The sequence below is a fragment of the Lampris incognitus genome, chromosome 6 (genome assembly GCF_029633865.1).
Source record: "Lampris incognitus isolate fLamInc1 chromosome 6, fLamInc1.hap2, whole genome shotgun sequence".
Taxonomy (NCBI): domain Eukaryota; kingdom Metazoa; phylum Chordata; class Actinopteri; order Lampriformes; family Lampridae; genus Lampris; species Lampris incognitus.
The window spans coordinates 61,634,915-61,702,275 of record NC_079216.1 but is presented as its reverse complement, the minus strand read 5'-3'; the positions used below and the strand labels follow the sequence as shown (position 1 = coordinate 61,702,275).

Sequence of the window (67,361 nt, the reverse complement as noted above, 5' to 3'; positions counted from 1 at the left end):
GTGAGAGGCTCTCGGCCTCACTGGGGAAGGCCAGAGGAAATATGCTGCGGGCCAAGGGCTCCCCAGTACCCCTGTGTTTAACCTGATTAATGTAATGAGCTTAGAGACTGGTGAATGCACAGCATCAAACACAGATGCAGACAAACAGGCTGCCTTGCTTACTCAATTACTCACTCTCTGACACTCATTGGTGAATGAATGCAAAACACACCGACGGGCCAGACCCAGCCCAGCTACATGGCCACGGTTGCCAGTGGGGATTGATAGGACAGTGGATCGGACCTCATTCTCCAAGGAGGGAATCAGGGACGCACGCTGCTGCTTTACATACTGAGACGAGGTAAAGGATATCAAAGAAGGTTGAATCAGTTCATCTGGATACGATGTGTCTTGACAAGATACGTTTCATCACTCATCTAGGTGACATCGTCGGTCTGAAGTGACCGCAGGGATCCCCGCCCCCCGTCACCGTTTCACAACGCTGTGATTGCAAACATTCCCGAATCTGTCAGCAAACGGTGTATCCAGATGAACTGATTCAACCTTCTCCGATTTCCTTACCTGCATCATTGAGCATGCATCAAGACAAGATAAGGGATAGCTCATATCGTAAGGGCTAAAGTAGGCCAAGATTACTATAAATGTGTGCCTGCAAATGAAATTGAGATTAAAGCGGCTCACTTCCTCCGGTGATCCCTCTGCAGAGGCTTGCGTTTGGCAGCATCACCTTGATTTGATACCTCTTGGCATTTCTGAGTTGTTGTGCTGGGATTACATCTTTAAACTAATACGCAAACAGCTGTGCCAAAATTTAAACTGTAGAGCAGAAGTTGCGGTAAAACGGCAGGTTCTGGTGATCGATTAACTGTTCTTGAGAGACAGAAGAATGCAGAATATGCACATGAGAAACACACAAAATACTATACAATACTAAGAAGCATGCATAGTATTCGATTTCCCAGATGAAGTCCAACGACTCTGGGAGAATATGATTTGGAGGTCCGAGAGTACAGGTTTAGCGGAGACGTGATACACTTTAAAGGGGCAGTTACTCTGCCCCCCGCAAACAGAGTCATAAACGGCAGACTACATCAGATTTTCACCTTGATCTCGCCCACAATCCTCTCAACTGGCATAACAGTATATGGAGCAACGAGCTCCTGATCTGACGATTTCTCATTTGGTACGTTGTCCTCTGTATTTAGCTGACAATAGTTTTCCGGGCATCAAAACAGCCCCTAAATTACAGTTCGAGCACATCCCACCATATGTAAACATTCAGACTGAACCACACCTCTCTGAAGGGCGTGCACATATTGCAAATTATGGCAGGCAGTCCGAGCACTGGTGCACACGGCTTAGTTTTCGAGCAATTTTATACCGACTGCCTTTAAAGTTGGGGCACCGCCTCTCAGTGGCACAGCGTCAACAAGTAAATGAGGCCAAAGTATAAACTTGAGATCAATACATCCAAAATCTAAACAACTGCAATAACTCATAATTCTTCTGTCCTCCCTGGGGGACCCGATGCCGGCCACACAAGAGGGGATGCTCCATCAGTAAAAGGCAATGCCCGAGCAGTAAAACTGATGCTGAGGAACAGGAGCACAGTCAAGACTTGACATTGGCTAGAGAAACAGATAGCCCCCAAGATATAATCGCTACTTCCTGATGGCGCTATCAGATGAAGCTGGGGCTTGACTGATACTCAAGAGGCAAAGAGAGGCACCCTTGTTAGGCCCACATCTGTAAGCGAGTCTCTCATATTTCAGCATCAGTGCTGAATCTACATCGTATGAATGAATCAAATTATTCAAGCTAAGTTTATCCTTTTTACTGGCTAATGGGATTTCTCTTAGAAGCTCTCCGAAAGTGACACAAGAAGTCATTCATTCAGGATCGTACCCTCGTGGGGCCAGTATAGTACTGTGGCCACACAGAATGCCACATCCAGGGCCAGCACATGTGACACCTGCACAATCCCATTAGGGTAAAAAGATGCTTTTGTCTGTGTTAGTCAGGTATTATCAGAGGTCTCCTCAGGGGACAGCTAAGTGACACCGAGCTCCTGAAGGTATAAAAAGGATCTCTCTGGTGCCTTTGGTAGGCTCTGAAATCCTGTAAGGCTTGCAATCAAGGACATTCTACCCTGAACAAGTGGGTACAGCAGTTCTGTTGACACCGACAAGTACTGCCCTTACCGAGCGCACAATGCTCTGCTTCGTTCCTTTCCTCATCGCACATTCACTCCTCAGTTATCACCATGTTATTTGTTTTGCATATAAAAGCCGATACTCCACCGAACCTACTCTCAGAGTAAACAATACTGATATCGTAACACACAACACCGCGGCAGACTACCAAGCCTGCTAAAACAATAATCCACGCACATAAATTGTCTCCGTTATCTCATTTTGACCTTGGCTTGCCTTATCGCACCGCTGACAAAGGGGACCGAACTCACTTTTTAGACACTGCGGCTATGCTAAATCACCCAACACTCGATGCATTTCTGCACACCTCATTAGCTGTTTCTAACTAGTGTTTTCCAGCCAAACAAGCGTTATTACATCTTATCACTTCTCACCGATAATGCTCTGTAAACTCTACAGGCAACACATGATGCAGCACTGAAGGAAAAACATACGAAACTGTGGCATGACAATCTATACTGATCATTTTATGTGTGATCGATGGCATGAGTTTGTTCACACATATATTGTGACAATATAGAGAAATATATTCTCGAACAGTAAGTGTCACAGCTACTGGGTCCATGCCGTCCAGTTTTTTTTGTTTTTGCCCCCCCCCCCCTTTCTCACCAATTGTACTCGTCCGATTACCCCACTCTTCCGAGCCATCCCGGTCACTGCTCCACCCCCTCTGCCGACCCGGGGAGGGCTGCAGACTACCACATGCCTCCTCCCATACATGTGGAGTCGCCAGCCGCTCCTTTTCACCTGACTACCAGGGGGACGTAGCGCATGGGAGGATCACGCTATTCCCCCCAGTCCCCACCCCCCCGACCGACCAGAGGAGGCGCTAGTGCAGCGACCAGGACGCACACCCACATCTGGCTTCCCACCAGCAGACACGGCCAATTGTGTCTGTAGGCCGGAGGTAACACGGGGAGTCGAACAGATGACCCCCGTGTCGGTAGGCAACGGAAGAGACCGCTATGCTACCCGGACGCCCCACCGCGCCATCCAAGTTTTACCCCATGTCTCCGTGTGCTCCTGCTTGGCGTGGCGCTCCTTCCCGTCCTCCCTCCTGCTCATCCACACTTGTCCTCCCTCAAGCTCATCAACCCCAGCAGTATGTCAACCCTGGCTCTTCACCCACTCGTCGCCAGATTGTGGTTCCAGCTACAGTTGGTAGTGAAACGCTTCGGGCCTCTCCGGTAGAGACCATTCCTCGTGTCTTGACAAATCTGTTTACCTTGCCTTATCCTGCCTCGCTGTCTCCTCTCCTATGCGCAGGCTCGCCTCCCGCCCGCCCGCCCGCCCGCCCGCCTGCCTGCCTGCTTGCTCGACGGCGCTTCAAAACCCCCACTCTACACCCCCCCTTTTCCACATCTGCTTGCCTGCCCGCCTCCCTGCTTGCTCAACAACCCTCCAAAAAAACAAAAAAAAAAAACACAAAAAAAAAACCCCACTCCACACTTCCCCCTTTTTCTAATAAACCCACCTCATTCGTTTACATTCGCTCTGTGTCTGTGTTTGGGTCCACTCGGTAGATCACGACAGCAAGAAACTGAGAACGTTGCATGTTTTTATAGGATTCTCTCAATAAATAACAGTGGTGGCCACAATGTGACAAGACAATGGCTATAAGCCTTGAGTGTGTGAGCAGGAACCACACAGCCCCAAACAATATCCGTGCCCAAAATATCCAACTTTAATCTCTGATAATGCTGCATATACGGGTGCCCCCCCCCCCTGTGTATTTTCGAATCACTCCACGGGGTGAATTACTAATGTTCAAGCTCTCAAAACCATCAAGTATGATTGTTTAGATAAACTCTGCAGAACAGTCCCACTGTCTGCTCCTGGTTTATGCATGATGGTAACCTAATTGTTTACTCAACTGAGCAGACTCTCTGTAACAAGCCTGCAAAACCAGTCAAGAGAACCACCGCACATGCAACGAGAATTGTACCATTTCTATAAATACCGCTGCTCTGCTATGATGAATGCTATAGTAAAAAAAAAAAAAAAAAACCCATAAATATGTATTTCTTCTTGATTTTCTAGTATATGTGTGGATTTAATACGTGTGTGCCGTTATGCAACATATATATACCAGGAAATATTTTTGGGCGTCATGCATTCAGTAGTAGAACATGAGTACAATGATATCTGAGAATTAGCGGTTTGTCGTAATTGCCTCGATGAGTTTTGCCACCCAGGCATACAACTCATTAATGCTGACACGGACTTGTAATTAGTGGGGCACCGAGACAAGGCTTTGGACCTAACGACTAGAATAGTTGTTCCTGCTTTTTGAGTCTGTTTACTGACATCTCCTTATCTGCGCAGCACACTTACATTAACGGCACGTTACAAACAACAGAGAACAAGCCCTGCCTAGAACGTACGACTACTTTCATAGACAGCGTTTGGCAAATGAATTAAATTTGGAGGATTAAGCTGCAAAGGAACTGCTGTTGGAGCATGACACAGACATCATATCAGATGGATGGATTGCATTTATATATTTATATAAGGGCGGCACGGTGGCGCAGTGGTTAGCGCTGTCGCCTCACAGCAAGAAGGTCCTGGGTTCGAGGTCCTGGGGTTATCATCCCAGGTCGTCCTCTGTGTGGAGTTTGCATTGTCTCCCTGTGTCTGGGGAGCATTTTCTCCGGGTGCCTCAGTTTCGCCCACCATCGTAAGACATGCATGTTAGGGTTTATACTCCTGTCTGTGCCCCTGACCGAGACATGGCAAGACCAACTGGAGTCGGTCCCCTGGCGCTGCATGGCGGCTGCCCACTGCTCCTAGCTACACAGCTAGGATGGGTTAAATGCAGTGCGTAATTTCCCTACGGGGATCAATATAGTATAATATATATATATATATATATATATATATATATGTTTTTCTAGCTGCAACAGCCACTCAAAGCACTTTATTTTATATTTATAGTTTTTATATTTTTTTGTAGATATAAAAAATAAATGGCTACATTTCTGGCTACAAATCTGTCATATTTGCTTTACTGGGGTAGCAGAATATTGAGATGAGCAGGAACAAGCGAAAATGGGGATGGGGTGGAGGTGGGGGGGGGGGGCAATATCCATGATTCCATCTGTCAGGTGCAAGATTTAAACTCAATTTTGCAATTGCATGTTATGCATCTTTGCCAAATGAGCCACCCTCCGTGCACAGTTCACTCCTTAAACAATAGCATGCGTAAACCAGTCGCAGAAAATACTAAACTCCCTCCTTAACCAATCTTAACCACAAAATGAAGTTACATAAAAGTATCGCTAATATCAACATAGCATGGTTGTTTAAGAAAGAAGGTTGAAAACGTCTGAAAAAACGTTCAGTACCTTGAGGCGATCTGTTGTGACTACATTATATCAACTGGTAATGTCATACAACAAATATTGTGTATTTATGTTTCTGTGTATATGTATGTGTGTGTGTGTGTGTGTTAAAAAAGGGCAGTATATGTAAAGCACAGATATACTGATATGTTTCTATGCATTGATATTTTTTGCATTATTTGTGTTAGGTACTAAAATTAGTAGGGCGATAGGGCTATATGTCTCACATGCCTCCCTATTGAGGGAACCCGAGGGGGATCCGAAAATAGCTGATAGCTGAGATAAAGGATGTGGAAAGAGAATACAGAGACAGGCAGCTTTGCCGAGTACTGCAAGACATAGCACTCATATAATGTACTTGCACACGACACAGAGCGCCCACTTCATCAGCAATTCACCCTCCTGCCCCCTGGTCATAGAAACAAGGCGACAATGTGCAGGAGGACCCACTTTGGTGAAAGCTTTGTCCCCTCTGCAATATGGGCACAAACCAAGCGGTATGCCCCCCACCTCCCCCAAGCGATAACAGCCTTATGTCTCTGCACAGTCAGTATGTATTTGTCATATGTGCAATGTGGAGTGTCTGACTTACTGGGTTATGTGTCTGTCAATCTACATGTATTATCGTGGTACTTGCACCAACTGTGAAGAATTTCTTCTCTGAGAAAAATAAACTATCTATCTATCTATCCATCCATCCATCCATCCATCCATCTACCTGCCAGGCTGCCTGTCGACTATATATTTGTAACCGAAATGATCTTAAATGTCACGTGTCAAAAACTACAACATGCTAATACCAATGCTGGAGAACAGCACCGTATAATAAAGATATTCAAAGCACTTAGAAAGCAATCGGCCATCGACAATCCAAATTTATTTGTCAGTGATCGAATTTGGTGGAAACTAGGGTTGGGCATCGAGAACCGGTTCCAACATTTTACAGTTTCGACTCTGCTTATTGGTTCCTAAACAAATTTCAGGACCTAGCCATCCGTCTGCACGGCTGTGCCTATAGTCATGCGAGCTGAATGCATGTATTTCATTCCGTCTCCTAAACCAGTGGTTCTCAACCTTTTTGGGGTCCTGGACCCCCTGCGTATTTTTGATCTACCCTGAGGACCCCTCCACCTGATCTTGGGGGAGGGGGGTTGCAATTTGATCGAAACAGTAGAAACTGCATTTTAAATTGCATTATAGCATTTATTCACTCTTTGGGGCAAAAATAAGAGCTTTCAGTTGTAACTTAGATATAGTTAACAAAACAGAATTCTTATGCAGTAACTTTCAGATATATGTAACAACACAGAATATGTATTCAGTAACTTTCAGATATATGTAACAACAGAATATGTATTCAGTAACTTTCAGATATATGTAACAAAACAGAATTCTTATGCAGTAACTTTTAACAATGCAAACGGGAGCGAGATTTCTTATTAAAATACAATAAATTACACTTGTGAAAAAGATTTAATTAGAGAAAAAAAGTCCTGTTACCCTTTATAGTTTAGGTAGATAAAGGTCTCAGTCACATTTGAGTAAAATAATCCTATTTCTATAAATGTCATAGGATCTTTTTTTTTTAAAGATATTTTATTTTCACGGACCCCTTGCAATTACACCACGGACCACTAGGGGTCCGCGGACCCCCGGTTGAGAAACACTGTCCTAAACTACACAGTGGTGCTCTTTCTGGACTGGGTAACGCCGTGCAAGGCGACACATTTGTTTTTCTTATGTGGGAGCATCAACAAGAGTAATGAGCACCAGTCTATAGGTACATAGAGGCGTGTGCGCCGTGTTTGACGTGTTGTGCCGGTCTCCCTCTCCCTCACCTCCTCCTCCTCGCCCTCACATGCCTCCTCCTCCTCAGCCAGCACCTCGTCGCCATCAAGAAAAGTGAAAATTAAATGTTTGTCTTATTCGTAACAGCGAGAAAGCAAACTAGCTATACCTGATCGAATTGATAAAAAACTGTCAAATTCGTGCAAATACTGTTGTAAACTACTAATAAGACACGTTAGCCCCTAGCTAATAGGTCTGACCCTTTAGCCGAGCGCTTAGCGATGTCGCCTTGTGGTGCAGTACACCTCGTATCGAATCCCGCACCGGGCAAGAAAGTAACCGCTTACATTGGTGGCAGCGGTGGGATCCGGAAGTGTGCAGATCCTCAGAAGTCTCTTCGGAGCGCGGGAAGAACAAGCGCGAGGGCGCGCTTCCGGGGAGGGTGACGACTGTAAACTACTAATAAGACACGTTATAGCCCCTAGCTAACAGGTCTGACCCTTTAGCCGAGCGGTTAGCGATGTCGCCTTGTGGTGCAGTACACCCCATTCACACCAAGCGACAATTTAGTACAGCCGATTCACCTGACCAGCTTCCACTGCCCTTTCCCTTAATACGCAGAAAAATACAAATCTATTACCTGTCACACAAAAATGGGCGACGTTTCAGAGCTCCCCCTAAATTTCTCAAAAGTAGACTTTCAGGGGAGCTTATGGCCTTTTCAGGGAAGCCGAGCTCCCCTTAGCTCTCCTGTAATTCGAACCCGGAATTTGCTGCAAGAAGGAAAGGATACTGCACAGACTAGAGGGATGTGCTCCTCTTATTTTGTCCTCTTTCAAACATTGGTAAACTTGCGGCGAAGCACAGTAAATTGTGTTTCTAGCCTTTGCTTAAATCCGTTCCCTTTCTGTCTGTGGTGCTTTTTATTGTCAGCCTTTCATAAATCAGATTTACTGCTACATCTGTAGAGCCCACGCTAATGAAGCAACGCTCAGTGAGGAGACACACGTTGATTTCATTTCCTGCCTCTCCGTGATGCTCTCTGGGTAGCGAGGGAGAAATCACATGACAACGTCATAGAGATTACAGAGCCCGCGTCCGACTGTGGTACCACAGCTGTGTGCTCAGCCTCACAATTAGGTGCCAGAGTTTGAGGAAGAACTGAGATGGCTCTCAGTACAGTGGGCTATCCGTATACAGATCTCTGGAGCGTAACCCTCTGTCTTGTTAGCTCGAGCTGGATGTGAGGGATGGCAGGCTCTTTCTCCCTTTGCATCTCTGGAAGTGAGTCTGTCAGAGACCTGCACGGTAGCAGATGTTGCTGTCCGGTTGCCACGAACCAGTAAAGCACACAATGCATTTGCTGCTGAATGTAGCGTCGCCGCTGCAGGTCTACCTGTAAGCCTAGTAGCTGAACGCTGACCATCTAATTTTCATTTTTCTTAATTTGTGATGATACTGTAGCGAATTCGGGGGGGGGACAACGCAACCACAGGAACTGCCGCGGCCGGGACGCGAACCCGTATCGCCCGCACTGCAGGAGACATCGCTAACCGCTCGACTAAAGGGTCAGACCCGCCATCCAGCGGCCAGCGTGTCTTCTTATCCATGCACGTTACAGTATGTTTGGGCCCTGTGATGGACTGGCAGCTTGTCCGGGATGTCTCCCCGCCTGGTGCCCAGTGACTGCTGGGATAGGCTCCGGCATCCCTGCGACCCCTGAGTAAGGATAAGCGGTTTGGATAATGAATGAATGAATGAATGAATGAATGAATGTATATTATGGTTCCTGAAATGAATATGAATAGTAAAAATATGCCAATATTGTGTTTATTCGCTCGTTGCATTCCAATATTCGAACGTTTGTCTGCTCCACTATAATAAACATAATGCAGCGTCTATTCCTGCTGCGGCCAGCCATGCGTAGCGGCACACTCAAATCCCTACATTTACACCGCCACCTGAACTTCTTCACCTCACTGAGTTGGGCAGCTTACAAAGTGAGCCAATGTGCAACCCAGTCGCCGGAATAAAATGTTGGCATTTTACACTTCTGCAAACACCCGGATACATAAAAATCTTGACATTTCTTAACAAAAAAAATACATTTCACGTCAAGATTTTAACTTATAGCCAATGTTGGTGGAGCCTGCAGCCACGTGACTGCCAAGTTTCTGTCTGTGAAAAGCAAAAAAAAAAAAGGGCTGCCTTTCCTTTTATTCTCAGTAGACAACGCAATATATTAAGATAGTTCCAGCATCAAAATGCATTTTGATAACATTTCTAGCGAGAAACGTGCATCTCATTTTCACAATCTTCGTTCAGTGAATATATGCATTTGGGCTTTCAATTTGTTAGTTATTATGAAGATTCCTCCAGGTCTCGCCAGAAAATTGATGGAATGCAACAAACGTGTTTCTAAAGTACTTGCTAAAATATCCCAAATAAATCAACACTGGTATGCTGGTTTTCAAATAAACCACCTCAATGCAGTGCATGTTTTGGCAGTAAATATTTGATATATTGTGGTGACCCACATCTATATAACGAGAGACATTCATCTAAAAGGACGGTGTACCTTTAAGGGAAGAGGCGAGGGGTCAGATAATGCACTTCCGCTTCCGGTTGAGAGCAGTTCAGTGTGGTTGTCGAATGTATGACGTGCTAAGTTGGAGCTAGTACCTCGACTACGTCTACTCTCCCGTCTCCCGTCTCGTTGTTTTCTAACTCCACAATATCCTGTAAATATATATATTTTACGGCCCTATTTACGCTATTTTGCAAACCGGAAGAACTACAGCTATGGTGTTGATTTGTATCGAGCTGCATGGTGGGGGCTCACGGGAATTGTAGGTTTTAAAAATATTAGCGTATTTCCTATAATTGGAAGTTGTAAATGCTGAATTGAGAGTACACCGACGCGTTTAACGGGATGGGAAACACATTTGTGTGATCAGCTTTTAAATATCTCATTGTTAAATGGGGGAACATTAATTTTGACAATATTTGGCAGCGCCCCCACTTGGTCACATAGATGATACCAAGAGCTCTCTATAACAGTTGGCCCCATGTCTGTAGCCCCTTCTGTTGCTGAAGCTTTCCAGCATGCACTGAGATCAAGGTTCAGAGGTCAATATCTCAAAGCAGGAGCCATTTACAATTTCAGACTGACATATTGGTACTCTGCAGGTCAAGACCTTTCCAACAATGTATTTGGTCTAGTCCTACGACAAAATGTCTTCATGCACGCTCAATAATCCAGGTAAGAAAATCAACGAAAGTTGAATCAGTTCATCTGGATACGGTTATTTACAGAGACGTTTCATCGCTCATCCAAGTGACCTCTTCAGTTTAAACTGACTGCAGCTATCCCCACCCCACCCTGTCACCAGGCCGCTGGCCAAGAGGATGGCACAACACAGAAGAGCTAATGCAGCAGGCCAGGACTCCGCAGTCTACACCCATCTACAGGCCAGTGGCCACTCTTTCAAGGATGAGGATGTGCACACCCTTGATAGGGAGGAACGCTGGTTTGAACGGGGAGTCAAAGGGGCCATCTATGTTAAGAGAGAACAACCATTAGGGGCGGGACGTTCATAAATCTCATGGTTCGATACGTCTCACGATTCAGGGCTTATGATTTCGATTCAATATGATATAGTGCAGTGGTTCTCAACCTTTTTGGGGTCCTGGACCCCCTGCGTATTTTTGATCTACCCTGAGGACCCCTCCACCTGATCTTGGGGGAGGGGGGTTGCAATTTGATAGAAACAGTAGAAACTGCATTTTAAATTGCATTATAGCATTTATTCACTCTTTGGGGCAAAAATACGAGCTTTCAGTTGTAACTTAGATATAGTTAACAAAACAGAATTCTTATGCAGTAACTTTCAGATATATGTAACAACACAGAATATGTATTCAGTAACTTTTAACAATGCAAACGGGAGCGAGATCTCTTATTAAAATACAATAAATTACACTTGTGAAACAGATGTAATTAGAGAAAAAAGTCCTGTTACCCTTTATAGTTTAGGTAGATAAAGGTCTCAGTCACATTTGAGTAAAATAACCCTATTTCTATAAATGTCATAGGATCTTTTTTTTAAAGATATTTTATTTTCACGGACCCCTTGCAATTACACCACGGACCACTAGGGGGTCAGCGGACCCCCGGTTGAGAAACACTGATATAGTGGATTCCTTGGTAAGCAAGAGACAAAACACCATTGCAGTTCTCTATTTTTCCATTGATTTTAAGAATTAGGCCCAAAATTTTGGCACTATCGAGGCACACATTCAAACGTAATGCAAGTGCAAAAGTTCTGACAAAAGTTTGTGCCATCTTTTCTTGTTATGTAACACAATTGCTTTACTTTAAAACTTTAAAAACTACTAGAACGACATTTTGACCGTTTTGGATTTTCAAAGTTTAATAACTTTGTGTGTGTGTGTGTTGGGGGGGGGGTACAGACCTGCCGCTCCCTGGATGCTCCTAAAACTGCATATATTTGCATTAAAATGAGTTTTAGATCAATTGCACAAAAAAACAGTTCTGATAAGATCTACCTAAAACGACCATGAGCGGCCAAAACGATCGCGCGTAATTTGCGCGTCATCGTGCGCGTCATGTCACTATTTATGACGCGTGTTGTTTGCGTCATTTCCTTCGCAACGTTCAGTTCTTTTTTTTAATATTTCACGTTTTATAGGCCTCGTTACGTTTGTTAGATTAGCAAGAAGTGTTTTGTGTTTTGTTTTTCAGGTATTATTTCCAACATGTCCGCGTACAGCCGCCGTTTTAGATGCACCCTGGCTACCACCGAGGTGTTGCAGTATTTACAGACGTTGGACAGCGGCGATTTTACATTGTTTGAAAAGTAGTATTGTAGCGATCACGCGTGTGTAGACTCGCTCGCCCATTGGCTAACGGGTCGGACCCTTTAATCGACTGCTTAACGGAGTCGCCCGTGGTGCGGGAGACCGGGGTTCGCGTCCCGGCTGCGGCGGTTCCCGGCTGCCCCCTGAATTTGCTACAGTATTAAAGTTCATAAATGATAATTTCGGTGTCAAGTCGTTTCCTAACAGACATACTATGCAATTCATTAATATCTCAGTTGGGTATCTATCTTCAAAGTATATAGAGTTTAAAACCAGCGGTCATGTGACCGCCCATGGTGGTTTTAGGTAGGAGTGACATCCCGGTCGTTCTAGAGTCAATAACACACGATCTCACGAAATGGGGAGCGTCTCGAACCGTGAAGGCCGTATCGAACGATTCGGAATTTGATCCAGTATCGTCCCACCCCTAAGTCGACCATCCCTGACCCCGGGGGATGGGGGGGGGGCTAAGAGTACATCTGTCGCCATCTTAACAATGCTGTGATTGCAAACATTCCCAAATCCTCTGTGAACAGTGCACATGGCCATTGAAACTCTAGTTAATGGTCACGCCTATTTGCATATGAAACCGATCGTTGGTTTCCGTCGTTATGCAACTGTTGTTTTAAAGGGTGGGGATACCTGCAGTCAGTTTAGACCAAAGAGGTCACTTAGATGAGTGATGAAACATGTCTGTCAATAAACGTTGTATCCCGATGAACTGATTCAACTGTCTTCGGTCCTACGACAAAGTTTTATTTTTCACATTTCGTGGACACAGCTCTGACCCAGGTCTACCTTCAGAGAGTCCTTTGGAGGCCCGATACATGAAATGAAAGGTGGTCTTTAGTGTTTTTTGTCTGTTTTGGTGGAAATAGTGACAAACATCACTTAAGATCATCATTTTTGACTAATTTCCAACCAAACTAGTAATGTTGGCCTATGTTGAAGCTTATTTTCCTGATGAAATGCAAGATCTTTCTTGTCTGACCTAACCCTAAACCAAGCAATTCAGGCCTCATACCCGTAGTAACGCCCTGGATGGTCAGCAGGACTGCAATACGTAAACAGGACAAATTAAAACAAAACAAATCCAAACTTTCATTTCATGTATTAGGCCTCCAAAGGGCTCGGCCTTGGCACAGGCCTAATACATGAAATGAAAGTTATTTTGTTTGTTTGTTTGCTTTTAAAATAAGTCTGTACTGTACTGAAGTAGCAAATCACATGACATAGTTAAGCTACGTTAGAGTAAAAAAAAAAAAGAAGGTTATAAATGCAGTTGCAAGAATAATCACAATACTTTCCACCCATATCTTGGGCTGTTTGATGCGAAAGAGACCTTAATTGTAATCATAACAATTCTATTTATCTGTTAACTCCCCCTCCTCTTTCATCTGTTTCTGTCTGCGGATGTCTCTCGTTTCTCTAAGACTCACTCTACTGTATTGAGTGTTTTGTCAGAATGATTGTTATTCGAGTGCTTTAACTATGCGCTCTCCCTCATGCCCCTCGGCGCATGGAGAGCTGTGTTCTCTCCTACTCTGCTCTGTGCTGAACTGTTACAGTGCATAAGCAGATGTGGAAAGAGCTTCAGAATGCTCCATTCTTCGTGTTTCAGTAGCATCCATGAGCAGCAATATATTCCGTTCGTTAGCATGCGATAAATGTGAAATGAGCTGGAACTGAGCACTGCGCCGAGTCATTTTGAAAGAGCAATGGCCAACAGGGAAACTCCGACTTCCATGTTTATCAGTGACATCGCTGGTCGGCTGACCAATCCTGTAACTGCTTGTTCACAGACAGACGTTCACATTTGTAGGGCTGGCCCCACTGGCCAGTCTGCAACATGTATTTTTTTTCTCCCAACAGCACTACGGCGAACGCTGCTTCTGATTGGTTAAAGTTAAGGTGGGGTTAGGGTTAGCCAATCGGAGGCATGCGAGCGCTTTCGTCCCACGGAAGTTGGATCTAAAGTTGGTTGGAGAAATGACAGACGACTGATTGCAGCGCTCACACCATTCTGAGGGTGAACTATGTGCACGAACCTAATTGCTTCAGAAAAACATCACACCATCCAAATCACACCATTTAGAATAGCCAATGCACTGAGGCAAAGCCCTTCCACCTCATCATACTGACATAATGGATGGATTACATCTATATAGCGCCCAAAAATATATAAATATAGCCGCTCTAGACACCCAAAGCGCCTCACAGTGCAAGGGCAAACTCACCTCAACCACCACCAATGTGTAGCACCCACCTGGGTGATGCACGGCAGCCATTTTGCGGCAGAACGCTCACCACACACCAGCTTGAGGTGAAGAGGGAGGAATCGTTGAGTGAATTACACAGGGGGAGACAGCCAGGTTGGGAATTTTGCCAGGACACCGGGGGACCCCCCCCCTACTCTTTATGTTAAGTGCCATGGGATCTTTAATGACCACAGTGAGTCAGGACCATGGTTAAATGTCTCATCCTAAGGACAGCGTTTCTTACAGCACAGCGTCCCCATAACTGGTGTTTTGTTTTGTTTTTTATTAGGCCCACAGGGAAGACTGCCCCCTACTGTCCCACCAACACCACTTCCAGCAGCAACTCAAGCTTTCCCAGGCAGTCTCCCATCCAAGTACTAGCCAAGCCCATACCTGCTTAGCTTCCATCATTCAGCAAAGCAAGGGTATATGTCGGTATGCCTGCCGACATCGCCTCCTCCAAAACACATGTGGGGTGACGTCATGCACTTCAGTGGTAAGTCCTCATTATCAAGTATTATGCTTTGGTTAAAAGCCATCAACCATCCCTCCGGAGCGATTCATTAGTAAGCTGCACAACTTGCTGGAGCACATCTGGGTACCAGCTGTGGTTATACAGTGGCCTTTAGAGGTCAGTAGGTTACCTTTTAGAAACCTTCTGGAGTGACGCCATCTAATCCTGGCTATGGAGATGCAGGGGAAAATTAAACAAGTATGGGCAATACATTCTTTTTCTAACAGGAGAACCCCCCGCCCCCTATCCGCACCCCAGGAAAAAAAGAGATTTCAAATGATTAGTTGTGCTCCCCCATGGGACAGAGCAGGCTATGGCAGGGGGATGCGTAATTCAATTAGCCCACAGCTCTGCACCAAAGCCGGAGTCTGTGAGAGGAGACAGACATCCATCTCATGAAGGCATTCTCGACTCAGGCCTGGTGTCTGCACACGGATCGCATTGGCAGAACTTCATTAGTGCTGTTGGGTTTGCATTAAAGGGAGTCTGATTCAGTGCAGAATTGCTAGGGATGAGCACATTAAATTGGTGAATCGCTGCACTTGAGCGGTCTCTCTCCATTCTCAGCTCCATCTGCCACAGCTAGCACTAAATGCCACACTGAGATCTGAGCGAGGAGGGGTGGAGGCCTGGTGAGAGTATAAGAAAACAGAGTAAAGTGCAATAGAAAGGGGCATCCTGTCACGGCCCTGGCCGTATCCCCATTTATTTTCCATGTGCCCCCCCCCCCGTCTCCCCCTGTCTGTATGTGTGTATGTGGCTAGGCGTGGCTTGCTCCCCTGGCACTTTCCGGCTCCCTCCTGTTTGCAGCTCATTCGCCTCACCTGCCCGGCCCACACAACCTGCCTTCCGTCAACTCAACAGTATATCCACATCGGTTCTCCATCCCCTCGTCGTCAGATCGTTGTTTCAACCACAGTGAATCCCTACCCTCTGGTCTGCCTGCCTCGCTTACTGCGTAAACCCTCGAGCTTATCCTCAGCCAGCCATGCTCCCTCCCTCGTCCGCCTGTCTGCTCGGCTCAACTTTGCAAACCACCATCCTGATCAGCTCAGCCGTCCGCCATTCAGCTCAGCTTTACCATCCGCCGTCGCCCTTACCTTGCCCGCCTTCCTCGTTCCCCTTTAGTTCTATAATAAACCCCTTCTGCATCACTTAATTCCATTGTCTGTGTCGGCATTTGGGTCTGCCTCTGCCGATCGCAACGCGTCCTTTGGTGGCGTCTGGTGAGAAAAGCCAGCTATACTATAAGGAGCGCCTCAGAGCCCCCTTCGCTTGTCAAGGATGCCGTCTGCGACCCGCAGAAGCCGCACACAGCTCGCCCTTTCGGATCAAGAGTATGCCTCTTCTCTTTGTCTCTCCTCCCAACGGGGAATTTATACCGCTTCGCAGTGCCTCACTCCGCGAGGTTCCTGTAATTTATGACAGCCTTTTCCCAGGCACCGAGAAATCAAATCAGACTGTAAATATAGTGCACGTTTTCCCAGTATGAGCTCTTTACACAGGCCCAGTAGATCACCAATAATGGCCAGAGATCTCGACAGTCATTTAATAACAGCATCAATAATCCCGTGTGTGGCAGCCCCTACATTAGATTTCGGATTACGAAACAGGGCGACGAGCGTAGATAACGAGAAAGACGCGTCGGATACAAAACGGCGCAAATGAGAAATTATCAGAGGAGCCGAGTTGCACGGCAGCTGCTTAATACTCCATTCGGACCGCGAAGGCACCAGCCATGCTCATTAATGCTGGTATGACCCTTGGCCCCCCGGCTGGCACAGACACCTGGCCTTGTTACGTGAAACCAGTCTAGTCGTACTGACTAGATAGGGGTCATCTCATTGGTGCAGCCAAGCAGGGGAGCCCGTCAACTGCGGGTGGGCTACGCACCGCCCGGCTATCGGCTAAAGGTCCATCCGTCTTCTGTCTGTGGAAACTTAAGACCCGCCAGGGACTAGAGACTAACAGCTGCCACGTAGCAGGCTGAGCAGATGGCAAAGGTGACAAGAAATTAACACTGTATCATTTTAAACTTACACATGGCATTTTTATCTGGGTGCCGCGTTTCAAACAGAGAAAGAAAAAAAAAATCACGCCTTAGCAATTCTGACTCCCATCTATAACTCAGTCCAAAAAGACACTCCTCGGACTGGGCTACACACGTCGCTATTTGAATGTCATGCATCGTATATTCCCTCACAAGTAAACAAAGTACTGGACATGCTTCTAGCAGACTGTTTAAATCGATAAGTATAAGAAAATATCGATATTAGCATGTCTGCTTCTTGCACGGGAACCTGCAATTCTATGGACTAGGTAGACTGGTAAAACCATATAATAGGTCCACGTTTTGAGATTACCACCCAATATTCAGAGGAATGTTATTATTTCACGCTCGCTGGAGAATGCCGGTGAATTTCCTCTCCCACACATAACTGGGGAAAAAAAAAATACGGGTTGTTCTTAGGCGCAATCCTCATTTTTACACTGCATAATAATGAAGTGTAAAAAAATGCAGAACAAAGGCGAAAGAAGCCCATAAGATTCATGCATAATGTTGATGCTCAGAAAGGAGGAAAGCTTTAGCATGCATGCCATTTTACATGGAAGGTAGCATATTCTGCACAGATTTAAGGTCACCGCTACCGGCTACGGAGAGAGCTCCTTCGTCCCGAGAGAACTGCCATCAATCCATACAGTATAGCACATTTATGTGGTGGAATCAAAGCTATTAGTCCATTGTTTTACCCAAGTAGCTGTCGCTTTACCCAGTTAACAATTCCTAACATTAACTGGTGTTGAACAATGGTGCATTCACAGGATCACAAATAGCAATTTTGTAAGCTTGGATATGAGCGTGTTGGAGATTGTATATGAACATCCGGCTAGTTGCATGTGCAAGGAGTGAGGAGATTATGGACGCACCACTGACAGCGTCTGCAGAAAGAGGGCTCGATTTTAAGAAAACCGTACAGTGCTGTATAAGCAAGGCTCGGCGTTTTCGGTTTCTATTTTTCCAAGCCATCCGGCATGCTGAATTTCACCACAAGAGGTCCCTGTTACATAACCTCACATGAGCAGGAACAACTTTTGGCTCCGCGGAAACATAAAATCTGGGTGAAAATCAGTTTAAAGATCTGGCTATTTTTCGGTGAAAATCGGTAAAAACCGAAAACGCTGAGCCTTGTGTATGAGCGATGATCGGGTCATAAATGAAAATTCAAAATACTGTGACAACGGAATGCACTGATGTTTTGCTTTCATGGCCCAGTGGTTTTGCTGGCCCTGGGTGTGATGTAGGCACCTCAGTCAATGCAATGGATTCAATCAGCACCATGCGTCTATATGCAGCGGTGTCTGCAGAATTCTGTCTTACAGCACATACAAAAAGAGTGCCAACAAACACCTCTCACCTCATTAAGTCACCATGTGGGCATGCACACCAGAAAACAAACACACAAACACACACACACACACAGACCATAATGTCTTAATGCCATTCAAACGTGAAGTGTATTTTAAGAAAAACTGAAACAACGAAAAAAATAAATGACAATCAGTGTGTTGTCATTAGCTGGTTTAAAGTGAATTAACAATCTCCTTGTGAACAGGTGTGCGACAAGATTATGTTATCAAAAGAAACCCGACTCTAGTAGGCTATAAAATGACCATATGGAGTTTTAGCACTAGGCAACTAAACGATAAGCCTATAGCAAAAAATCAAGAACTACATAATCGCCGTTTGCCAATATCCAAAATGCCATATCACAATTTAAAACAGGAACAGGCAGATGATGGAAAATGAAACATATTAACTGAGTTAATGTATGCACAATGCATACTGGCATATGGCTGCAGGTGCTATATATACGTCTATATATAACTGGAATTCTTTAACAACTTCCCGTTCTTCCCAACATGCTCAAAGACTGGCTAGGCCAATGCCACATTAGAATACCCTCAGAGAAAAGCCACGGAGAACATAATGGAAGGGAAATGATCAAATGCATAATGCAAACATACGGTAATATGATAGGTCACTATTGTTGGCTGTGGTAGCAGCTCCAGCAGCTTCGGTCTCTCTGTCTCTCTGTCTCTCTCTCTCTCTGAACAGAGGTCAGATGATCTCTCTCTCTCTAAACAGAGGTCAGATGATCTCTCTCTCTCTAAACAGAGGTCAGATGATGAGCTATGCCATGCCATACTTTACATTAGGTCATTAGGTCAACAGATCAAATCATAGCTAAAAAGCTCTTCTTCTTTAGCAGCCACGTTCCCGACTCTTATTGAGTTAACGATACAACAACGTGACCCCTCCAGATTCACCCAATCGAGGCCGAGCTCCTCAAAATTGGGTCTCACTCCAGGAGCTCCCCTGCGTGCGGCATCGCCGAGCGCAGGACAACACGTGATGTCGCTAACAGCCATCGCTGTGAAGGCGGAAGTGTCGAATAAAAGAAAGAGAGAGAAAGAAAAAAAACAGGTGGTGGATGACGACTGATTACTGTAGATTAGAATCTGTGTTGGGGAGGTTTTTGGCTCCTAGCTGATGCTGTAAAAAAAGAAATAGAAAAAAAAAAAAAAAAAGAAAGAAGCAATAAACACAGGCTGTTTAATCAGCTGGAGTGTTCGGCCGGGCAGTGTAATTGCTCAAGGAAAGCCCATGTGCATGTTTAAATTGTTAAACCTGAGGACCAAGAGCCAACGTCGCTCCTGAGCGAGCTTAACTGCGCCGTCTCGAAATGAATTAAATAAATAAACAAACAAATAAATTAATAAACCTGCGTAGCCCGGGGTATCGCCTTCCACCGGAGGTAACCAGAGACTCCCTCGGCCCTTACCACAGGTCTGCCGTGGTGCTGATGAGCTGGAAAGCCACAGTTTAGGTAACACATTCAGTCTGAAAGCACAGCTTCCAGCTGCTGAGGGCACTTCCGCCACTCCGATATGAAATCGTTCACGCTCGAGTCTGCCAGAGCGGTCCACGGTTCCTCTCCGGGAGTCAAGGCGCTGACACCGTATAGCCGTGAGCCAGTCGAGAGGGGGGGGGGAGGAGAGAGAGAATGAGGGGGAGAGAGAGAGAGAGAGACAGAGAAAGAGGGGGAGCTCTTTAGAGTTATCGCTGGCTCAGCAGCCCGGCAGCCTGCAGAGGATCAGAGCAGAGGACAGCAGTAATTTCAGCGCTGCTCTTTAGACAGGAGACACCTCTCTCACGGGCAGCCACGAAAACCGCCTGACAGCTGCTGTACACGGACAGAAACCTGACGGGGCCTCCATTAACCTTGATGCGAGCGCACCGGCCTGTCAATTCTCCCTAAACGAGATCAACGGTACATCTCAACACAAATACGTCTTCCGTTCTGCCGTGCTCGTTGTCCCGCCAGCTCACCTTCGCCTCGGTTGCGCCGGCCCTTGCCCCCCCTTGACCCAGAACGGTTTCCGAACCCATCAGAGCACAGTCCTCTCCCGTCACGGGGAGCACGCGTCGATTGTGATTACCTCAAAAACCGTGCTGTGATTCTATCAGCCGAATAAACAATAGCGTGGGAGGGGGGAAAAAAAAAAATCAAAGCGTCCTCATCAGCTCGTGGCCAATGATTAATGTCTCCCTGTAATCTGGTACAGATGCTCCACCACTCAGCCGTATTTGACCAAGATATTTCGTTAATGTGGATCAATGCCAGCAGGCCCCGCTGTCATTGACCTCCGGCTCCTGTGGCACCCCGAGGGACCCCGCCGCCAGTAAGTAGCGCTCCCGGCACGATGATGGAGGAGGACAAAACCATCCAAAAGCATTCAAAGCCTTTTGAGAGTATTACACCTAATGGCCTCCCAACGGTGACACCGACCACAACAAAATATTCAACGGGTTTCGCCAGTAGACCGCAACTCATTAGCCCGAATTTAAACACGAGGGGCACGATGACACTCGCCCACGTGCGAGTGCAGCGCACCACGCATTGTGAGCGCACAACGAAAGTGAGTCCTCTCACGTTTTTTGAGAGAATTGCTGAATCCAGTTTATAAGAGATATGATTTCTGGTTGGACGTGCTACGGCTCACACAGCCGCACAAGAAGAAGCTGCGGAGGTTACGACAGGGTGGCCTATTCACTGAGCACAAGTAGCCATTATCGAGAAATAAAGAGCGCCGGGTACTTGCGTATAGCTCACACGGCTCTATCTAAGTAATGGCCATTACCAGGGGGCACTTGCTAGGGTAGCGGTTCGCACTGTAGTAGAGCGGGTTGTTTCGGCACACGGTAGAACCGGAATAACGCTCGCGGCCTCGCAGAACGGGCCGGTTTTGCTTGTTCGAGTTCACGTGCATTGTGTAAGATCCCCTTTAAGGATTTTCCGCCTTTCAGCCACGGCTGCACAGACGTCTCGTGATCTTTACCATAGATAACCGAGTTCTCTCCGGGCAAAGCAGGAGGAGCCTGTTTTTCTCTGACACCGAATTAGACATATTTATCACCATTTTATTTTTTGCATTACTCTACAGGGACTGTGTCTATCAGCGCCAACAAACACTTCTCCAGAGAGGATTAACAAGCAACAATTACACCTCTACTGAATGTGAGATAAGCGTATACCACTATCTACCGCTGAAGTGACGCATTTACATTTACTATACATTTCCTGTCGAAAACGTAAACCCCCCACCGACGTCACCGGGACACAAGTGCGACTTGTTCTCAGCTTTCCACCTGAACCCTTCTACCTGCAACACAAGCTCATCAAGCTCACCACATTATGCTGTGCAAGAGGTGACAGATAATCACATTATTTTCTCACCCATGCTAGCAGCCCACAACAGCACCGTGTGGTGGGGGTAAAAATCAAACTCAAATGGCTTCATTTAACATCTTTCCAATGCTATGCTGCGCTGGTTCAAACTGGCATCTCATCTGACCCGCAGACGAGCAGCAGGCCGGCAGCCTATGGCAACACTCGTGACCTGAGCCACACTATGCCGGCATCTAGTGACCCACTTCTTGCTTATATCGCACCCTCCCTAGTCGCTGACACAACCGAGTCACTCTGGACCGTATATTACAACACAGCACGTATTCTGTGGCCACCGGCGTCCGTTTTGCAAGCGTCGTCCTCTTCTTTGGCCCCTTCGCCTTCTTTATTGGGTATCATCGAAAGGGATGACCATTAGTCTTGTTTTTGGCCAAACCAGGATTTACCTTTAGGAAAAATAGTGGCGGGACGAGACTAAAAAAACTGCAGTGCCGGATAAAGAATCAGATAAAGAATCAGGTTTATTGGCCATGTAAGTTTGCACACACATGGAATTTGACTCTGGTTTCATGGCTCTCACAGTGTGCTTAACATAGAGTAACAGCACAACAATCTTCAGATATATACACAAGGCTTGAATAACAAATAAAGAGGTGTAAACGATGAGATGTTAGAGTTAATAGTCCCAAAAGGTACAATAATGAAGCTGTTATAAGATTTGCTTTGCATACGCACGACAAAACACGGTCTCAGTCCGGAAAGTGCAAGATGTCTTACACAAAGCGCATTGGTAAGAGGCAACGTTCAAGATAAAACAAACAAATGAGAGGCTGTGCATAAAAAAAATAAAATGTTTAAATCGTTTCATCTAGATCATCAGCACCTCAGGAGAGAGTTGATGTGCTTTAGGGTCAACAACCGAAAGACTCTTTCGTACTAAATGAAGTCACCGTGGCTCAGATTTGTCGTGTAAACGATCTGAGCTCAGAATACCGGTGAGATCAACATCGTTTCGGATCTGAAAACCTTCTGGGCAACTGGGCAAGTTTCGCCATGTGACACACGCAGCCTCCTTTCGCGTCATCCATTCCACGTATCGATTACCCGCACACAGGAAATGATCAAGATCAGTTCATCGCCGATCACATACCATAATAACTGTTTACGGAGGGCGTCGGCCAAATCACGCATCTGCCTCTTGATCTACACAAAAGGCCCGGGGTTGAGCCAGACTCTAAGCAGGCTGTGATCCCAAAGCCGGCAGTGAGAAAATACGACATAGGGGAGATCTCTTTCACTGCCAAACCCAGAACACAAAGACTGGGTCACAGCCACAGCCCGAGGTGTGCTTTAGTTTCCACCTCCTACACACTCGCACATTAAATATGGCTCGACAATCACACTCTCCGATGACTCTGAAAACCCCAACTTCCTGGCCCTCCGACGAAACACGTCTCGGGGAATTCCATCCAGGAATGTCGTTCCCAATGACGGCACAACTGCAAACAGCTGAGAGCCAAAGACACCTGGGGCGGCAGGCCCCCCCCCCCTCTTTAATTCAGCTGCCCTCAATAATGATTCTTTTGTGAATCAATAGAAGAATTCCTGCTTGGGGTTGTGGAGTATGACCTTGTTATTCTTACCCTTGCTCCAATTTTGAAAGTGCATACTTCTCTCCAAGTCGGAGATTTTTCGTGGATGCCAAAAGATATCCCCTTCCCTCTTCCCTTTGTGATTAGAAAGTATGCGAGAGCATTGCAACGAATCACACGACTGTTTGAGTCTCGGGGCTGATAAGTTACACAGTTGAGAATGTAATATGTGAGCTGAAATTGTTAACACAGAGATCTTAATCGGTTCCAATGACGAAGAACTGCTTTGATAATTGCCTCCAAAATAGCTGGCTATGGCTGTAAGAAAAAGGCATTGCACAAATCCTGTCAGAGCACTTGGTTTGATTACCGCTCTTTAATGAAAATGTATTTCAGAGGATTAAAATATGAGGTCTGATGTGAATTCTGATGAGAACTACTACATCGTTCTACAATGCCGCCTCGGGCAACGCAGAACAGGTTCAACGTTTGGGGAAAGACTGTGCTTTCAAAAAAAAAACCACACAGACACTGTTGTGCACCGTAGCAGCAATTGTCAAAGGGATTTGTCCACTTCCGTTTAGCCGATACACAACTACTAAGGCTAATGTACAGTAAGAAGCACAGAGAATTAAAATAGGAATGTTTGGGAAAAAAATTGCACATCAGCATACGATTAAAAATTGCTGAATGTTCCTCTCGGGTATTTATTTTACTGAAAAACACGAATTTGATCCGATGAATAGCACCCTGTGCTTCATTTAATGAGGTGTAAGCCTCCGTGCTGCTAGCGGGTGCATGCTGCATGGGAGCTTGTGACATTGCTGGAGCTGTGATCTAATTATATCTGTGAACTGTGCTGTGAGATGCTGTATGCGTCACAGATGCTCTGTAGATTGGGAAGGTCCCTATATAAAATAACATGGACAAGCCAAGGGATGACGCCCTGATGGCATAAGCGCAATGTTCCCTTGCAGAGATTTACATGGGTTCAGTATTACCGTGAAATGCGGTTTCTGTATACAACCTGTTTTTTTTCTTCTTAGCACTACCAGAAACAGTGCAGCAATATGCACGCAGACACACAATGACATATACAGATCAATAGTCTACACACACACAAACACACACACAAGTGCTAGATTGTGGCTAGCTGGGACATAAAAACATTAATCCTACTGACAATCTAGCACAGTTCCTCAATTATGGTGAGATATTTACATTTCATTAACCCTGTTGAGGATGACATAGTCTCCAGATTATTCATTTTTGGCACATTTTGTCAGTCTGACCTTCAACGAGCACCTCCTCCTTATGGATACTAGCAGGGATGTATTACCCAATGGCTGCCCTCTATGAAAGGACAGCTCATTCACACTTTTGGATTAAGTCTTTTGAGGGTACCCATCCTCGGCAAAACGTGGCAGATAAACAATTAGTCAGAACCGCGCTTTTAGGAGAGTGATGATAATCACTTGTGCTGTGACAGTGTAGCTTTGTTACACAGACCATTGACCAATTTAGTTTGCTCCCACTGCACGTGGGAGCGTCACATCACAGAGGCCTCCTGTTTTGACATCCTAATCTAACCAACAGCATCTTCCTAGTCTGAAAGCACTGGTTTTCCATTACATTGTAGACTGACTTGTTGGGACAAAATAACATGAAACCAGGAGGCCCTCTTTCACCGCTCGATCCAGCACAGTGCCAACATCAGTATCAGTATGTTGAAATCCAGTACGACTTCAGCCCTACTGATGACAGTGTGGCTACTAGGGCTGTAACTGACGATCATTTTTATTATTGATTAGTAGCAGACTGATGACTGATTGTTTAATCTATAAAACGTCAACAATAATGGCGTGTTAACACTGTTTACTTAGTCTGACCAGTAGCCAACCCCCGCCCCCCCAAAAGTAGCTGCAACCAGCAAACGTTAGGGATTTTTACTTTACAAGTGTCTAAAACAACTGATCAATTACCAAAATTGTGATCGATTAACGCTGTGTCGACTGACTAATCTGTGGATGGGCTAATCGTTCCAGCGCTAGTGGCTACACGGATAAATCTGGATAGCTGAACGCACCAAATTCATTTGTAATGCACTAGGAATGTCCTACACCCATTACAAATTGGTGGCCCATCGGTCACATGGTCTAAATCATATTCGACCCACATGGTTTATTCCCTATTGAGGGACTCACGCCATTTTATATGGCGCATTTGGTGGAAGCTCACTAAATAACCCACAATAAATAAGTGTATCATTGGCATGGGTGGTGTTGGGCTGCTAGCCCTGTGGAAATGCTTAGACAATTTCCCGGAAAACCCGTTTTGTGCCTTCTGCGGCACTTGTGACTGGGGTTGGGAAAGCTATCTCGACAGAAATTTTGTCAGTCTGATTACATTTCTGAAACCACTGAACCGTATCCGAGTGGAACAACATATTTGTTAAAAAAAAAAATTTTTTTTCAATTATTAAATACCGCTTTTGTGTGGATTGCCCAAGTGCATCTGACAGGATGGACGCTTGTGCTCTTCTTCTACGCCTCTTTACTTCTGTGTTAATTGTTGTTTGCTTGCATGCCCAGGGACTGCAGCTGCAAATTAGCTGCCGGCTAACTCCGGCGCAATTGTAAAATTGTGCGTTGCCCCTGTCAAATAAACAATAAACTTTCAGCAAAGCTTACTCGTCCATCATCACTGCGGACATCATAATGGACGAAATGAGAATAGTTGCTTCAAAAAGAGAAACGAAGGGCAAAAAAAATAACAAAAAGCCTCTCTACGGGGGGGGACGAACGTGTTCGATGCCCTTCAATGGTTACCCAAAAACGAGGCGTAGAAGAAGAACGGGGGCGTCCATATTTGATGGATGCGTTTGGGGGGGGGGAGAGACTTGCGCAAAACACACAAAGGTGAGATTTTATAGATTAAAAAACAAACAGCAGCCCACTCGTCAAATCAGCAAACTCGAGTAACGGATTTCAGAGAGGTTGTCAGACGGGCAAATTTCGGACTGGGAAACGTCGCCCGTTCCCCGGTCCGAAAAAAGGCGGTAAACGGCGCCAAACCGGTTTTACGGAAGACGGTCGGTGCGTTTCCGCTTGGTCGTCCCACACCTTGCTGTGGGCTCTGGAGCAAGGCAGCTCAGTGCAGCATGCTGGGACGGCACTCAGGTAGACCTACTCACGCCGTCTTAGAACCCCCCCCCCCAACCGAACAATGATCCTTGAGGTGACCTTTGAAAACCGAGACAGACTATTGTAAACTACTAATAGGACACGTTAGCCCCTAGCTAACGGGTCTGACCCTTTAGCCGAGCGGTTAGCGACGTCGCCTTGTGGTGCAGTACACCCCGAATCGAATCCCGCACCGGGCAAGAAAATAACCGGTTACATTGGTGGCAGCGGTGGGATCCGGAAGTGCGCAGATCCTCAGAAGTCTCTTCGGAGGGCGGGAATAACAAAGCGCGAGGGCGCGCTTGCGGGGAGGGTGACGACTGTAAGCTACTGTAGCGAATTCGGGGGGCAGTCTGGGAGACCGTCGCCATGGCCGGGAGGCGAACCTGTGTCTCCCGCTCCGCAAGCGACAACGTTAACCAGTCGACTAAAGGGTCCGACCCGTTAAACAAGGACCAACGTGTCTACTTATCCATGCACGTTACACTACTAATAGGACACGTTAGCCCCTAGCTAACGGGTCTGACCCTTTAGCCGAGCGGTTAGCGATGTCGCCTTATGGCGCAGCACACCCCGTATCGAATCCCGCACCGGGCAACAAAATAACCGGTTACATGAGTAACACCAGGCCGTTCTCGCAGCCACTCAAGAGACCCACCCTGCCAACTACACATATACATTTCATACCGCGGCAGATTTGAGAAACATTTCTCCTTGTGGACGAATTAATAAACGTGACAAAGTTGCCCGTCCCCCAAATCTCGTCCATTATATCAGCCGTCGAGTATTTCCGTCAAACCGCAGCTTAAGATAGCCGAATGGCTGCCTCGGCAATGGCAGCGTTGGTTTGATCCGGTCCAGATATAGTTTTCTTTCGGGTCAAGTCCGGTCGTTTGAAGTTCTTCTTAAAATACAACCCCCCCCTCCCCGGGGAGGGGGGCAAGGGGCAAGGGGGGGAGGCTGCCAGGAGAGCAGTTGCCCCGCTAGCTGACTTCTGGGCACCAAACCCGGCAGAACTCGGTAGTCAGCGGAGGCGACCACGCCGAAACAAGCGGGTGGATAAAACATTGATTGACTTGTTTCCCCTCTGCACGTGTCAACGTCAGGTGCAGCGGCGAGTCAGTGACGCGCCGCGGACAGGTCGAGGGCAGCGAGTCGCGCCCCGTTAGGAAATGTTCATAAAAGGGGAGAAAAAGCAATGCATTACACCAAGAAGCATGCCAGGAGATCGCACCCCCCCCCCCCCCACAGCCAGCCAGCCAGCCAGCCAGCCTGCCTGCCTGCTCATCTCGTCACGCCGTCAGCGCGCCTCCAACGGAGCCAGCATCGAGCCGGTCCAAGCCGACTCGTTTTCGCTCCCATCCGGATCGAAGCACCCCCCCTTTCGCGGCGTCCGAATAAAAGAAGAAGTCATACCTGATATCTATCGCCGGTCAACGCATGCGAGCTGGATCTGATGTAGCCGACACGCACACAACACGCGCACACAACACGCGCACACCACACGACACGCACACACGGAGGCACACCGCGAGCGGCTCGGCTCTCCCTGCCTCCGCGGCGGTATCAAGCCCCTCCTCGTTTATCGTACAGTGGATAAGATGGGGGGGGGGATGATCCTATTTCTATGCGGGGAAAGAGGAAACGCGTCACACTTTCACACGCGTTACACACGAAGAAGACATTTAGATATCGTATAAATCTAAACATATATACATATATACATATATATATGTATATATATATATGTATATGTATATATATGGCTATCTATCTCTCGCTATATAGATATAGATATAGTTATATAGACAAAAATAGACTTTCCCTCCTATGTTAGATCCAGCAAATGGTTATGTTAAATGTGTGCATGTATGTACGTGGGCATGCGTGAGTGCAAGTGTGTGCGTGTGCACGCGCGCGCGTGCATGCATGTCCACTCGCGTGCGTGCACTTGCAAGTAGAAGCGTGTATGCGTGCAAGTGCGCGTATGAGAGGTGGAATTTGGCACAGTAAACGTGCAAAGAGAGCCCGTCGACGCGCAAAGCATCAGCTGACATCGGCGCTGTGCTTCATCCCGCACTGACACAAGATCGATGAGGAGGAGGCTGTGCATCCGCGGGACTCCTGTGCATAGCCGCGAGAGAATAAGCGTGCGTCCCACCCCGAAACACAGCGTCTTGTATCGCCTTAATCGGGATCTGACTCCCCGGATGTGATTACTTTACCAATGTTTTTCGTATTAGATTACTCAAGTCGTCAACATGACGGTGCATGCTGGCTATATTTCAAACGAACCCACAACCCGTTACATAACAGATACAACCTTCACTGAGTGGGTTACGCGACAAGGATTCATAATATCGCATAAGCTAATAAGAAATTACGGAGGAATTTGATGTTTGTGAAGGGACCTGCTGTTTGTGAACTGCATTCAGAATAGGAGGAGCGCTATTCTGATCAAAGGACCAGCGGTTGCGCAGCTGGACTCGGCCGCTTTCGCGCATCCCTTATGTGACTATATGCTGCCCTCTCGTGGCGATACGTTGTAAAGCTTAATGGAAATTGCTGTCGAAATGTCTTGACGCATGCTCAGTAATCCGGGTAAGGAAATCACAGAAAGTTGGATCGGTTCATCTGGACACAATTATTATTATTATTATTGTGTTGTGATGATTCAAAGGGAATTTGGAATTTCAAGCGACTGATGCATTTTGGCGAGTAGTGAAAATATTTTTGCTTGACTGACGCATCCCCTCACCTCATCCCAGTCACTGTCAAGTCATTTTGAGACCCGTTTCAAACAACAACCAGCAAAACGCAAAGCTTGCCCTTTGAGCATTCTACTACTTTTGCCACATAGGTTACATGCTGGATTATTTAAAAAAAAAAAGGATTATTTATGGTGTAAATCTGCTTGAGTGTATGGCTTTTTCATCATATAATCAGTAACTAATATTCAGGTTTAAATCACACACAGTAACGTGATTTGGGAAAATAATTTGCTAGCTTTATGGTTTTGGCAGTATTGCTACTCTTAACATTATTTCAAGAACAACATACAGCAGAAGGAAAAGTTGAATGAATGAATGAATCCTAAAGGTACGACTATGTACAGGTTTGTGTGTGCAAGATCAGTTGGGATCATATTTAAAGAAGAAAAGTTCACATTTGGTCATGAACGTGACACTTCTCAAGCATCAGTGTTTCCTATCCTATGCTCACACCGAGAGATGCCATTCGTCAGATGATGACGTACCATTGTGGTACAACGTAACGTTTCAGCGAACGTCTTCCTTTTTCAATGACATCACTCTGTGTTTCAATATGCAGAACAAGCGACATACTCTGCACGACCTTTGACCTGTGTGGTCGTGGACAGGGTTCTTTCCCTTGGGGATTGGGGTTTAAGAGTCCAATGGGTGGTATGTAAAATGAACAATAATTGTGCAAAAAAACTCAAGGTGACATTATTGGGATTGCACGTGCTGCTATGGGGTCAGCTAATGTGCACCCGCTCAGTTATGGCTGCTGCTGCAACACAGCCACGAATAACGAATCCGCTTCTCTTTGTAAAACCGTTTTTTTCTCTCACCACAAGATGGCAGCATTGTCTCTACCTTCTAATAAACCGGGACGTCAACAGCGCCGGTGCTTCATATAAACTGGTCGTGGAGAGGGTGCGAACTCTGCGAGAGAAGCTCACATGGATCAGGACGAGACATTAACGCAGGCACAGCAGCTCGTTCTCGTGGCATATAACGGTGCCGATAACTCCGTTCCTGAGCCATAAGCAAGAAAAACTAAGTCGAGTTTCTCAACCCTGAAACGGATCCCTGTGTGAAGCAGCGGGAAAGTCAGCAAGTCCTCTCCAGAAAGCATCAGCTCTTTGCGGCGCCCAAGGAGCGGCACGGCTTCTACAAACATCACCTGCGACGCTTTACGCACAAAGCCTTACCTGACTGGATGACCGCGATTGACGTCACAGGGGGGAGCCAAGTAAACACGCGGAACCGGCAGCGTTTCCAAGAATAACGACCTGATGTTGTAACCCGCGTTTGTATTTCACTTGGCAAAGCCAACAGTTGCACCACTGAAGGTCAAATAAGACGTGAAATACTCCAAATGTGTCCCCAATCACAATCTTATCATTTCACCTTGTTTATGATCGCGGACCAAGGTCACACACGCCATCTCATTTGCATGCATGGAAAATCAAATATGATGATTTAATAGCGTCCCTTTGAGTTAAACACGTTTTAAGTGAGTTTATTTTTGCTTGACCTTACATCAGCCTGTAGGGGCATTCTCGTCTATTGTGGTTTTGGTATTTCCATGGGAACAGGTGGCAACAGGAAGAGGGAGGTTCCTGTTTCAGTAGATGGATGTGTGTGTGTGTGTGTCTGTGTGTGTGTGTGTGTGTGTGTGTGTGTGTGTTCAACACGCTGTCCCCCCCCCCCTGCCATCCTCCCCTTATTTAAACGGTCTGCTTCGCTCAACAAGACACACAACCTCTCACAAGACCCTGACTGCTTTGCCTGGGCTGTCTGACCATTGTGTGTTCGTGTGTGTCTGTGTGTGTGTGTCTGTGTGGGGTGGGGGGGGAGACGATCTCATGGATTTGCCACTTTCTCATATCTAACAGGGTAAGAATACTGTGAAGGCTTTGAGAGGTTTTAGTTTGGTGTTCATCTTGCACCCACTTGTTTGTTTTTTCGTTAATGATTTTTTTTTGTTGTTGTTTCTTACAAATTGTCACATGGGGGCCCAGTAACTTTCAAGTTTACGTTTTCATTTTCACAGATTTTCCCAAACCTCTGGCCGAGAGCCCATGTGGGTAGTGGAGAGAATGCGCGTGTCAGTGGAGAGGACCGGCCTGCCCCTCCCGTCGACGGGATACTCCTTCAGATTTGGTGACATCATGTTCGGAGAGAAAGAGGACAGACGCCGAGGGATCTCGCTCTGCCCTAATGTCATCACCCCCGACTCGATCCCCGAGTTCTGCATCCCTCCTAAGATACCGCCCCTGAAGAAAAGCCCCGCTGTTCCCATCATCAGGGTGTCTCCCTGCGAATGGGGACTCTCCAAAAGAGCCGACTCGCGACACAGACCCTTCAGCCCGCACATTATCCAGGTGGAAAGTGTGGACGACGGCCCCTACGACAACGGCTACAGTGACGATGAGACCACCAATGCAGACCCCCAGAGCCAGGCTGCCCTGTCTCTTCCGCACATGCCCAAAGCCCAGACCTGCTATGGATTCTGCACCCTTCTGGAGAGCCCCCACACCAGAAGAAAGGAGTCGCTCTTCCACTCTGAACCTGGATCGTTGCCCCTGCTCCTGCCCAGGAGCAGGTCCAGCACCTGCTCCAATGTGTCCCCCTCCCCCTCGCCCTCCACCTCCCCTTCCTCATTTAGCCTGAACGTCTTAACCTCCAGGTTGTCCCCGAGAAGCTGCATGCTGAGCAGGCAGGGCACGCTGGACAGCGATAACACGTCCTCGGCCGAGTCCTCGCCCTTCAACTCGCCGTTACTGACCAGGTGCTCGGCCAAGTCTTCCCTCTTCAAGGCACTGAGCCACGAGCGCCTACTGTCCAGAAACTGTGGGAAGGCCGCGGTGTCAAGGAACAACTCCCTGTCCACGGACGAGGGCAGCTCGACCGACAACAGCCCCAGCGTCGTGAGAAGGTCGTCGGAGGACTTGGTGGAGGGTCTGTCGAGCAGTCAAGGCTCAGCTTCGCCCACCACGTTCTTCCCCATGGACCTGACACTTCACAGGGAGCGAGTGATAAAGGAGAGCAAGTTCCCCCTCGGGAAGAACGGCAGCCTGCGCCTCTCAACAGAGTACTGTGCCGAAAACCAAAGGCTGCGGGTACGGCTGATCAGTGCTGAGGGGCTTTATTCTCCTTCCGCCGACCCCAAGAGCATCAACTGCAGCGTCAGCCTCTCCCTGGGCCCCGGAAAGCTCCAGAAACAACGCAGCACCGTCATCAGGGAGAGCCGCAACCCCATCTTCAACGAGGACTTCTTCTTTGATGGTACCACGGAGGAGGACCTCTGCCAGAGGTCCCTTCGGTTCAAAGCGGTGAACAAAATGTCCACCATGAAGAGAGACTGCGTATTGGGTGACTGTGATTTGCCTCTGTCAAGCATTGTTGCCTTTTAAAAACCACGGCTCTTCCCTATTTATTAGTTTCTATATTGGGATATTTATTTTGATTTTTTTTTATATTGTCAATAAGGATTTTGCGTCAATTAAATGACTGAGAAAACTCCTCTGCTTTTGTCTTTAGCTCGTTAATATGCATGTGTTGAGCTTGTCCGTGTACGAATACATCATGCCCACCGAAAGAAACAAGATATCCGATAATCTTCGTGATTGGGCAGCACGGTGTCCTAGTGGTTAGCGCTGTCACCTCACAGCAAGAAGGTCCTGGGTTCGAACCCCGGAGTTGTCCAACCTTGGGGTGTGTGTGGTGGGGGGGGGGTCATAGGTCGTCATCTGTGTGGAGTTTGCATGTCCTCCTGGGTTTTCTCCGGGGTGCTCCGGTTTCCCCCTCCATCAGAAGAAACATGCATGCTAGGGTTAATACTCCTGTCTGTGCCCCTGAGCAAGGCAGTGGAAAGAAGAAGTGGAGTTGGTCCCTGGGTGCAGCGGGAAGGTGGCACCCCTCCTCGCAACACAGATCACAGCTAGGGTGGGTTAATTTGCAGCAACTGAATCTCCCCAAGGGCATTAATAAAGGAAACTTTAAAAAAAAAGTTAATTGCTCGACCACCTAAAACATTATGTCACGTCATCCACGGCTCACATTAGACGTAAACGCCCCATCAGTCGACCTTCCCGCTGATTAAAAACACCACCAGCAACCCAAACCACAATCAGCAGTTTGCAGCCTGGACCACGCCGTGTTTTAAGGTGAATGAGAGGCTCCGACACCATTTAACATCCCTCCCATCTGAACCCTTCCAGCAAGCTGGGAAGTATTTCCCCCCCCCCCACTCTCGTTTCTCATGCAAGAGAGTTTATTGAGCCATCCTTCTGTGGGCAATGCAGATCAGCCGTTCCTGTTTGCGGCGTCTCCCACAACATAAATCAAGCATGCCCATGCACAGAAATGCTGAGTATCTGTCCAGAGATTTCCTCTCGTTTTGATGAGGCGCTCGCAGAGTTGAGGCACTGTTTCAGAGTTGTCAAATTTCCTCAAGCTGGACTGAACGTGAAACTTTCCAACGCTTTCGGTCAAAATGATATTCATATACATACATGTGATGATTGCTTATGGCATGAAACAGGCTTGTACTGTCTCATAAAGAAGTTACTTGACTCACTGGATTATACAGTGAGTCAAGTCCTCATTGACTGCGTAAGTACTCTTCACCTCTTTCAAAGCTTCTCTAAAAACACGGAACCTAAATTTGCTAGGATCTGAGATACAACTGCTGAACTTAGGGACAGAGACTCTACAGCTGATTTTGGCTCATGATGCAGGGTTTGTATGCACACCAGTCTTGATTCTCTCCCTCCTGCAAGGAGCAAGGATGGGAACCTGTACTACAGGTACAGGGTTGGGTACGGGCTCTAAATCAACAGTTTCTGACTGTCCCAGTTCAGGGTCCAAAGTCTCAAGTCTCCGTAACACTGGGCTCTACATCAGGCATTACTGACTCGACAGACTGAGGGTCAGGGACAGGTAGGGGATCGGTTTCTGGGTTATTCTTCACCCTGAGAGAAACCTCTTGGATCACAATTCCATCATCTTGTTCTCCATCTGACCTCTCTCATTCTGAACCTTCAGACTGAATAGGCTCACGGATTGGTCTGGTAGCCTTCTCTCTAGGCATAGTGCCAGGGAGAGTTGGATTTACACATGGCCTAATGTCTACCCTGTTCACTGTCTTAACAGGCCCTCCCTCAACAGGGCGAACTGTGTACGTAGTTCCCTGCATCTCCACAACCTGACACACAGTTGCACCCCATGCATCCTGTATTTAGCTTCTGCTGAGCAGTTCCCCTACCGCTGAGTTTCTTTTAACAAGGTTATATATAGATGTAGGGGGAAAAAAAACTTTTTCTTACCTCTACATTGATATTCTGTTCCTCATTTGTGTAGCGCTTTTATCAACACCACTGACAGTTTCTGGAAGAAAAAAAACGCGCTCTCTCTCTCTCTCTCTCTCTCTCTCTCTCTCTCTCTCTCTCTATAAATAAATAAATAAATATAAATATATATATATATATATATCAATCAGCCATGAAATTAAAGTTGACAAAGCACATAACAAAACACAAAAAAGGAGAAAAAAACAGTTCTCGCGCAGAGATGACAGCAGTTCTCAAGGACGGACTGCATCCTTTTTCATCGCAAATCAAATTGTTCAACAATAATAAAAAAAAAAATTTGAAGAGCGTTTAATTGGGGGGAAATGGTGGAGTTCATCCTCAGCATGCATGAAGGAGAACTTTTTTTTTTTTTTTTGACAAGCACCATTCCCACCGAGAGAGAAACCAGTCGGTTGTGCCGGCGCCATACGAAAACACAACACTATATAAAGCACGACATGCGGCGCTTTATTCTTATGGGGCATCATCACACGTGGTACCACACCCTGCTCAAGCTACAAGGTATGAATGTAAATATTAGCGTCTCCTCTGCCAAACTCGGAGCAAAACGTCTTGTGTTTAGACTCGAGATTAAGGAAAGCATTCCCCTATACGAGGCATCTCGTCGGTGTTTACCCCCGTTAAGTGTAATGGAAGCTGGTCATGTTAACATTAGGCGAGCCTATCAGGCCGTTTTCAGCAATGAAGTCCTTGCTTAAAAGCATCTGCAGCCACTAACGGTCCTTGTTAAAGATTAACAGGTTTTCGGGATAAAGCACTGACAACTGCTTGTTGTCAAAGACTAGAAAGGACAAAAAAAATAAAAAAGGAAAGCACCATCAAATTCACATCATTTGTCATAGTCAAAGCTATGATAACTTCCATTATGGTGATAGGTTCTTATCTGGTCCAAAAATGTCAACAGTTTGCCTGATGTGGCAGTTTCAATAGTGTCTCTGAAAACAAGGCCCGTTAACAAATCGTTTCATCGGCGGCAGGGTTTTTTTTATGATGAAGAAATACGCGGCTTAACGTGGGAGGGCTGTAAAAGTTTGACGCACGAACCCACAACGTCCCACAAAGACGAGCTATATTTTGAACAATAGCTGATGGGGGCGCGCTCTGTTTCCACATGCTGTGAGGAGGCTGATAGCGGTGGACGCTTTTGTACCGAGTGTTGACTCAGCTGAGAAATGCCTCGTAACAAATGGGAATGGCTGGTGGTTCCCCGTGCCGGTCATCCACTGATAGGGCTCTGAGGGATTTCCAGAGGCCTGTCTTCGTTTAAAACAGCAGACATCCTCGTCCCGTATGGGGCGATAGGTCAAACATGGCGAGAACAACAGTAGAGCTTTGCTCACAACTGGAGCCGCCATAACTAAAGCGCCGCTAACCCGCTTTTCACTGTATTCTCAGGTGCAATGGACAAAAGTATCGATCGAGTGTATCGAGGTGCACTTTAGCATATTAGATATTCACCGCTGATTAATCTTTTAGAAGGATTGCCGAGGATGGCCAAGAGGTAATGAGGCCGACCAGTGACCGACAGATTGCTGGTTCGATCCCTGGCACCGATAGCAGGGCAGGGCGTATTTCAGCTGGAGTGTGGCCGGTATTGTATCTACGGTCTCCACCATCTCTGCAAAAGTGCCCCCGAGCAAGGCACTGGACCTCAAAAACGGCTCCAGGGCCGCTGCACTGCGGTCGACAGCTGCGGTCTGGCCCCTCTGAAGAAATGCATTTGCGGAAGGAACTGTGTGGGTGTAGATAGGTGGGCGATATTGGCCATGGGGGGGGGGGGTGCATTGGCCCAGTGGTTAGCGCTGTTGCCTCACTGCAAGAAGGTCCTGGGTTCAAACCTCAAGCCATCCCAGTTCTTTTCTGTGTGGAGTTTGCATTTTCTCCCCGTGTCTGCGTGGGCTTCCTCTGGGTGCTCCGGTTTCCTCCCCCCCTCCCATCAAAAAGACATGCATGTTAGGGTTAATACTCCTGCCTGTGCCCCTGAGCAAGGCAATGGAAAGAAGAGCTGGAGTTGGTCCCGGGGCGCTGCAGCTGCCCACTGCTCCGAGCTGCACAGCTCGGATGGGTTAAAGTAAATTTGATTTGTATGTATGTGCAAAATGACTAATAAAGATTATTCTATTCTATTCTAATCTATTGTGTAGTAAATCTGACAATAAAGTACTCGCCTTCTAAATTTGGTCCAAATCCCAAGATGTGTTCCAACACTTTTGACGTTAAACACATTTGCAAAACATACGGTATGCGTATATCACATGTACAGGATGTTGTCAATATACTGTTACTATTTGCATGTCATAACTAAGTGAGGCTTTTAGGTCAAAGAAAACCACATTTCCTTCTGACATATGCACCGATTATGTATAAAGACATAAATGCTTCTCCAAGTGTAAATATGTTAGCTGAACAGTAAATACGGTCAAGCGTACATGGGTGTAAAGAGCACTGATATCTGATAAGAAACCACATTTTCCATGAGACTCATCTGTCTCTCAGAGAGCGGAGCATCGTGAACATAAATGTCCATCAGGACACCGGCAGGCAGGTGTTTAAGTTCCCAGTGTCACGAAACGAAAAACGTTGCTGTCTGTAACAGTTTTCTGGACATATTTGTTCCTCAGGATGATCTTCACGATGATCACTTTCTCCCCCAGTAAATAATAACAGTAAAATTATAATAAATTAAACTTATATAGCGCCTTTCTAACACTCAATGTCTAATAATAACCATTCATGCTGTCACAGGTTCATTTAGAACAGGGGTCCCCAACCACCGGGCCGCGGACTGGCACCGGGCCGCAAGGAAACAATATTGTAATGATCTGTGCCCTCTGGCTATGTTAACTTATAACATTAATAAAGCAAGGACGACTTCTCTCGTGCTGGGTGTTTATTCACCGACCGGATTCCGACTGACGTTGTTACGTACATCACGTGACTTTGTTGTGACGCTACGGAAAGCCGTAAGGGACATTAGCAAATCAAATGTTACTAGCAAACATTACATCTCCCTTTTTCTGAAAAGTGCTGCTTTCTCTGCAGAGATACAGACCACGTTGAGCACGTTTATAAGCGAATACAATCTTAATAAGAAAGAATATGAAAGTGGAACTCTTATATAACTGGACTGCAACAAAGTAGTGTAAAACATTTCCTTCACTGTCTAAATGTGACGCCATAATAACATTTCATCTTTTTTTTCATTTCATTACTGGTAACTGCAAACAGCAGGTAGGTACACAAGGTAAGTGAACGCTGTAAATATTTCTTTTCAAAACATAGCAGGTATAGTACAGGTTGGTGTAAAATTCTCTCTTTTTAACATTCATAAGTCAAGGATTTGTCTTGGTTTGATCATGCGACCTGACCTCGTGGTGTAACCAGGCTGTGTGTCTGGTTGTCGCTGATTGTTCGTGTCTGGAGGTTCAGCATGCTCTTGCTGATGGGCTTGTGTGTTGTTGTTAGCGCTGGTAACAGTCTGCTGTGAAGTGTGTGTGTGTGTGTAGTGTGAGTGTTCACTCTGCTTTGTCGCAGGTGTTGACGGTTGCGTTGGTAGATCTGACCTTCTTTGGTTTGGATGTGGTAGCTCCTGTCTGTGTTCGCTGGTCTTTCCACAGTTGCAGGTCTCCAGGATCCATCCTCCTGCCGGAAGCGGATTGGTGTGCCTGCGGGCAGGTGGGGCAGAGGTTTGGCTGTTCGGTTGTAGTATGCCTGCTGGCGCTGTTGACATACCTCTCTCCTTTTGTGAACATCCTCCTGACTGGCGATCTGTGGCTGCAGGTGTTTTGCTGTTGATGGGAGAATGGACCGCAGCCTCCGACTCATCAGTAGCTGTGCCGGTGATTTCAGGTTGTCCACCGGTGTGTTGCGATACTCCATTAAGCTCATGTAGGGGTCTTTGTTCTCAGCTTTGGCTTTGTCCAGAATGCGTTTGGCCGTCTGGACAGTCTTCTCGGAGAGGCCGTTGCTCTGTGGGTAGTGGGGGCTTGTGGTGGTGTGTGAGAAACCCCATGTCTGTGAGAAGTTGCGGAACTCACCAGAGCTGTAGCACGGACCGTTGTCGCTGATGATAGTCTCGGGGATTCCGTGTCGAGCCATTGCTGCTTTCAGCTTCATGATGACGGCAGATGAGGTGCAGCTGTAAAGTCTCTCTAGCTCGAAGAATCTGGAGTAGTAGTCCACAGTGACTATGAAGTCCTGTGAGTTCCATGTGAATAGGTCTGTGCCTATCACTTGCCACGGCCGTTCGGGTATGGCGTGTGACGTCATTGGTTCCTTTGCATTTGCGCTGCGCCGTTCTTGGCATATGCTGCAGTCTGCTACCGCATCCTCGATCTGTTTCCCCATGCCAGGCCAGAACAGTAAGTCTCTTGCTCGGCATTTGCTTTTTTCCACGCCAAGGTGGCTGGCATGGATGCGCTGTATCATGTCCTTGCAAAGCTTTTGGGGGACAATGATTCTCTCACCTTTGAACAGGATACCGTCCATTTCTGAGATTTCTGCTCTGTGGTTCCAGTATTCCTGGATGCTGGGCGGGCACTTTTTCTTTGTGTCTGGCCAGCCAGTGAGTGTGGCTCGTCTGAGTGCGGTGAGCTGTGGATCTTGCGCTGTTTCCTGCTTGATTTCTGTGAGTCTTGTGTCGCTCACAGGGATGTTGCTGAGGACTGTGTGCACTTGGGCCTCCATCCCTTCCTGTAGGTCACTGTCGTGGTGTTCTATTGACTTGCGTGACAGTGTGTCGGCCACCGGTATGTCCTTACCGGGGCGGTGGATGATTTGGATGTCGTATTTTTGGAGCGCCAGGATCATCCGTGTCAGCCGGGGTGGTGCTGCTGCCAGTGGCTTTTTTAGTATTGCCTCCAGAGGCTTGTGGTCTGACTCCACAATCACTTTTCGTCCGTACATGTATTCGTGGAACCTCTTGCAGCCGAAGACCACAGCGTAGAGCTCCTTCTCTATCTGTGCGTAGTTTTCTTCAGTGCTGTTGAGTGACTTGGACGCATAGGCAATTGGTTTGCCATCTTGGAGCATGACAACCCCAAGGCCACTTTGGGATGCATCCACTTGGAGTCGCAGCTCTTTCTGCAGGTCAAAATATGAGAGTACTGGACCTGGGTGCTGTGTAATGAGATTCTTCATCTCTTGGAACGCCTTGTCGTGGACTGCATCCCACACAAACTCACTGTCCTGTTTCAGAAGCTGTCTGAGGGGTGAGTTTATCTGTGAGAGGTGTGGAGCGAATCTGGCGAGGTAGTTGATCTTGCCGAGGACTGTCTCCAGCTCTGCTTTGTTCTGTGGGGGTTGCAAGTCCTTGACCGCCTTCACCTTGTGTGGGTCTGGTTTGATGCCTTCGTGTGAGAGCGTGTGGCCGAAGTAGCTTACCTCGGACACGCATATGTGACACTTGTCGGGGTTGAGCCTCACCCCGCGCTCCCTTGTGCGCTTCAGCATCGCTCTGAGACACTGGTCATGTTCCTCTTTAGTCTTGCCGAACACTAGTATGTCGTCCACTATGGCCGTCACACCGTCCAATCCTTCATATGTTTCATCCACGCGTCTCTGGAACTCGTCTTGAGCGGACACGATTCCGAATGGCAGTCTGAGGAAACGATACCTGCCAAACACTGTGTTAAATGTCGTCAACATTGAGGATTCAGTGCTCAGTTTGATGGCCCAATAGCCTGACCGCGCGTCTAACACGCTAAAGTACTCAGCCCCAGTGAGCTTTGTGGTGGCGTCCTCCAGCGTGGGGAGGGGGTAATGAGGTCATTGTATCACTTTGTTAAGAGCTCTGGGGTCTAAACACACTCTAAGTTTGCCTGTCTTTGGCTTCTCAACAATGACGAGTGCGTTCACCCATTCTGTGGGTTCTGTTACCTTACAGATTATGCCGCCTTTCTCCATGCTGTCAAGCTCGTCCCTCAGTTTGCTGCGTAGGGCGATGGGGATTCTGCGTGGCGGGCAGACGACCGGCGTTGCATCTGGTGTGACGCGGAAGGTGCACTCGCCTGGGAACTCTCCTATTCCCTGGAAAACATCTGCATACTCATCCATTATGCTCTGTGATGTGACATTGTTTTCCTCGCTCACAGCCATCACTATTTTTACCAAGTTTAGGTCACGGCATGTTTTCATTGCCATGACTGGTGGGGCGTTTGTGTCAATGACGTAAAAGTCCAGCGTCATTGCATTGTCTCTGTACTTACATTTGAGTTTGCATGTGCCTTTCACGCTCAGCGCGCCTCCTCCATATTCAGTGAGTCTGTGTATTGCTGGTTTCAGTGTCACATTTTTGAACAGCGCCTGGAACAGGTTGGTGGGAATAGCATTGGCCTGTGCCCCAGCGTCTAGTTTAAACTTTAGCTTCTGTGGAGGTGTGCCAATTCCAACCTCTACGTAAGCCTGCTCATTGCTTTTTCCGTTGTTCTCTATTGAGATGCAGTCTATGTACAGCTCTGTCTGTTCTCCCACAGCGGTGCTCTCCACTGTAATGTTGTCGAAGTACAGTTCTTCCTGCTCTCTGTCAGTGGTGTACTCTTCTGGGTTCTCGCCGACGGCATGTACTGTGCCGCGGTAGTACTTTGTCTGTCCCTGGGAGCTAGACTTGCATACTTTAGCAAAATGATTGAGCTTCTTGCATTTAACGCATTGTTTACCCTTAGCTGGGCAAGTGGCTTTAGCGCTGTGTAGCCCTCCACAATAGCTACACGCCCTAGCGGCGGTGCTAACGTTACCTTCCCTTTGTCTGAAGTTAGCGTTAGCTGCTTTGGGTGCGTTCGGTTTGTAAGTCTTTCTGCCTATTGCGTGCACCGTTTCATGCGTGCTGCCCTGGCCCATAAACTTTAGCTGTTGCTTTGCTAGCTCGTGTGAGCAGGCTACATCTATGGCTTTTTCTAGCGTTAGCTCAGCTCCCTGGCTAAGTAGCTTTTCTCTCACTCTGGGTGAGTTGGTGGCAAACACGATGCGGTCCCTGACCATCTCGTCGGCATTTGGGTAGCCACAGTCTTTGACTAGGAGCTTTAGCTCAGTTACAAATTGTTCGAAGGATTCACTCTCTCCCTGCATCTTTTCATGAAATTTATATCGGGCATAAATCGGGTTTGCTTTGGGGGTGATGTACTCAGTGTACTTATCGTAGGACGTTTCTAGCTTCTTGGCTTGTTCCCCGCTGAGTGTCCAAGTGTTGTGCACATCGCGCCCTTTTTCCCCTATCCAGAGCAGGAGGTAGCTGCATTTCTCCTCTTCGTTCTTCCCGCGCAGGGGGCCCTTGAACATTAGCTCCGTTGTTTGTCGAAATCGTCTCCATGCTTCAGGTAAGTTCGCCGATTCCCAGTCCATCCGTGGAGCTGGAACGCCGTACGAATCCATATTGGGTATTTAAACTCCGCTACTCTGACACCATGTAATGATCTGTGCCCTCTGGCTATGTTAACTTCTAACATTAATAAAGCAAGGACGACTTCTCTCGTGCTGGGTGTTTATTCACCGACCGGATTCCGACTGACGTTGTTACGTACATCACGTGACTTTGTTGTGGCGCTACGGAAAGCCGTAAGGGACATTAGCAAATCAATTGTTACTAGCAAATATTACAAATATGACTTACTGTAAACTACTAATAAGACACGTTAGCCCCTAGCAAACGGGTCTGACCCTTTAGCCGAGCGGTTAGTGATGTCGCCTTGTGGTGCAGTACACCCCGTATCGAGTCCCGCACAGGGCAAGAAAATAACCGGTTACAATACTCAGACGGCTTTTAATTTGAAACGGATACTTGACGCGTGTACAATGACGTAATTTCGTCACTCGTTCACGTGGCATTCGGCAGACCAATGCTAACTCGAGAAGAAGAACAAGTAGAAAATAAAGAAGAAGACCAACATAACTAACTTCATAAGTCAGAGACGGCAGCTCGCTGCTAGCAGCTAGCTAGCTACCATGAGTACCGGTAAAAAAAAAACAAAACAAGTGTTAATTTGAAACGGATACTTGACGTGTGTACAATGACGTAATTTCGTCACTCGTTCACGTGGCATTCGGCAGACCAATGCTAACTCGAGAAGAACAAGTAGAAAATAAAGAAGAAGAAGACCAACGTAACTCACTTCATAAGTCAGAGACAGCAGCTTGCTGCTAGCAGCTAGCTAGCTACCATGAGTACCGGTAAAAAAAAAAAAGCAAGTATTAATTTGAAACGGATACTTGACGCGTGTACAATGACGTAATTTCGTCACTCGTTCACGTGGCATTCGGCAGACCAACGCTAACTCGAGAAGAAGAAGAAGTAGAAGAAGAAGAAGAAGATGAAGAAGACCAACGTAACTCACTCATAAGTCAGAGACAGCAGCTCGCTGCTAGCAGCTAGCTAGCTAGCTACCATGAGTACCGGAAAACCAAAACAAACGTCGCTTGAGAGTTTCTTCGGAAGAGGTAGGGGCGATAAAAGGTCTAATGACGATGATAACGCAGAGACAGCAGAGGCCGAGACGGCAAAAAAAACCTTCCTTCGATAGGAAGTGCGATGAGTCGTACCTTAAAATACGGCTTTATTTAGACCGGTACTCGCGTGCTCCGAGCGTCCTGTGAGTGACATGTGGAGACGAGCCGTCTAATGAGGCCATAAAGCCTCGAAGCTGCGGAGTCCAAGCACCCCGCACTTAAACGCAAACCCGTGGAGTTCCATCCAGTATCCAAGCCGCTCATCCTGCTCTCAGGGTCGCGGGGATGCTGGAGCCTATCCCAGCAGCCACCGGGCGGCAGGTGGGGGAGGCACCCTGGACAGGCGGGGAGACGGTGGACAGGCCGCCAGACCATCACAGGGCGGAGTGGAGTCTCCGAGCGAAAACCCCTCGAGCAAGCGGGACAGAAGCGCGTGATAAGAGCCACCACCTCTACACATGCTGCTGCTCTGAGGGCGTCGTGCTTGGTGGCTAGTCGTGTTGCTAAGGCTACTTAGTGGCTAGTCGTGTTGCTAAGGCTACTTAGTGGCTAGTCGTGTTGCTAAGGCTACTTAGTGGCTAGTCGTGTTGCTAAGGCTACTTAGTGGCTAGTCGTGTTGCTAAGGCTAGTTAGTGGCTAGTCGTGTTGCTAAGGCTAGTTAGTGGCTAGTCGTGTTGCTTAGGCTACTTAGTGGCTACTCGTGTTGCTAAGGCTACTTGGTGGCTAGTCGTGTTTCTAAGGCTACTTGGTGGCTAGTCGTATTGCTAAGGCTACTTAGTGGCTAGTCGTGTTGCTAATGCTACTTAGTGGCTAGTCGTGTTGCTAAGGCTACTTGGTGGCTAGTCGTGTTGCTAAGGCTACTTGGTGGCTAGTCGTGTTGCTAAGGCTACTTAGTGGCTAGCCGTGTTGCTAAGGCTACTTAGTGGCTAGTCGTGTTGCTAAGGCTACTTAGGCTAAGAAGTGACTCTGCTGCCGCCAAGGACGCGTGCTGCCGTGAGCTGCTGGCGAAGCTGCAGCTACCAAGATGGCGCAGGTTCCTTTCAGCTGCCACGTTCAGGGAGATGAAGCTGGTGAGTTGCAATGCTGTTATGTGTATGTTATGTTAATGCGAGGAAAATATGCGCTGCGTGTTTAATACCCAAACGTTGCTTTAAATGTTATGATACTGTTGATTTATAAGACTAATCTGTATCCCGGTCGTTATTAAGACACCCCCGCCCCTCCCCCGGTCCGCCAGAATATTGTCAATATCAAACCGCGGGGCACAAAAAGGGTCGGGGACCCCCTGATAGTCATTCATGGGGAAATACGAACACTGTGTACAAATCACGTATTAAGATGCTGCAAACACAAAAGCCTCACATCTGGTTTTGACACGTGAAGGTTAATCGTTTGAAAGGCTCAGTGTTTCCTCTAGTCATCATTTGGTTTTAAGCTGGAGGGGACGATGGCACAGGTTATACCCTATATTTAAAAAGAACAAGAGCCCGAAGCCGGATGTGGGCGTGTCCTGGTCGCTGCACTAGCGCCTCCTCTGGTCGGGTGGGGCGCCTGTTCCGGGGGGAGGGGGAGGGGGAACTTTTTTTGGGAACATTTTATTTATTCCTTTTTTAAAAAAAAATCACGTACAATTGTGGGAGGAATCTACCTTTTCCGGATTTCGCGTTTACCCATGATTCATAGCGGAAGCCGGTTTTGCTCTTCCGGTTGAACGCTTGACATTTGCGCAGCTACCAGGTACGCTGTTAAAGCCAGGGTTTAGCCATGGATGAGGTACAAATGGACAAAAAAACAGAGGTGTAGCCATGGATGAGGTACAAATGGACAAAAAAATAGAGGTGGATACACACTAAAGGTGTTTTAAAAAGTCGTGAGGACACTACTGTAACGGTGCCTCACCCGTCACTTCTCACAGGGGGGGGGTAGATGACGCGAGACAGTGGCCCGATGTTGGCTACATCCATATTGTTAATTACCTTGTGTTTTCTGAAGGTGTTGATGGCGAAGAATTACGCAATTACAAAAGCACGGAGGCATATAATTACCTGCACAGTAACAAATAGGTAAAGTCCTGTTAAAAAAAACAAAAAAAAAACACAGCAACTTTGTATTGCTGAAGGCAGCAGTAGAGCCCAGCCAAAGCGTCAGTCAAGCTAAACGTGCCGCGTGGGTCATGCTGAAGGAAGGTGTAGTCGTGGAGACAGTCGGCTGTTCGTGCATTGCCGGGTAAGGGAAGTCATGTAGCCATGCAGCAGCTATTCGGTGGAAGGTATTCATCTCATCTCATCTTCAGCCGCTTCTCCGGGGTCGGGTCACGGTGGCAGCAAGCTAAGTAGGGCACTCCAGGCATCCCTCTCCACAGCAACGCCCTCCAGCTCCTCCTGGGGGATCCCAAGGCATTCCCAGGCCAGATTGGACATGTAGTCCCTCTAGCGAGTTCTGGGTCTACCCCGGGGTCTCCTTCCAGTTGGCCGTGCCCGGTAAACCTCCAAAGGAAGGCGCCCAGGAGGCATCCTAATCAGATGCCCGAACCATCTCAACTGGCTCCTTTCGATGCGAAGGAGCAGCGGCTCTACTCCAAGCTCCCTCCAGATGTCCGAGCTCCTCACCCTATCGCTAAGGCTGAGCCCAGACACCCTACGGAGGAAACTCATTTCAGTCGCTTGTATCCGTGATCTCACCCCTTCGGTCACTACCCAAAGCTCATGACCATAGGTGAGGATTGGAACGAAGATTGACTGGTAAATTGAGAGCGTTGCCTTCTGGCTCAGCTCCTTCTTCACCAAAACGGTCCAGTACAACGTCTGCATTATGGCTGATGCCGCACCAATCCACCTGTCAATCTCCCGCTCCATCCTACCCTCACTCCTGAACAAGACCTCGAGATACTTGAACTCCTTCACTTGAGAAAGAGCAGGCCGGATATCATGTATGATACGTGCATCCTTGCATCTACCCTAAAACATGCTACTGTGCAAACCATGCATGAAGCAAAGTAGTAAGGAAACTCAAACCAGAAAATGTTATCCTAAAATGTCAGAACTTAGGAAATGATAACTCTTTGAAGCTTGTTGTTTTCAGTGATGCTTCTGGGGGTAACCTTCCTGACGGTGGAACACAAGGTGGACATCTCATCATGCTGATGGGCAAGGGAGGGACATTCTCACCTGTCTGTTGGCAATCCAAAAGGATCAGGAGAGTAGTTCAGCGCACTCTGGCAGGAGAAACACTTGCTCTTGCTGATGGTATTGACAATGCCATATTTCTGTCATTCCTCTGCTCGGAACTCAGCACAGGAAAGGTCACACAGGGCATCTTGCCTGTGGTATGTGTCACAGACAACTACTCCCTTATGGATGCCATCAAGTCCAACCAAATCAGTGACGGAGAAAAGACCGAGACTAGAAATAAGTGGCATCAAAGAACTTATTCAGAACAAAAGGATTCAACGGATCATGTGGTCAGCCACAAAGGAACAGCTGGCAGGCTGTCTAACCAAAAAAGGAGTCTCTTCTCTGTTGCTTCTGAAAGCACTGAAGGATGGACAGTGGAAACTTGAGGAGTAACTGTCAAAAAATACATATATCTACTCATATATTTTCGGAATGTGTGTGTGTGTGTGTGGTGTTAGTGTAGATAGCGGGACCGAAAACTAAAGCACTTATGATCCTAATTCTTTTTGGAGGTGGTAGGTATTGTCTCAGAGAGTAAGGGGAAAATCCCAGAAAATTAAAATTATGCATAAATATGCAAAATATGCATTTTTCTAAAAATGGCTAAAAACAACTTTTCTCGGCATTTCAGATGATTCTGAGCATCTTTGATTTTTTCACCTATATAAAAAAAATTTCTGGGACTTAGAAATGTTTTGGCATTATGCAAAATATATGCATTTTTGCAAAAATGCACTTATGATCCTAATTTTTTTGGGAGGTGGTAGGTATTGTTCCAGAGAGGACCAGAAAAATAGCAGAAAATTAAAATATAATTATAATAATTATGCATAATTATGCAAAATATGCATTTTCTAAAAATGAATAAAAACCACTTTTCTCGGCATTTCAGATGATTCTGAGCATTTGGGGGGAGGGAGTTGGAGTGGGGGGGGTTAGGAGCAGGGGGAAGGCGGTTAGCTGGTAGGATGAAGAGGAGGGAGATTTAGACGGGTGGATAATCAAACCGCTACATTGTAGCGGGGTTCTTCTAGTAGATATATAAAGACTGTTAAGGACTGGACTGTTATGTTTTTCTTACAGAATGTTTTGTGGCAAAGCACACATGGACATTGAGTGTTAACCCTTTTGCAGGTATTTTTCTTAAAATGAGGGGAGATTGTTAAGTTAACTTTTGTTGGTGCCTCTATACCACTCTTTACGGTAGCCCTCTCTGTGTAATGTGGCACACGCACTGTGATGACATGTATTGTTGTGGACGGTGGCGGGGGCCATGCTGGTGTGACCTGCTGTTGAGAGCAAAAAGTAAAGGAACTAAACTAAATGGAAGACGTGTCATTATTGAAAATTAACATGGAAGGTATTCATAAACCCAAATATCTCCTCTCTCTCCTCCTATATGTCCTGTCCACTAATGACTGACACAGTGATTTCAAAAATCATCACATTGTGAAATTTACAGATGACATGGTGACAGTGAGCCTGCTGAAGGAGAATGAAATGTCCCGTGGTCCTGTCATAGACTATTTCTCCAAATGGTGTCAGGGAGCCTTTTTGGAATTAAATGTGACTAAAACCAAAGACGTGTATTGACTTTAGACATAATCCCTCCAACCCGCTCAACACTATGATTAATGGTCATGAGGTTGAAATTGTTGAGTCATACAAGTACTTGGGCACTATGATTAATAATAAGCTGAACTTTGATTGTAATACAAATTTGCTTTACAAAAAAAGCCAGCAGCGCGTTGTTGTCTGAGGAAATGGCTAAGTTCAGTGTCAACAGGTCCCTGTTGACTTTGTTCTACAGATCTTTCATTGAGTCAGTTATTACTTTTTCTTTTATCGGTCGGTATGCCTCTCTTAACCTTAAAACAGAAAAATGCACTAACAAAGGTGATCAAGGTCTGCAGTAGCATCACAGGTACCCAACAGAAAAGTCTGTCTGATTTATATAACAAGCGGATGTTAAGGAAAGCTGACTCCACCCTGTCTGACAGCACCCACCCCCTGCACCTAGTTTCAGACCTTGCCTTCTGGTTCCCGCTTCAAATACCCAGTAGTCAAAACCAATAGATACAAAAACCCTTCGTTCCCTCAGCCATTTCACCGCTAAACTCCAATAGTAAGAGGTAACACCAGCTCCACCTTGATAAACACTGTTAACACTGTTTACTCTTGCATTGATTTTTGTTGGCTTTGCTTGCCTCACTACATGTTGTATTCATTTGTATTTATTTGCCTTGTGCTCTGTGGAGTGTTTGTGTGTTTGAATGTTGCCGCTGCTACACAACAGTTGCCCCTTTGGGGACAAATAAAAACCTACTTGACTATTATTGAATTCAAATCACTCTGATCACACTGTCCATTCTGTTATATATCTGTTATGATACTGTAAACCAGTGGTGGAAGAAGTATTCAGATCCTTTACGGCAGTAAAAGTACCAATACAGCAATGTAAAAATACTCCCATTACAAGTAAAAGTCCTGCATGAAAAATCTACTACAGTCAAAGTTCATAAGTATTATGAGCTTGATGTAGTTAATATATTGCAGTAAAAGTCGTGGTTTGGTCCCTCTGACTCAAATGTAAGTGTATATGACATCATAAGAAAATAAAATTGTATTCAAATACAGTACTTGAGTAAATATACTTGGTTACTCTCCACCACTGACTGTATATATCTTAGCACATTCATACCTATTTCTACTGTTTATTCTAAAATATATCATACATACAGTATGTACATTACCCGGCACTTTACTGCTTCTTTTGCACGTCTGGTTAGATGCTAAACTGCATTTCGTTGTCTCAGTACTTGTATTATGTGCAATGACAATAAAGTGGAATGTAATCTAATATACTTATGTTCATGCCTAATAGTAATGTCAATGTATGTGGCGAAATTCTGAAGATACTATTGATGTCATTATCTTAGGTGCAGAATGCAGTGGTCAGTGGAAAGACGGGACTTGCATGTACAAACGAACGGCACAGGTGGAATGCAGGGACGTCGAAGAACCTTGAGCCTAAACGTCTGAGTCAGACTAACTTCAGGTACCACAAGGCAGAACAACAATACAACGTAAACTGTAGGGCTGTAGTGACTCAAGCACTCCCAAATACCCCGCATCATCTGTCACACGAAGACTTCAGAGACAGTGTGGACAAAGTCCCTGTCCAACCACTTTTTGTCCTGAAGAACACTTTACTTGAAAAGTGTTACAATGCCTCATCATCAGCAGAACAAAACAGTGCAGTTGATAACGAGATTTTTCAGCCACACCAGACTCACAGCTATGATCTTAGCTGTGACTCATGCAAGACATCCTGCATTCTACCAGGCAGGCATACAAAGTTAGTGATGCACAAGCAGCTCAACTAGAATTAGAAATGAGAGACCAGAGTGTGTCTGATCTGTGGCACAGTTGTAGGAAAATCAAACTTACAGCAAGCACTGCCAAAAAGGTTCCTGTACATGCAGCCACAAGAAGTGACAAATTTCTGTGTGAGCACATATACATACCCCTCCTTTCGTGGCAATTATGCAACTAACTATGGTAAAGAAAATGAAGTTAGAGCTTGCCATCAGCTGAAAGAACAGGGCATGAAGGGTACTGTTTATTTTATCTTTTATTTCCATGTTTCTGTTTTTCTTGTTTCTATTTTCTTATCTTGTTAGTTTTTAGTTATTAGAGTGTGAGTGTCGGTAATAGAACCCAATTTCCCCTCGGGGATGAATGTTCTGATTCTGATTGTAAGTGTGCAAGAGCCATGGCTCTCTGCCAGTCCTGACGGGGTCATTGACTCGTGTGTGTGTGTGTGTGTGTGTGTGCTTCTGGAAATACAATTTCCTGTGCCAACCCAGCCCTCATTCACTGACCAGCTTACTCAGAAACGCAGTGCCGTCAAAGTAGTAGCTGGAGAGCTGCAGGTGCAGAAAACTGGCCGTATTGGATATTACATGCAAGTACAGCTTCCAGTGTTTTGCACAGGTCTCAAGTCTGCCACACTTCTGATCTGGACACCCAGTGAGCATGTTTCCTTCACAGTGCAGTATGATGAGGTGTTTGTCAGGGAGCTAGTAAAGCGCTTGAGAGGTTTTTACTTCTCATGTATGCTACCTCAGCTTGTAGATGAATATGCTGCAGGACGATTTAAGCTAAATGAAAGATATTTTGAGATAATGGACAAGGTTTAGTGCACATCTGCATATTTAGCATGACCTTAAATATGTGCCATGATAAATAATAATAATACATTAAACTTATATAGCGCTTTTCTAATACTCAAAGTCGCTTAATACATTAAGAGGATCAGAATGACATCTCTGATTGGATGCTGGAACAGTTGTAAGAATGAAAAGATATGCAACATGACTCCAACAGTATATTTTACTGCATATAAAAAGTAAAAACATTCACATATCTGCATGTCATATTTAAAAAGTTGATGACAGCAAATGATGCAAGTGGTTACATATTTTTCACCATCTTTTAAGGGTAATGTTCCAAACAAGACAAGATGTTACAGTTTAAACAAACTCAGTGTAAACATTAAAGTAGGGCAGCTCAACGTTACAGGTGATAAGATGTCATTGTTACTGATGGCACTAAATGTATATAGTTTATATTATGGAAATGAAATGTACAAGTAGTCACATTCTGTACAACACAACAAATGTTCACATAATATCGATTCCTCTCTTTCTACATGTTTTGTACCGATCAAATTTTAAGCCATTATGGCACCATTTCATTTGATGGTCCTGTAAATATGGTCACCTCATGTTGATCACGTGCTAAATTAGTTTGAATCACAAATTAGATCCTCCCTTAAATTGACAAGAGCAGCACATACTGTTAGAATCTTGTCTATTTTAGGAGCCATGGTAATAGGGACAACCTGTGACAGTATTTTGTAAACTTTCAAACGCCGGATTGCTCTTTCAACATGAATTCTCACATGTGCAGTTCATCTAGTGCTTGTCACCTGTTCCTCATTGAGCTGTCTACGTTTTTTTTTTGTAAAAGAAGGCATTACCAAGTTCACCTTCCTCTCAAACAGCAAGTCTTTTATGGTAAAGCCTCTACGTGCCATGACCTCATCTCCAGGCATTAAGTATTTCAATATTCCTGAGTCCGTGGTGATGAATTCGTCACTGCATCGCCCTCCATATGCTGCAGAAATGAACATGATTAGTCCACATGGGGCAATACCTACTAGGTATTTCACAGTGTTATGTGAATAATAGTGGCTGTATGATTCCCCTCTTGAATCAAGGTTTTTGGGTTTTTGTAAAAGGCTCTCACTGCAGTCTACAATACATGTTGTATTAGGAAAGTTCCTCTTAAATAGTGCAGACATGGTTGCCCGACTAGTCTCTTGGAAGCCATGGAATTAGAGGTCGCAAAACTTCCTCCAGTTTGTCAATCCAATATGAGATTATCTTGCTAGCCATGCTCTGTGATACATGAAACTGTCTGCTCAGATCACCTATTACATGGTTTGTCTTTAGTTTCATAAGTGTCATGAGAACTTGATCTCGCACAGACATTGTAAATGAATTACTAGCATATCCTTCTGGTGTTGACACAAGAATGTTAGCTGTTTCTAGGGCTATACCAGTATAGAGCAAAGCATCTGCATCACTTTGAAGCATAAAGTAGCCAATCTCATCACACTGAGTCATCTTATCCTGCACAGTTTTTCTGCTGGCTCTCTGGCAGTAATCGTGATCTTGTCGTGCAGGGTCCTCCCACTGTGTATGGACTGAGCGCAACTGTGGGTCGGGGGGGGGGGGGGTTGCAGAACTTGGAACTTGAGATGCTGGTCTGGTCTGAGACAGTCGAGGGGTAGTCCACTGAGTAGTCTGACAAACACAAAAGTAAAGCCAAGTTACACACTAGGAGAATAAACATTGTATTGTATTGACTGACACTTTATTTTTTCTTTTCTTTTTTTTTTCTTTCAATTTTTCCCCTATTTTCACCCCAATTGTATCTGGCCAATTACCCTGCTCTTTTAGAGCCGTCTCGCTTGCTGCTCCACCCCCTCTCTGCCGATCCGGGGGGCGCCCTGACTGACCAGAGGAGGCGCTAGTGTAGCGACCAGGACACATACCCACATCCGAATTCCCACCCGCAGACACGGCCAATTGTGTCTAGAGACGTTCGACCAATGTAACGTTGCCTTTGGCTAGCTGTGGATTTTGCCGTCATGGTGGCATGGTCGGCGGAGGCACTCAACAGAAACAGAAAACCGGTAAGCGGAAGTAGTCATCTGTCATGTTAGCACCCATTGGCTTCTTAAGAAACAATGCGCTACGTCCCCTTGGCGAAACTCCTCACTGTCAGGTGAAAAGAAGTAGCTGGCAACTCCACATGTACAGTATTGGAGGAGGCATATGGTAGTCTGCAGCCCTCCCCGGATCGGCAGAGGGGTGGCGCAGCGACAGGGATGGCTCGGGAGAGTGGTGTAATTGGCTGGATACAATGGGGGGAAAGCTAAAAAAAAAAAGAAGAAAAGAACAGAGCGGCTGTAAAATGGGAATCCTCCACGGTTTAATCCATCAATTTGTTTTTCTCGTGTTTTATGATCTAGTGTAGTCAAATACTTAAGAGAAAGACGTTTGTCTGAACCAGATTATTTGTTGTTACTAAGAGATATAAGCAGACAGGTACCGGGAGGCCAGAAGGGCTGCTGCTTCGGTGGTTGTGGAAGCAAAAACTCGGGTGCAGGAGGAGTTCAGCGAGGTTATGGAGGACTTTCGGTTGGCCTCAAGGAAGTTCTGGCAAACCATTTGGCGACTCAGGAAGGGGAGGCAGGACTTGTCTCAGGCTGTGTTCAGCCAGGGAGGGGAACTGTTGCCCCAGACTGGGGATGTTGTCGAGCGGTGGAAAGAACACTTTGAGGTGCTCCTGAACCTGACTAACACATCCTCAGCGGAGGAGGTAGAGTCTGAAGACTCAGGGGAAGCCTTAACCATATCCCTTGCAGAGGTCTCTGAGGTAGTTAAAAAGCTCCTCGGTGGCAAGGCACCAGGTGTGGATGAGATTTGCCTTGAGATGCCGAAGGCTCTGGACATTGTTGGGCTGTCTTGGTTGACACGCCTCTTCAGTGTCACGTGGAGGTCAGGGACAGTACCTGTGGAGTTGCAGACTGGGGTGGTGGTTCCCATATTCAAAAAGGGGGACAGGAGGGTGTGCTCCAATTATCGGGGCATCACATTGCTCAGCCTCCCTAGGAAAGTCTACTCTAGGTTGCTCGAAAGGAGGCTCCGAATGATTGTCGAACCTTGGATACAGGAGGAACAATGCGGATTCCGTCCTGGCCGTGGAACAACGGACCAACTCTTTACCCATGCAGAGGTGTTGAGGGGGGCATGAGATTTTGACCAGCCAGTCTATATGTGTTTTGTGGACTTGGAGAAGGCTTATGACCGTGTACCCCGGGGCACTCTGTGGGGGGTACTGCGGGAGTATGGGGTACCGGGGCAGTTTTTACAAGCCATCTGGTCCTTCTATAACCAAAGTGAGAGCTATCCAAAGGAGTTGAATCAAGTGCAACTGGACTTGGTATATATCCATGAAGACGTTTCGCCTCTAATCCAAGAGGCTTCCTCAGTTCGTGCCTTTCTGACTAGACCAAGCTAGTCTGACTGGCTGGTGATACTCAGAATTTATCCTCTAGGAGTCGTCGTCAGAGCTATTGATATGCGTGGCTCTTTGTGTCCCGATGTTTAACAACGCCTGTCGCTAACAGAGCCATAGATATGAGTGGCTCTTTTGTGTATTGATGTTATGGCCGCGTCCGTCGTTATCGGAGCTATTGATATGCGTGGCTCCTGTGCTTCGATGTCCAGCCACGCCCGTCGCCATCGGAGCTGTTGATTTGCATTTGTTTAGCAGCGACGGTCGTTGGGGGTGTTAGTTTTGACTTCATTGTTCAGTGGTCATGAGAGTCGTTGGAGCCGTTGGTGACCGACTGTTGTTCTTGGAGGCTAGGCTTCTTGAGTCTCCTGGGTAGAGATGAAAGGACGGCATTGTAAGTGGGAGATAGGTGGTGACGCAGACCTCCTCCTCTGTTGAGGGATGGTTTTTCCAGTTTCGCATAGATGGCTTCCTTCACCCCTCTTTCAAACCATCTATCTTCTCTGTCCAAAATGTGTATGTTGCTGTCCTCGAAAAAGTGAGAGCTGTGTCCGCATTCTTGGCACAAACTCGAACACATTTTCGGTGGGTGTCGGACTCCGCCAAGGTTGTCCCCTTGTCTCTGATTCTGTTTGTGATATTCATGGACAGGACCTCAAGGTGCAGCCAAGGTGAGGAGTGTGTCCATTTTGTGAACCTCAGAATTGCATCTCTGCTCTTTGCATATGATGTGGTTTTGTTGGCTTCATCAAAACGCGACCTCCAGTGCACACTGGGGCGGTTTGCAGCTGAGTGTGAAATGGCTTGGATGCGAGTCAGCACCTCCAAGTCTGAGGCCATGGTTCTCTACCAGAAAATGGTGGATTGCTCCCTCCAGGTTGGGGATGAGTTATTGCCTCAAGTGAAGGAGTTCAAGTGTTTCGGGGTCTTGTTCACGAGTGAGGGTAGGATGGAGTGGGAGATTGATAGGTGGATTGGTGCAGCATCAGCAGTAAGGCGGACGTTGTACCGGACTGTTGTGTTGAAGAAGGAGTTGAGCCGGCAGGCAAAGCTCTCAATTTGCCAGTCAGTCTTCGTTCCAACCCTCACCTATGGTCATGAGTTTTGGGTAGTGACCGAAAGGCTGAGATCGTGGATACAAGCGACTGAAACGAGTTTCCTCTGTAGGGTGTCTGGGCTCAGCTTTAGCGAAAGAGTGAGGAGCTCGGACATCCGAAGGGAGCTTGGAGTAGAGCCGCTGCTCCTTCGCGTCGAAAGGAGCCAGTTGAGGTGGTTCGGACATCTGATTAGGACACCTCCTGGGCGCCTTCCTTTGGACCAACTGGAAGGAGACCCCGGGGTAGACCCAGAACTCGCTAGAGGGACTACATGTCCAATCTGGCCTGGGAATGCCTTGGGATTCCCCAGGAGGAGTTGGAGGGCGTTGCTGGGGAGAGGGACGTCTGGAGTGCCCTACTTAGCTTGCTGCCACCGCGACCCGATCCCAGAGAAGCGGCTGATGATAAATGAATGAATAAATGAACTAAGAGATATCTCTTCTACAAGGCTTTATTGACTGCAAACCATGTTAAGTACCCCTTTCGGCCCCATTAAACGGAAAGAAAACAATTGTTTTCATGGAGAGAAATGTCTTCTTTTCATTCATCCCCCATGTCTGGCTTCTAAAGTGAATGAGGCTAATCAAAGTCTTTTCATTATCATAATTTTTGTTTTTTCAGGTCCTTCGCTGGTGCCAAAGCTAATACAATGGGTCTTAAAATCGTATATTTAAAACACATTTAACAAATCGTGTTTGTTTTAGGGCCTCAACTTCTCCCACTGGCGGGATTGGCACTTCCTGGAGTGACAATAGTTTGTTGAGTGGTCTGTTATCAGTCTCCCTCACACAACTTTCATGTACGACCAAAAAATAAATAAATATAATAATAATAATCAAATGGGGAAAAAATGCAAAAAGTATGGAGGTGCCTTTGCAAGAACACTGTCAGATCGAAGCAGCCCAAATCAAATACTGAGGGTTTTTTTTTTTGTTGCATGTTTCATTATAACTTAAGACATGGCATTTTGGGGTGTCCGGGTAGTGTTGTAAATAACCTTTAAGGGACTGGCAGCCTGTCCAGGGTGTCTCCCTGCCTGCCGCCCGCCCAAATGACTGCTGGGATAGGCGCCAGCATCCCTGCGACCCTGAGAGCAGGATAAGCGGATGGATATTATTATTTTTGATAAGCGCTCCTTTTTGTGCTCAAGCATATTTGATTATGATAGCGCCTTTTGTCTTGAAATGCGCTTTTATTTTGAAGTTCGATTATACTGCTTGATGCTCATGCGCAGTTGTGTGAAGCCGGAACGAGAATCGAAGCAAACAGGAAGTGGATAAACGCAGAAAAAGGTTCGCAGATGCCGATGGACGAAAGTAATCACCGTCAAAGTGTTGGCGGTTTCGCAAAAGAGTGTATTTAATGTTGTCTAGTAGCTGGCTGATAGGGGCACAAGGTTCGTGGATTTGTGATTGATTTTGGTTGTTTTGAGCGAAGTGTATGTTTCGTATTTTGAATGACGATACCGAGAAATTGTTTTCTGTGTTCAGCTTTTGCGGTCCAGCAGTGTAGTAAGATAGGTAGCTTTCTGCTATATTTTCTTGTTTTGTTATTGTAAATGTTCAAACTTATCTTTTGATTTCTTCCCTTAGCTCTTACGGTGTGTTTGTGAGGACGATATATTAATAAAGCCAATCTTTATAAACCATCACTTTAAGACTACGACCATCAATCAGCCGAGGATGCTGCAAGTGTAGCGGGCTATTCCGTTGCTTTACCAACACGGGGATCGCCGGTTCAAATTCCCGCGTTACTTCCGGCTTGGTCGGTCGTCCCGACAGACACAGTTGGCTGTGTCTGCGGGTGGGAAGCCGGATATGGGTGTGTGTCCTGGTCGCTGCACTAGCGCCCCCTCTGGTCTGTCGGGGCGCCTGTTCAGAGGGGAGGGGGAACTGGGGGGGAATAGCGTGATCCTCCCATGCGCTACATCCCCCTTGGCGAAACTCCTCACTGTCAGGTGAAAAGAAGTGGTTGGCAGCGACTCATGTATGGGAGGAGGCATGTGGTAGTCTGCAGCCCTCCCCGGATCGGCAGAGGGAGCAGCCCTGAAAAGTGGGGTAATTGACCGGATAAAATTGGGGAGAAAAAGGGGGGGGGTTCCCCCCACCGAAAAAAAAAAGACATGACATTTTGATAATAGAACTTGTGGTACTTAAATTCTGGCCGCTCTGTTTCATTCACATATATAACAATGCATGTAGAATGAGCACACGTTGTATCTGTCCTGAGCTAAATTTCTGTTGTATGTCTAGAAAAGATGTGGCTCCGGGCAAACACAACGTGCTCGGTTGCCATGCCATGCATTGCACCCGCTCTCGGAGCAACGGCACAAACACTTGCCATGTGAAAGTAGGTCAAAACAATAATAACTCCAGATGTCCAGATGTCACATTTGTTTGCACAAAATTCAATTCAATTCAATTTATTGTCATTGAAAACAATGTGCAGGCACATGTTAAAAATGAAATGAGGGCTGTGGCTTCACCAAACGGTGCAAGACAGACACAGACAAACACGACAAACACAGCAAACACAATACAAGATATACACACATGAAGACCAAAAGCTAAAAATAAGTTAAAAAAGAGCAAGAGTACAAAATATTTAGAAATATCTACAGACATTCAGTGGGTGGCCAGGTTCAGGTGGGCAACAGGCTGTGGATAGAAGCTCTTTTTGAGCCTGGTAGTGCGGGCTCTGAGGCTCCTGTAGCGCCTCCCAGAGCGCAGGGGGGAGAACAGTCCATGGTTGGGGTAGGTGGGATCTCTGCTGATGCTGAGACCCCTTCGAAGGCAGCGTTTGTGATAAATGTCTTTTATGGCTGGGAGCTGGGTACCGGTGATATGCTGGGCCGTCTTGACGACCCACTGCAGAGCTTTCTGGTCTACTGAGGTGCAGCTGCCGTACCACACTGAGATGCAGCTGGTCAGGATGCTCTCTATGGTGCAGTGGTAGAAGTTGGTGAGAATTTTGGGGGATAGACGGGCGCTCCTCAGCCTCCTCAGGAAATGTGGGCGTTGTTGGGCCTTTTTCACAAGGGCCTGGGTGTTTAATGTCCAGGAAAGTTCCTCGCTGATGTGGACTCCAAGGAATTTAAAGCTGGAAACACGCTCCACTTCCACCCCATTGATGTGTGTGGGGGGAGTGGCTGCAGCTTCTAGACCTCCTGAAGTCCACAATCGGCTCCTTCGTCTACTGCACACAGTTCGTCTTAGAGCGCTTTACAGTCACACAACAAAAGACCAGTACATACAGTAAACAACAATGGATGACAGCCTCTTTGATTCTTTGGTTGCTATGGTTAAGTTTTATTTTTTGTTGTGTTTTTTAAGGACTGTGACGTCAAGCTGTTCATGGCCAAGTCAGGCACAATGAAGTTTACCTTCCGCCCAGACAGATTTGTGCCAAATCATTGGAGGTAATGAGGAGGCCATGCCAAAGCTAGGTCAACAGTCTGTTTGAGGTCATGTAAGGCAAAACCAGATCCGTCTGTCTGTCTGTCTGTCTGTCTGTCTGTCTGTCTGTCTGTCTGTCTGTCTGTCTGTCTGTCTGTCTGTCTCTCTCTCAGTGGAGAGTTTTACATGGGATAGTAGCAGTTAATGCGTTTCTTTCCATTATTAGTCAAGGTGTGAGTGATAAATGTCTTTTTTGTCCTTACAAAGAAGCTGTTTTCCACTGTTACTTAGAGTGTGTGCGCCTGGTACCTCTGTTCCTGTTGTTGGGAGAGTTTATTCAGTAAGGTAGGGGGAGCTTTTCTCCAAGCACATGTTCATCCTGGGGTTTAAATATAAACAAAAGAAAAAAGAAAAATGTCAGCTAATGAGTTTTATCTCGGGACAAGCAAAACTGGCTGTTTTTGTAAGCAGAAGGAGGAAGATCGACAACTCCGTAGACGTTGATGTAAAACTGCTGTTTACCAGGATGGTGAAAGGCCAGATTGATGACTGGTTTTAATTATTACGGAGAAAGGAAAGATGTTGAGCAACTCAGTGTTATCTGGGCTCACGGAGAAGTGTTGTGCTCGGTTAAAGACAACCAACGTTTTTTTTTTGTTTTTTTTTAATCTGGAGAGTTGATGTGATTTATTTATTTTCTAAGTGTTTATTGGCTTGCTTGTGTTTTGAATATGGTTGTATTTTTTTTAAAGTTACTTTTGAAAAATCTCCCTCTCTCGCTCTCTTTCTGTCTCTCGCTCTGTCTCTCTGTCTGTCTGTCATACCTGTCTCGCTCTGTCTCTCGCTCTCTTTCTGTCTCTCGCTCTGTCTCTCTGTCTGTCTGTCATATCTGTCTCGCTCTGTCTCTCGCTCTCTTTCTGTCTCTCGCTCTGTCTCTGTCTGTCTCTCTGTCTGTCATATCTGTCTCTCTGTCTCGCTCTGTCTCTCTCTGTCTCTCTGTCTGTCTGTCATATCTGTCTCTCTCTGTCTCTCGCTCTCTTTCTGTCGCTCGCTCTGTCTCTGTCTGTCTCTCTTTCTCTGTCTCTCTCTTTTTCCTCTCTGTCTCTATCTCTCGCTCTTTTTCTCTGTCTGTCTCTGTCTCGTGCAGAGTACATTGAAAAAAGGGGAGAGGTGTGGTTGTACAGTTTACAAAAATGCATTTCCTTTAAATGATATGATTCACACGTAAATATAAATAAATTCATTCATAAACATAAATAAATTATTTTTAGAAAACATAACTTTAATACATGCAACCGATGTACATAATGTTTTTTATGTAAATCCAACAGACTTTTTTTTTTTTCAGTGTAGCTACCCGAGACAGCTCCACATCACATCACAGCACACTCAAACATGCGGACATGCATGTCTGCACCCGTTGATGACGAGTCGCATTGGAGTCAGTTGATTTTAGGCAGGCAGAATATGGACTTTATGTACAGAGCAAAATGATTTTTTTTTTTATAGAAATGTCCAAAACATAGAAGTCTCCAAGACGAGTGGTTTTATGCAGGTTATGTTTTTATCCCTAATTTATTTTTTTTATCCTGCAGATGTATTCTGTGATCCGCTGGTTCAGTGAGTCATTTTCCGAACAGGGATCGCTTAAGTGTCATCCGGTCTGATCAGATGTCATTTTCTACCCTTGTTTTACGGCTCAACCTTGAGCAGTGCTCGTTCGTTGGTGGGTGCGGCGTCACGTAACTGATCACATCCATTCATAGATTCTCATTCTGTCCCTTTTGTCTAAAAAACAGACAGCGTGATGGAGGTTTTCCAACCAGGGCGTGGACATACTATATGAGTCATGTTATATACTATGCACATAGCGGACACGACACGTAGCCTGACTGTGCACCTGCTCCATGTCATATAGTCCCTCAATCAACCCAGGCGGCGTATCGAGGGCAAGCATGAGCCGCTATGTACATAACAACCAAACATAACATAAGTGCATTTATATAAACAGAGGAAAAGGTGCTCGACCTCGCGTCGCTTTGTAGACCTTTAAAAGTCCGTTGAAGGATTTTCGATGACTATGGTAACCAGACTTGGCCAGGCCACAACCTGCTGCACGCATGGAAGAAGAGGTCTTGGGCCGTTTTTGAGAATAATGTGCGTTTGTGAGAACTCGTCTTGCCGGATGTGGGTGAATTATACGGACGCAGGTTTTCTAAAGCGTGTCCGATGGTCGGTCCTGATGAAACGGTCTTCCGCTGAAGCCATGAAGCGGGTGTCGTCAGCTGCTGGTCTGATTAATTGCATTAGAGAGCGACGAGGATTTACGCAGGATTGCCTAAATAGCCATTAGGCAGATAGGCAAACAAGCCGAGTGACAGCACAGTCCTGACGTAGCTGACGCCGGAGTCGTATGACTCAGAGACTCAGGGTCGTTGATGGATAGTGCCGGTGTTCATGTTTACTGTTGACTCTGGTGAGCACAGCTTACCACGTTATGGATAACCACGTATAGTATGTCTGTGGCTGTTCTGCCACTATTTCATCTCACGATTTCAACATATCTCACCTAATAAATCAAAACAATATTTCTATAAAGGGGGTATTCACTTTTGGTAGTGCAGCGGCAGGGATTTAGAAGCAAAACGAGGTCTGAGGGAGGAGGGCGTAATAAACTTTAGGTGGGTTCAGGTACACGGTAAGATGACACTATCTTCCTGTCTTTTTTTTTTTTTTTTCTCTCTCTGTGTTTTTCCTCTTGCAGTAGCTCCTTCCACTCCCATGGCAACGCGGCCCGGCTCCGGGGGAAACCATGGAGATCGCGCCTTTCATCTGTGAGATCCTTTTATGCCGACACATAAGTTGATAGAGCCTGTTCCCATCTGTTTGATTCGGATACATCTGAACCGCCGTCGATTCTTTTTTTGATTTTTTTATTTTGCGTCCAAAGCACAGCCTCTCCTGTGCATCTCAAATGAATTCAGGGATTAAGCAGGCACATGTTGAAAGCCCCCCCCACACACACACACACCAATACTTCTTTCAATTTCTGTGCAGAATTGCTAAGTACGGTATTGCCGAAATACTCATCCTAACTAGCTAATGCAGCTCGATAAGGAAGCCATGTTAAATCCTGAGGCATATTGATAGAACAGTTGAGTGCACGTGTGCATGGCTGCAAAGTGTTCGACGTCCCGGTTCTGTACGCGCACCCGTTTCAGCAGAAAATAACACCGTATCCGAGGTCGGTCATATCTCACTGACACGATAAGAAGTGCAATCGATGTGTTTAACAATTGCATTGGAATGCAGTGACGCTCATTTTTGTGCAGAGTAGTAGTTACAGGTGTCAACGGTGTGCACTGGAACCGATCCGCCGGTACGTATGTTGTGTTTGTGCGGAGTCCACATCTAATCTGGTGCTTGATCAGGTTCCCTGAGAGCCAGGGACGCCGAGACACATCTAGGTCTGTCCGTGTCATTTTAGGTGTCCTACTTACTGTGATCCACTTACACAACCAGCATCCAAACCACAGTGGAGTTTGCAGTCTCCGCGTCCTCCAACTTTGTTAACTCCCGACTTTGAAATGTTACAAAAGTTGTGGACTGCAAACTCAGTTGTGTGTTTGGGGCAAAAATCAAATATCTGAGTTGTGCGTATCTGAGTTGACAAATGAGTTCTTCATTTTTTCCCCCTTTTGTGAGGGTGGAGTTGTTTTTTAACCTCATAAAGAGAGACGTCAGATCAGTGATTGGGCGTTGATGTGAACCATGGGAAAAGGCTGAGCCGACGTTTTTATAATGGAGGATGTATTCTGCTTGCAGTCGGAGGGATTAATGAACACAAAAACATCCAACTAAGATTTCTAGGAATCGCGGTGTCCTGTGAGGAAAGCTTTCAAGAAGAACACCCTCTCTTCTGGCTCATTGGTTTGAATTGCAATAAGAATATCATTTATTTTAGCCCGTACCTGGTCCATCAGGTAATCCTCAACTCTCACTTGCAACGATAATCGACTGATACCCAAAGACATTACGGCCACTATGCAAGCAGGTGTATTTTTCATCAAACCGGTGTACATTTTATCTGAATGTCAACTTCAATTTGAGGAGGTCGAAACTGTGATTATGGAATTTTGTCTTTATTTTTTTATTGTACTACATCTTTATTTATTGTGGACGGTTGTGATATGCGTTGGCTGTGCTCTGTTTGCAGGTCCATGCATGAATAGGAGACACTATAATGGTCACAGGGATTTGCACAGTAGGTTCAAAATCTTACAGACAGTCTACCCAACCAGCATTTAATAAAATGTGCTCTCAGTGTGCATGCTTATAATGTTGTAATATCACTTGACTGTTTGTAAAATGAGTTGCATAAAAGCCTTTTGAAGGGTAAGGGTACGACCGTGTCCTCTGCAGCAGTTTGGTAGCTGTGTGTCTCTGGTTAGCTGCAGTGACAGCTCATTGCATGTTTATCAGCAAATGAAAGGCTGAACCATTACCTCCCCCGTTTCTGTTGCACAATGTCAAAGCCAGAGACTTGAAAAATCATCTTTGTTATACACGGATAATGTCAGTCATATTATTCATAAAAGCAGCACTGATATAGAAACATACCAGGGGAGATAAGGTGGATAACAAGTAGTCCGCAGCCCTCCAGTCACATTATTGAGCAGTGGAAAAATATGGAAGCCAAGTGATAAATGTGTTTGCGGTTTTGACGGAGAGGGAAACCCACAGAAGGGACCAGACTGTAAACTGTAATGTTGTATCTCCCAGTTGTTCCACAGCCGTTGGCACAGAGTCCAACTCTTTGCCCAAGGCAAGATCTTGTGACTGTGGTGATCCATGAAATACTTCTCTGTGGTTTCAGCTCTGACTATAGTTCATACTGCACAACTCCATCTATCTATCTATCTATCTATCTATCTATCTATCTATCTATCTATCTATCTATCTATCTATCTATCTATCTATCTATCTATCTATCTATCTATCTATCTATCTATCTATCTGTCTCTGTCTATCTGTCTGCTATCTATCTATTTATCTGTCTGTCTATCTATCTGTCTATGTCTGTCTGTGTCTATCTAGCTATCTGTCTGTCTGTCCATCCGTCCGTCTATCCGCCTGTCTGTCCATCTGACCGTCTATCCGCCTGTCTGTCCATCTGACCGTCCATCTGTCTGTCTGTCTGTCCATTTTTTCAGATCCAATCTCAAGTAATCTTACAGAGTAATTGAATGTTGTCAAACCTGCATTATTTTGGATATGAACTTAAATTCAATGCACTTATGTTACACAACACGGTTTGTCTCACACAGTCAGCTGCCACACACACACACACACACACAGGGCTGTGTGAGGTGCAGCAGAGGGGTGGCTGGTGGTGTGGGGGCGCCATGCTAATGACCGCGAGGGTAGTCAAAACACGAGCAACTGATAAAGGACTACTAACGCCATTTCACCCGCCTCCGCTGCAGGGACAGGCAGAGAACAACCAGCAGACCCGTGTTCAGAGGCTTATTGTGTATACACACAGCTTCGGAGCATGACCTGTTGCCTCCGCGAGGAAGCTGTGTGGGGTTTATGTTGACGTTGAAATCTCAGTAAAAATACGGCAGGGGACGGAATCGGGCGCGTCATGTAAATTGCATGACGGCGAGGGGCCGCAAATATGCATGCATGAAAGATCTGCACTGGCGGCGTACTCGTGAAATTGGCAGTGTGAATATATACATTATGAGTTTATTCTCACAGAATGAGGCGAACACGCCGGAAACACGGAAGCTCTGCAGGGGAGAAGATCAGTTTCCCACCGAGGTCCCACATTACATGAAACCCCGTCCTGTTTGCTGTTGAATGTTACGCAATCTCCAATTTAACCGTCTCCTTTTCTCCCTTGCCTCGCATGGAGCGAAGTGGAATTAGGAATATCAAGAGGTTTATTTACTTCTTGGCGGCCTTGACCAGATTTTTTTTTCTTTTTCCATTTCACCATGTTGACCCAAGTCAGGTCCCCCTAATAAAAACGAATGTTTTTCTTTCTGTCTGTGGTCTGAGTAACCTTCTCCCTCCACACGCAGCGCTGTTTTCCGTTTGGTTTCAGTCTAGTTGACATTAAGAGGTCACCTTTGCGGCCAAGGAATTTCACGGACAACGCCGGCGTTGACGCGCGAGCGTTTCCGCCACACTTTCCACCGGCCTCCCTTTAATGGCAGGTTGGGATTTTTTTACAGATGTTTATGCAGACGTCTGTGGTAAATCTCGCACCGCAGCCGCGGCGGCCTGGCACTCAGGCACGGGCACAGATGGTCAATGAAGGGCGCAACAGCCCGTTTATTGGGGGGGGGGGACTTAAAAACACCAGTTTAAGGGGCGCCCGGGTAGTGTAGAGGTCTATTCCGTCGCTTACCAACACGGGGGTCAGCGGTTCGATCCCCGTGTTGCCTCCGGCTTGGTCGGGCATCCCTACAGACACAATTGGCCGTGTCTGCGGGTGGGGGGTCGGATGTGGGTATTTGTCCTGGTCGGTCGGGGCGCCCCCCGGATCGGCAGAGAGGGGGTGGAGCGGCGACCGGGACGGCTCAAAAGAGAAAATTGAAAAAAAAAAGAAGTTTAAAAACCATTAAAAAGACCAGAAAGCCAGACGCTAATTTAATAAGTGGTGTGTGTGTGTGTGTGTGTGGGGGGGGGGGGGTTGATGTGGCTCGGCGTCCTTCAGCCGTCTCCCTGGAACTGGTCCATCTTTTGTTTGGGTTGTAGGAACGGTTCACCCGTCCTGAGCTAATTAGACTGAGAAGGATAGACCAAAAGGTATCTTCCTTGGGGTGTCGTGTGGTCACATTGTATCCGGCGGCTCACGGGCGGTAATTAACTTGGAACGCTGTCCTGCCCCGGTGTCGCACCGGGCCGAAGAAGGGGAACCGACCGAGGCCGTGAAGTACCGAGAGTGGGTTTCTTTACCCGCAAAACTTCCGTGATCCAGTTTTGTTTTTCGACCCCCCCCCCCACATGTGGGGGGCCGAGCTCCTCTCTGAATCGCAGGTGCAGGGCTGCGTGTTTTCACTGCTGGCCATCCTCCCCCTCGCGCTGCAAGGTGAAGGTGTGGCTTTCAAAGGGCACCAAGCTCAAATCTCAGCGGCGCACACGTTTCCCCCCATGTGAGCGTTTGCATGTGTTTGTGCACATGTGGGTGGTGTGTGTGTGTGTGTGTACCGGGTTTTCTATCCTAATGGGGGCCAAATGTTTCCTATTAGGATACAAAAACCTGAAACCACCTACTTTGCGGGGACATTTTGTGGGTCCTCATGTGGAAAAGGGTCTACTTCAGGGTTAGGACTTGGGTTTAGGGTTGAGGTTAGGGTGAGGGTTAGGCATAGAGTTATGATGGTTAAGGAATGAACGTAGTCAATGGGGGGGGTCCCCACAAGTAAAGGGTGTCCTGCTGTGTGTGCGTGTGTGAGATCTATTCATGCACGCAGAAGCACGTGTGTGTATATGTTGCGAAGGTCATTTGCTCGAGCTCACTTATCGAAGTCGAGCCCTTCGCAGGAAGAGTAACGGTCTAATTAACTTTAGGGCATGTCGAAAGGCTGGTTCCAGTTGTTGTACTCTCGGTGTTTTATTAATTTATGTCAAAACATTGCCCTAATTAGGGGAAGGCATGCCTCCCTGGAAATGAAACTCCACCCGCCGAGTACGTTGGTCGCCCCTCGAGCCGTGGTCAGTGGAACAAGTGTCACGGTTGGACGGTTTGTTCACGGCCAGCGCGGTCCTTACTCTCGGCAAATATAAAAGCGGACGTTGCAGGTCGGCCTATAATGACTCTAAATACCCCCAACCTGATGGAAAAGGTGTAAAAAAAAGCTTTTTATTGACTCCTATGCAGAAAACTTTGGGTGATTAGGATGATTTATTTATCTATTTGTTAATTTTGGCTGGCCAGACGGCTGATAAGGTTCATCACATGCCGAATACGTCTGTTGTGATTAGCTCATTGCAGATGAAATGTTTTCATTAGGACACACGGGCTGCCGATAGCCTCTTAATAACCGAATAAGATTGGAATTATGACAGTGATAATAGTACTGATAATTGGACCGAGCCGTCCCAGCGGACCACACACACAGTCGCCTCTCTCTTCTCCCGTCACAGTTACAGTTTCCATGTCCCCCCCTTTCACCCTGGAAGCGGGTGAAGTTGAAGTGTGGCCGCAGGCGTCCAGGCCATTTAGTCCCGCAGAAGGAAGTGACCTGCACCTCTCGCCCCATCGTATGAGCGTGCATACATTTGAAGAAACCGTGGGGTCAGGAGAAAAGCCAGCCTGGCCTTTGTGTGTAGAGCGTTTGGTGGGAAAAAGAAGTGATTTTCCCGAGCTGTTTTTACGTATTTGCAGCATTATATCGAAGCAATGTAGAAGTCTCCAGATGGCCTCTGTGGGATCAGGGTGGACAGTTTGAAACAAGCAAATTTGACTAATTCTGAATAGAATAGACGAGGTTGATTAACTGTCTAAATAATGTTTGAAATGTAGCTGTTGGAGATGGACGATCACCTTTTTTTTAGGTGATGAAGAAAATTAAGAGCGTTGCTACTTTTCTTCATTTTTCTTCCCATTGCAGGTTTGTTCTGGTTCTGTCTTAGTTCGTCTGTAGTACAGCATCAGGCTATGCACAGAAGCAGCAGGCTGGTGTAGGGGGCCATCTGCTGGCAACTCGGGTGACAACTCGCTTGAGTTCAGACCCGGATTATTTTATCATCCTGGGGACCAAAGTATGCGTAACATGTGGGTGAACCTCTCTACAGGGCTTTTTTTTTTACTGGGGCACATCAGTACAGCGTTCCCAGACACAGAGATACAGAGAACTTACAGTAGGACACATACTGCATGCACACATACACGTGTATATGTACACAGACACGTGCATATATGCAGACGTACACATATAGATGTCA

General features: G+C 46.5%; 1 protein-coding gene across 2 annotated transcripts; it reads left to right on the top strand.

Annotated features, from left to right (window-relative positions):
* Positions 1–30,520: 30,520 nt before the first annotated feature.
* Positions 30,521–32,712, top strand: c2cd4a (C2 calcium dependent domain containing 4A). 2 transcript variants are annotated; one of them, XM_056282320.1, is made up of 2 exons: positions 30,521–30,617; positions 31,322–32,712. In XM_056282320.1, exon 2 carries the CDS (start codon positions 31,350–31,352, stop codon positions 32,682–32,684), a length of 1,335 nt encoding a protein of 444 aa, XP_056138295.1. In that variant the 5' UTR covers positions 30,521–30,617; positions 31,322–31,349; the 3' UTR covers positions 32,685–32,712. The 2 variants fall into 2 exon arrangements, with proteins under 2 accessions (XP_056138295.1, XP_056138294.1); XM_056282319.1 differs by lacking the exon at positions 30,521–30,617 and adding an exon at positions 31,074–31,164.
* The last annotated feature ends 34,649 nt before the right edge of the window (positions 32,713–67,361 follow it).

What these genes read in the sequence shown, in the direction of transcription:
- c2cd4a (XM_056282320.1), top strand. Translation starts at nt 31,350, where the DNA reads ATGTGGGTAGTGGAGAGAATGCGCGTGTCAGTGGAGAGGACCGGCCTG.